Source organism: Arachis hypogaea, chromosome 7 (genome assembly GCF_003086295.3).
Source record: "Arachis hypogaea cultivar Tifrunner chromosome 7, arahy.Tifrunner.gnm2.J5K5, whole genome shotgun sequence".
NCBI lineage: Eukaryota > Viridiplantae > Streptophyta > Magnoliopsida > Fabales > Fabaceae > Arachis > Arachis hypogaea.
The window spans coordinates 80,294,592-80,366,680 of record NC_092042.1 but is presented as its reverse complement, the minus strand read 5'-3'; the positions used below and the strand labels follow the sequence as shown (position 1 = coordinate 80,366,680).

Here is a 72,089-nt window from a genome sequence, read left to right as displayed (position 1 = left end):
TTGGTCGTGCCAATGAAAGATTTAGCAAGTTCAGCTTCCCTTAACCCATCCACTTCTTGGTGGAAATCAAACAACAAGTGAGCACGATCAGATATCAAAATCCTCCCCTGGCAAGAGATCCCACTCGATTCAAGGCCATCAATTTCCTTAAACAGCCCCGGAAGATGCACCACAACTCCATTCCCAATAACACAAAGGGTATCCTCGTTAAGAATACCAGAAGGAACAAGATGAAGGGCGAACTTCTTTCCTTCTGCATTGTAAATGGTATGCCCAGCATTAGCTCCACCCTCATAAAACATAATCACAAATTATCAGAGGAAAATAACAAAAATATTTGGCAGACAATAGAAATTCAGCCCAAAATTATCTTATTTTGCATATCTTAATTATTGCTGGAATAATTTAATAATATCAGATGTAATTATAAATGTTACATGCATAAAATATGCATGTTAAAGTAAACAAGATAATTTTGGTCATTATCTCCCTAGCATTACCGGCAAAATTATAGTGATCAGCAGCACCTAGTGAGACCAAATATTACAACAGACCATCAAAATTCAACAAGGTAGCTTATAGCGAGGAAGCATGCAAAACAATAAACGTGTTCAGTCACTCTCCTTATCTTACCAACCAAATTTACAGAAACTTAAATCATTCCAAAAGTTTTAGGCAACACAATGATTCATTCAGTTCTATTTAGCTAGCAAGTGGGTTTACCAAGCAGAAACAGCTTCAATTACACTGTTGCAACAACCACCAGAACAAAAACCAAAATAAAATAAACAAACGAAACACTTTTTAAGGGGAAAAAAAGAACACTTTTTCATTTAGAACATCCAACACCACAAACACAACTTCAGCATACATCAATTTCACCGAGTTTCCTGAATTACCCACGATTTGTGTGATAGCGAAGAGGGATAAAAAGGGAAAAAGGAAGGAACTTTGAGAGCAATGAGAGGGGGAGTAGTACCTGACAACGAGCAACAATCTTGAAATGTTGAGCTAAGATATCGACGAGTTTGCCTTTGCCCTCATCACCCCATTGGCAACCCAAGACGCCAGAGACCTGACTAAGAGACCCGATTCGACCGTCGGAGGATTGGGCGGTGGCGAGCTTGGGTGGAAGAGAAGGAGGGGCTACGGGCTTGGCTGAGCATACGACTACGTTTCGAGATGTGCAACGGAGGAAGGAGAATGAAGGGCATTGAGGGTTGAAGAGCGTGTGGGAATCCAGTGTGAGGTGTGAGATGTTCATTGCGTGATGATGGTGGTGGTGGCGGGCGAGAAAATAGCGAGTCAGAGAAGAGAGGAGTTCTGAGAGGCTGCGTTGTGTTAATGTCTTTACTTGGATTCCTTTTCCACTCTCTGCACGTAAATGCCACGGGTTAATAACTTTCGAATTTAATTTCCTAGTTTTACCAAATAATTAATTTTTAGATTATACAAAGTAATCAATAATTTTTTTTGAATAATATGAATAATGCATCTTAAAATTAGTTCAATTCAAATAAAATATATTATATCTCTAAATTATTTATCTAAATCTTAATATTAGAATAACTATGCAAATACTTAATAAATTAAACATTTGATATATTTATTATTTATATTATTTAATATTTTTATTATCTATTTATATTTTTTTATTTTTTTTTAAATGAAATAAGAGTGTCATACACACTATGATAGCAAGGTGGGGCGTTCTTTCGAAGGTTCTGAAGATTATCGAACCCTTTTAGTGGTTAACCGATTTAGATAATGGTTTTATAATAAAATATAAATAAATATATTAAGATCAATAAAATTAACTAAGATTAAAATTTTTTTTAATATTATTTTAATAAAATCAGCACAATAATTAATATATTTTAACAAAGATTAACAAAATTTTCAATTCAATTTTTACCAAGGTTTTGAAAATCGGATCGGATTGGCCGGTTCAATCGGTTTAACTGCGAACCGGCGATGCAAGCGGTCCGATCCTTCTTCAAAAACTGCTTATGAGAAAACCACTAAAAAACTGGTTGGACCGGATCGGTGACTGGCCGGTTCCTCTAAACGACGCCGTTTTTAATTGTTTTAAAAAATAAAAAATGAAACCCGATTACCCGACCCGACCCAGTCGTGAAAACCCCCCTTCTTCCCTCGACCCGCATTCATTCATCTCAGTCTCACAGTGAACCCTAGCACTCTGAAGTCTGAAGCATTCCCAACCCAATAGCCCTCCATCCGTCGTCGCCACGGTTCGCAGGTCGTCAGCGCCACCACCATCGCCTAGTCGTCAGCACCAGTAGCCCTCCATCGTCGCCTGGTTCCCAGCCCAGTAGCCCTCCATCTTCTTCGCTGGCCTCTCGAATCCAGGTGAGTGACTCGTTGTCCTCATCTTCTCTGAACTTCCTCTTCAATTTTTGTTCCATAATATTAATTCTTCAATTCATCTTGGGTCTTGGGTCTGCATTCTTCGTTCTTCGCCTCTTCGGTCCTCTTCATTCTTCAATGTTCTTCAACCTAGGAGTTTTTTTTTCCTCACTTAATAGTTTGATACAGAAACATGAAGACGTTCTTAGTTTACCCGTTACGCGATTTTTGTTCAATTTATTGCTGTTTTAGTGTTTTGCACTTTTGCTGCTTTGTAATTGTTAATTTGTTACTTTGTAATTGTTAATTTGTTCCTCTGTTTTGTTAATGCTGGAAAGTGGAAACTTACTCTGTTTTGCAATATTATTGAATGGCTGAATGCTGTAGGCAGAATTGATGGTTTTGATTGGCGATGCTTGTTCACTGCTATATTTATTCTTATTGTTCTTGATTGTTGCTTTACCAACAAATAATATCTGTTCAATTTTTATTAATGGAACCTGCAGACTTGAGTCTATGGATATCTCTGATTTAGCAGAAATCATATCTTTTCTTTTCACATACGAGAACTCTATTGGAAACAACAATAATAATATTGTACCCTTTAAAATTGCTATTACAATCTGTTGATTGCTTACATGAAGTATCTGTCTCTGGTTGCACATTTACTTTGTGCTTGGGTCTTGTTCAAAATGCCTCGTGTTCAAGAAATGAGTTCAAACAATTGGTAGCTCAGATGCTAATGGTCATATCTGACTTGGTACGAGAAAACAATGCTTATTTAATTTAGTGTCATCACTGCCTTGCTAATGCTAATGCTAATGCTAATGCTTGGTTACTGAATGCTCTGTTTTGAACCTTTGATATGTTGTATAATGTATTGATTTTGCTGTTTTTAGTGTTTAATTTAGTGTCATTACTCATCACTGCCTTGGTAATGCTCTATTTAATTTAGTGTCATCACTTCCTTGCTAATGCTAATGCTTGGTTACTGAATGCTCTGTTTTGAATTTTTGATATGTAGTATAATGTACTGATTTTGCTGTTTTTAGTTTTTAGTTTAGTGTCATCACTGCCTTGCTGAATGATGTTGCTAATGTACTGGTGTTGCTGTTTTAGTGTTTTGATAATGTACTAGTGTTGCTGTTTTAGTGTTTTATAATGTGTTGCTGTTTGATAATATACTGGTGTTGCTGTTTTAGGGTTGCTGATGTACTTTTGATCTTTTAAGATTTATATTAGACTATAATTATATTTTAGGGTGTTTAATTATAATTTATTTATTATTTTATTCTAAAACAGTTTTTCCAGTTGAACCACCGGTTAGACCAGTTGAACCAGTAAATCAGTGACTAGAGCGGTTCGATGACTGATCCGGTTCTCAAAACCTTGATTTTTACAAGCTCAACATAATGATTAATAAAGTATTAAATGAGCAGTGAATCAATTACAGTACAATTTATCATTAAAAAAACTTAAACAAAATTTAATATTAGAAAAAAAGTGCAATTTTTATCAAGTAATAAGCTAGTAATAGATTTATCAATTTAAAATTTATCTTCAAGTAGTGAGTGAAACCAATTAACCAAAAAAATCAAAAGAATATTTAAAACACAGTAATACCACAATAACACCAATAGAAATAGTTAAAACAAAACAACAACAAAATATCTAGAATCATCATTACTGAAAAGATTAACTTGTGACGTGTACTCAAAGAATCAAAGTCTAACTAGAGCAGCAAGCAAGCAAAAATTCACAATCACTTTAAATTGCAGCAGCAAGCAACTTGAAAAGGAAAGCACCAAAAAACAATTTCCAAGTAAAAAATTCAGATCACCAATCCTAACCAGAAATAAAACCAAATTTCAAGAACAAAGAAGTCTAAAACAATGATGATTGAAGGAAAAAAATCCCCAAAATCACCTTCTACTGGACTGGAACTCAAACACAGATGAGGGAGAGAGAGTACCAATGAGGAACTCGAACCAAAAGACATAGGCGACGGAACAGATGATGGTTGGAGCCCGACGGAACAGAGGCAGCATGACAGAAGTGAAACAAAACAAGATTGTCAAACTCGCGAGTCTAAGTAAACTCGTGGAGCTGACCTAGACTCGACTCGTAAAATCATACAAATTTATCTGTTTTGAATTTTTTATAAAAAAATATATATCACATATAATATATATACTTACTAAAATATAGACATTAAAACTTAACAATTTTCAACTCAAAATACATAATAAATTAAAATAGTACATTAGTACAACAATTACAACAAGTACTAATAAACTAAAAATCTAAAACTAAAGTCTTTCACGATAAAGCATCTAGTTCAACATAGAACACAACAGAAAAAAAAAACGAAGCAATAATGATATGTTCTAATAAACTAAAAATCTAAAACTAAAATCCTCTAATATCTTCATCTTCTATCGCATCAACATCAACATCATCATCTTCACCATCTTTATCAGAAATATCATTTCTTTCAGGATAATTAAATTTAGAATTCAAACATTCAATAACAACTAACAAATAATTAAATTCAAAATTATTCCTAAATAAAAAATATAGTAACAACTAACAACTATCCATAATTAACTTAAGTTTAACAATGAGTTAAGTAACAACTAACAAATAAAAATGCAATAACAATTATCAACTATCACAGAACAACTATCACATAATTAACTTAAGTTTAACAATGAATTAACAGCTATTGCATAATTCAGTAACAAATAACAACTATGACAGAAAACATATCAAGTAATAAATTGAAGTAATTAAGTTGTAGATCTTTTAAAACGTACCTGAATGGAGAAGAGGTCTCAAGCAGTTGTGTTGTCACTGTTGTGCAGTCAAACAAGCGCGGCGGTGCGCGAATAGAAGACAAAAGCGCAGCGGATGGCAAAAGAATCGACGAGCGTGGGCAACTGACAACGCGACAAACAACGGCAGCACCGAGGACGACAGATGCTCCACTTGAAGTGAAACCGAACAGAACAAACTCAATAGAGAACAAGAGAATGAGAAGCAGAGCAGAGAGTATGGAGTGATGTGTGCGCAGGTGACCGATTGGCGGCGAACGGTAGACAACAGACGGACAGAGGTGAGAGGTCGCAACAATGAGAGAGAGAGAGAGAGAGAGAGAGAGAGAGAGAGAGAGAGAACGGCAGAGGGGGAGAAAAGAGTGAGTGACAAGCCAAAGCCATAATAGCGCGGATGACCGGACGAAGACATAGTAGTCTTGAATGCAATCAAGAGACCATTCTCCCTTGTGCGTACACCCTGGCGCTAGATGCCCAGAATCGGCACTAGATGCCAAGGTGGTAGTGGCAAGTCCTCAAGATGTGTGGCTTCTGGCGCTAAACGCCAGGTCCCGGCGTTTAGCGCCCAAGCTCCTGAATCTGATTCCACCTCTTCAGAGCTCCCAGCTCAATTTAAAGCGCACCTGTTCCTCTGCAAATCAAGATGCATGACTCTAATATAGTTAAAAACAATGAAAACTATGAGATATAAAAACGAAATAAAGACAATGCAAAGAATAAAACATAACTAAAGGATACTAAAGGTGTTGGGTTGCCTCCCAACAAGCACTTCTTTAACGTCATTAGCTTGACAGTTCACTCCTGCTATTAAGGAGGAGGTTGATCATATTGCTTCAGCTCCTCCCCTCTCATTATGAATCTTCTCCATGTGTCTTCATGGAGTAACTCAACATGCTCAAGAGAGAGGATCATGTTCACTGTATAAGGAAATGTCAAATTGTGAGTTAATACAACTTTCAATCTTGGAGAGAAATCTTCAGTGGAGATTTTCTTGTTCCTCTAACCCCTAGGTACCTTTTTCCTGGGAGCCTCCTTCGGAGTTGACTCCTCATACCTAACACCAAACTTAGATTTGATATCAGGAGAAATTTTATTAGTCTCCACTATAAAAGCTTTAGATTGTAGCTCATATTTTGTATCATCATCAGGTGGTTCCAGGAGGAATGGATCGATGGATTCAGCCCTCATGCACTTCTTCCCTTCATTGGAGTGATATGAGGCTTTGAAGATATGAAAGACCAACTGCTCATTGTGTACTCTCAGTATTAATTCACCTTTTTTCAGATCAATGAGAGATCTTCCATTGGCTAAGAATGGTCTTCCTAGAATGATGGAGAAGTTGTCATCCTCTTCCATGTCATGAATCACAAAATCTGTTGGGAGGAAGAACTTTCCCACCCTTACCAAAACATTCTCCATCACTCATGTTCCAACCTTACAAATTTACCTGCCAATTGAAGAGCTATTCTTGTTAGTTCCACCTCTTGAATTTGCAATTTTTTCATCATAGAAAGTGGCATCGAATTGATGCTCACCCTTAAATCACACAATGCTCTCTCAAAGGTATTATTTCCAATGGTACATGGAATTTGAAAACTCTCATGACCGGGCTTCTTACTTGGTAAGTTTCTTTGAATGATAGCACTACACTCTCTAGTTAGCACCACTATTTTCTCTTCCTTCAGAGGCATTTTCTCAGATAACAACTCCTTCATAAAGTTAATATACATTGGCATTTGCTCAAGAACTTCTATTGAATGAGTGTTGATGTGGAGTGCCTTAAATACCTCCAAGAGCGTTAAGCATTGTTCATTCTTGTGTTCTTCCTGAAGCTTTTGAGGAGGCGAGACTTTTGGATTGCACTCAACCACTGAGGTCTTGGTGTGCGCAGGGAAAGAGATAGTGTTCTCCTCAAGGTCTTCGGCTTCTTTTATATTTTCTCCAACTGGCTCTTCATCACTAGAGGGTTGAGTGTCCACCTCTTTTCCACTCATCACATATATGGCCTTACATTCCTCTCTTGGATTTGGAATTGTATCATTGGAGAATGTATTAGGAGGCCTCTCAGCATTTTGCTTGCTCAACTGTCCCATCTGCACTTCCAAGTTTTGAATTGAAGTATAGTTTCCTGTATGAAACTAAGAGTGGTCTTGGAAAGTTCTGCCAATTGTGCTTCCAATGCTGAGGCATCCTGGGCATCTGAGGGTGGATTTTGTGATTGAAAAGATTGATGCTGCTAATTGAAATGATTTTGCCAGTTGAACTGGTTTTGGTGGGGGTTGTTCTTGTTGAAGTTGGACTGCCTTTGATTCTGATTCTGATTTTTCCAGCCAAAATTTGGGTGTTTTCTCCATCTTGAGTTGTATGTCTTGGAAAAAGGATAATTATTAGCCGGTATTGAAGAATTACCCATGTAGTTAACTTGTTCAGGAAGGGGTTTCCCATAACCAAGGTTTCCAAATTGAGACACTCCACCACTCATATCAAAAGAAGGATCCTGGGTAGCAACAGATGACACTTGCATACCTCCCAAATGTTGAGTGATGGCGGCAATCTGTTGAGACATAACTTTGTTCGGAGCCAAAATGGCATCCAAAGCATCCAACTCCATGACACCTTTTTTTACAATTCTCTCTGAGAAAAATAAGTACTGATTATTGGCCACCATCTCTATCAAATCCAAGGCCTCATTAGTGGTATTCATATTCAAAGAGCCTCTGTAGAATTATCCAGAAAGAGCCTAGAAGCCGGAGTGATACCATCATAGAAAAGAGGTTCATGATCAAAGTCTAAAAGAGGTTCCTTGTCCCTGTTCCTGCTCATAAACAGACAGAAGAAAAGAAAAGATGAGATTCTCTACGTCAGAGTGCAGAGAATTTCTAGTGAGGTAACCTGTGTAAAAAAATAAAATAAAAATACTAAATAAAATAAACACTAAAATTCGAAAATTACTATTAAAATAGGACAGAAAATTCGAAATTATTAAACCAAATAATTAAGAAAAATTAAAATAAAAATAACTAGAGAACACCAAACTTAATTTCAGAAATTAAGGAGAAATATTAGCATTAATTTTCGAAAATAATAAGGCAAAAATTAAATAAAATTAAAACTAAAATGCCTAATCTAAGCAATCAAACAACTAATAGTTGTCAATCACAGTCAATCCCCGACAACGGTGCAAAAACCTGGTGCGGAATTTATAACCACAAACTAAATGGCAAGTGCACCGGGTCGTACCAAGTAGTACCTCAGGTGAATGAGGGTCGATCCCATGAGAATTGATGGATCAAGCAACAATGATTGAGTGATTAGCTTAGTCAGACAAATAGAAAATGGTGTTTGAAGGTTCAAAAGCATTAATAGTAAATTCAGAATATCAGAAAAGCAAGCAATAAATAAGTGGTGAATAATATATGGAGAAATAGTTAAGGCTTCAGAGTTATCTATTTTCCGGATTGACTTTTCTTACTAACTATTTCAATTATGCAAGATTTAATTCATGGCAAACTATATGTAACTAAAACCTAATTCCTTAGACCTTTTTAGTCTCCACTAAAATTCATCAACCGCCAATTCCTTGGTCACTTAATTCCAATTAGAGGGTGAAGTTTAATTCTAGTTTATATGCCACAGAAACCCTAATTACCCAAATATAAGAGGAATATATGTCACGTATCCCGTTAAGTCCAGATAATTAGAAGTTTAGGAGAAATTATTTTCAAGCTGTTGTTCAAGTAAAGAGCTTTTCTAAGTTATACAAGAACTCAATTAGAACAAGGGTCATACTTCCGTTCCACCCAAATTCATAAGATAAAGAACAAAAATAATTCTTGAAATATAAATCAGTACATGAATTAAAATAGAAAAATAATAGTATCAATCTATACAATAGATAGAGCTCCTAACCTTAACAGTGGCGGTTTAGTTGCTCATGGTTCAGAGAGAAAACTAGGATTCAGAAAAACTGTAAATTGCGGAATGAGATCGAAGAAAAGAGAAGAGACCGAAGGGCTGATTCTTTTTCCTTTTATATATAATCCTAATTAATGTAAAATATATTTCCTAAAAACTAAAATAATATATTTTCCTAATTTTAAATAATAAAAGTTGAATCAAAATTTGCAAAGCTCAACATGTAATGCATCCTGAGATGAGTGCGGACCATTAGGCTCATTAAAGTCCACGCCGAACTTGGAAATTCCCAAGTTCAGCGTGGAGGAGGCAGAGAAAATTCCCTTGGCGTTCTTTGAGTCCACGCCGAACTTGGAAATTTCCAAGTTCAGCGTCGAGTGGTGTGCGTAACTTCCTTAGGTGTGTTGATGCTGGCGCTGAACTTGAATAACTTCAAGTTCAGCGTGGAGGAGGTAGCACACATTCTTCACTCTCTCCGTTCTCTAGCCTTGACTTAAACTCTGTGAAATTCGTCCAAAATGCTACTTGAAATAAACAGAATTGTACACAACTCAAAGTAGCATTCATAGTAGCTAAAATATATTAAATTTTGATTAAACTTAGCAATTCAAGTGTAAATTCACACAGAAAAGATAGAGAAGATGCTCACACATCAGCCACCTTGTGGCGAACTCCATATCGATTCAGTACAGAGTCAAGTTGTTTGCTGCAGAAATGAGTTCCTCCATCACTGATCAGTATCCGAGGAATACCAAACCTACTGAAGATGTTCTTCTGGAGGAACTTCTTCACTACTCTAGTGTCATTCGTGGGTGATGCGACTTCCTCAACCCATTTAGACACATAATTCACTGCCACGAGGATATAGGTGTTTGAGTATGAAGGTAGAAAAGGATCCATGAAGTCTATATCCTATACATCAAATAGCTCAATCTCTAGGATTCTTTGCTGAGGTATGTCGTGACCATGAGGGAGATTGCCAGCCCTTTGGCAACTATCACAATGACGGACAAACTCTCAGAAATCCTTAAAGAGTGTGGGCCAGTAGAAACCACTTTGGAGGAATTTAGTGGTTGTTCGCTCTCCTCCAAAGTGTCCTCTATAATCAGAGCCATGGCAATGCCATAGGATTTTCTATGCCTCTTCTTCAGATACATAGCGGCAGATTATCCCATCTAAGCATCTCTTAAAGAGATATGGTTCATCCCACAAGTAGTATCTAGCATCATGAATGAGTTTTCAGGCTTGTTGCCTACTGTATTCCTTGGGGATGAATCTTATAGCCTTGTAATTTGCAATGTCTGCAAACCAAGGTGTCATCCGGATGGCAAAGAGTTGCTCATCCAGGAAGGTTTCAGACACCTCAGTAGAAGGAGGAAATGTCCCTTCTACTGGTTCAATCCGAGACAAATGGTCAGCCACTTGATTTTCTAACCTTTTCTGTCTCTGATTTCTATATCAAACTCTTGCAGGAGTAGTACCCATCTTATCAGCCTGGGCTTAGAATCTTGCTTGGTGAGTATATGTTTGAGAGCAGCATAGTCAGGTGTAGATAATGACCTTAGATCCTATTAGATAGGATCTGAACTTGTCAATTCCATAAACCACTGTAAGTAATTCCTTCTCTGTAGTGATGTAGTTCTTCTGCGCATCATTTAGAACATGACTGGCATAATAAATGACATGCAGAAGCTTGTCATGCCTCTGCCCTAGAACTGCGCCAATGGCATGGTCACTGGCGTTACACATCAGTTCGAATGGTAAGTCCCAGTTGGGTGCAGAGATGACAGGCGCAGTGATAAGCTTAGCTTTCAGAGTCTCAAAGGCCTGCAGGCACTCTTGGTCAAAGACAAATGGAGTGTCGGTAGTTAGTAAGTTGCACAGGGGTTTTGCTATTTTGGAAAAATTCTTTATAAACATCCTGTAGAATCCTGCATGTCCCAGGAAACTTCTGATTCCTTTGACATTAGTGGGTGGTGGTAATCGCTCAATTACCTCCACCTTAGCTTGATCCACTTCTATTCCCTTGTTCAAAATCTGATGCCCAAGAACAATTTCTTCAGTCATGAAGTGGCATTTTTCCCAGTTTAAAACTAGGTTTGTCTCTTGGCATTGTTTGAGAACTAGGGCCAGATGGTCAAGGCAGGAGTCAAATGAGTCTCCGAAGACAGAGTAGTCATCCATGAACACTTCAAGGAATTTCTCCACCACATCAGAGAAGATGGAGAGTATACACCTCTGAAAGGTGGCAGATGCATTGCACAGGCCAAATGGCATCCGCCTATAAGCGAACATGCCATATGGGCATATAAATGCTGTCTTTTCTTGGTCCTGAAGATCTACTGTAATTTGGTTATAGCCTGAATAGCCATCCAAAAAGCAGTAGAATGCATGACCTTCTAGTCTCTCCAGCATTTGATCTATAAATGGTAAAGGAAAATTATCTTTTCTGGTGGCGTTATTGAGCCTCCTATAGTCAATGCACATACGCCACCTTGTAACTGTCCTTGTAGGAATCAGTTCATTCTTTTCATTATGAATCACTATCATGCCTCCCTTCTTAGGAACAACTTGGACAGCACTCACCCAGGGGCTGTCAGAGATGGGATAAATAATCCCAGCCTCCCATAATTTTATGACTTTCTTTTGCACCACTTCCTTCATGGCTGGGTTCAGTTGCCTTTGTGGTTGAACCACTAGTTTGGCATCATCTTCTAGCAGGATCTTGTGCATGCATCGGGTTGGGCTAATTTCCTTAAGGTCACTTATTGTCCACCCAAGAGCTGTCTTGTGTGTCTTTAGCACTTGGATTAGTGCTTTTTCTTCCTGTGATTCTAAGGCAGAGCTTATAATCATAGGATAATAAGTATTCCCATCACCAAGAAATGCATATTTCAAGGAGGATGGTAATGGCTTGAGCTCGAGTTTAGGAGGCTTGTCCTCTTCCTTAGGAGTTTTCAGAGGCTCCTTTATTTCCTCTAGCTCCTCTAAATCAGGCTGAGCATCATAAAAAGATGTCGTTCAGCTCTTCTTCGAGTCTCTCAGCCATATTCACTTCTTCCACCAGGAAATCAATAATATCAATACTCATGCACTCCTCTAGAGTGTCTGGAAGCTGCATGGCTTTGACAGCATTTAGTACGAACTCATCCTCATTGACTTTCAGGGTTACTTTCCCTTTCTGAATGTCAATGAGGGTCCATCCTGTAGCTAGGAAGGGTCTTTCTAGGATGAGGGATGCACTCTTGTGTTCGTCCATTTTCAGCATCACAAAATCTGTGGGAAAAGCAAAGGGTCCAACCCTAACAATCATGTCCTCAATCACGCCTGATGGAAGCTTAACAGAGCCATCAGCAAGTTGAAGACATGTGCGGGTAGGTTTAACTTCGTGAGTTAAACAGAGCTTCTTTATTAATGATGCGGGTATTAAGTTAATACTTGCTCCAAGATCAAATAAGGCTGTCTTTGTGCAGGCATCTCCTAAGGTGCAGGGTATCATAATATTCCTAGGATCTTTGAGTTTCTCCAGTAAGCTCTTTTGGATTACTGCACTGCATTATTCAGTGATGAGGACTGTTTCTGCCTCTCTTCAATCCTTCTTATGACCTAAGATGTCTTTCATGAACTTAGTATAAGAAGGTATCTGCTCAAAAGTCTCTGCAAGAGGGATCTTGATCTCAAGTGTCTTGAGATAATCCGCAAAGCAGGCAAACTGTTTATCTTTTTCCGCTTGGTAGAGCTTCTAAGGATATGGCATCTTAACCCTGTATTCATCAACTTTAGTTGATGTAGGTTGAATGCCTACTAAAATGGAAGGGGGTTAATAGCTTGCTTAGGAAGGTTCTTATCAGCACTTGCATGTGTCTGACCATCCCTGGTTGAGCGTTCAATGCCCTTGCTGCCCCCCTTCCTGGCATTCAACACCAGGAGAACTGCCCCCTTTTGGGCGTTGAACGCCAAGGGTGGGTATCCCTTCTTGGCGTTGAACGCCAAGAGTGTTGCCCCCCTTTGGGCATTCAACGCTAGGAGTGAGCACCCCTTTTGGCATTGAACGCCAATGACATTCCCCTTTGGGCGTGCCACATCCTCAGAGGTGTCTTGGACAGCAATCTGGTTATCCTCTGTCAGCTTTTCTTCCTCTGGTCTCCTGTTGTTCTGAGGTTGGGTGTTTAATATTTTCCCACTCCTCAGTTGGATTGCCTGACATTCATCTTTTATCTGCTTAGATAATTGCTGTCTTGTTTGACTCAGCTGGGATTCTACATTTCTGTTGGAAGCCTGAGTTTCTCGAAAAGTCTCTTTCAACTCCAGCAACTACTGTGCAAGGGCATGTAGCTACTGAGTCAATTGGCCATTTTGTTCTGGAGGATTAGATTCAGTAGATATTACCTTAACCTCTCCTTTTATGGAAGTCTCATCAACCAAGTACAGATGTTGATTCATGGCAACTGTCTTAATAAATTTGTGAGCCTCTTCAATTGTTTTTCTCATATGTATAGAGCCACCTGCAGAGTGGTCTAGAGACATCATAGCCATGTCTGTGAGGTCGTAATAAAAGATATCTAACTGCAACTATTCTGAAAACATTTCAGTGGGACATTTTCGTAGCATTTTCCTATACCTCCCCCAGGTATCATGAAGAGATTCATTATTCTCTTGCTTGAAGTCTTGGATGTCCAGCCTTAACTGGGTCAATTTCTGTGGGGGAAAGTATTAATTCAGAATTAGTCTACTAGCTGCTTCCATGTTTTCAAGCTAGATTTGGGTTGGTTATCTAACCATATCTTTGCTTGATCTCTTACAGAAAAGGAAAAGAGTAGCAGTCTGTAGACACCCTGATCTACTCCCTCAGTATGCACTGTGTCAGTAATTTGTAAAAAGTTTACCAGAAACTCAGTAGGCTCTTCCTGTGAAAGTCCAAAGTATTGGTAGTTTTGCTGCACCAAAATAACGAGCTGAGGATTTAGCTCAAAATTACTTGCTCCAATGGGGGGTATACTCTTACTTCTCCCATAGAAGTTAGGAGTGGGAGCCATATAGGACCCCAAAATTTTTCTGAACTGTTCATTCCCATTTGGGATCATGGTGAAGAAAGGTAGGAGAATTTGGATATTAAGAAGTAAAAAGGGAAACTAGAATAAAATATTTTTGTTTTTATTTTTATTTATTAATTAAATTCAAAAAGAAAAAGAAAATCAAAGACTAAGATAACTAATTGATTAAAAAGATTTGAAAATTGAAAGATGATTTTCGAAAAAGGAGAGAGAGAAAGAGGTAAGAAGTTTTCGAAAATAGAGGAGAGAGGAATTAGTTAGGAAGTTTTGAAAAAGATAGAAAGAAAAAAGAAGAGTATTAAAGAGATATCAAACTTTTAAAATTAAAATAAGATAAAACAAGTAACTAATTAAGAAAGATTTTAAAATAAGATAAGATAGGATATTTAAAAAAGATTTGATTTTGAATTTTAAAATTGAAACAATATAAGATAAAGATTTGATAAAGTTTTGAATTTTAAAATTTTAAAAGAAAGATAAGATAGGAAAGAATCCAATTAAAAGAAAAGATTTGAAAAGCTTTAAAAAGATAAGATTTGAAATTTAAAATTTGATCTTTACTAATAAGAAAACACCAAACTTAAAATTTTTAAATCAAGATAAGAAAAAGGGACTAAGATTTTCGAAAATTTGAATGAAGATAGAAAAGATATTTTTTTTTGAATTAATGAAGAATGAGAAAAACAACTAAAAGACATCAAACTTAAAATTTTCAGATCAAAAGATACCAATTTTCGAAATTTTAAAGAAAAACAACCGAAAGACACAAAACTTAAAAATTTTAAGATCAAGACAAGAAAAGAAACAAGAACAACTTGAATGCCAAGAAGAACACTCAAGAACAATTCAAAAATTTAAAGAAAATAAAGAACACACAAAGGACACCAAACTTAAAAATTGACACTAGATTTAAACAAAATACACAATTTTTGAAAAAATTTTGGAAAAAGAAAACAAGAAAGTTTGAAACTTTTAGCACGAACAAGAATAAAAGACTCAAACAAAAGATAAAGATTAATAAAGAAAAGAAAAAATTTTGAAAATTTTTTGAAAAGAAAACAAAAAACACAATTAAAAGATAAAAAGTACCTAATCTAAGCAACAAGATAATCCGGTAGTTTGTCAAATCCGAACAATCCCCGACAATGGCGCCAAAAACTTGATGCACGAAACTGACTCTGCAAGTTTTGCACAGATAGACCGGCAAGTGAACCGGATCGTCCAAGTAATACCTTAGGTGAATGAAGGTCGATTCCACAGAGATTGTTGGTTTGAGAAAGCAAAGGTTACCTTGCAAATCTTAATCAGGCAGATAGAAAATATAGTTGTCACGAGAAAACGCATAAAACAGATAAATAAACAAAACGTTACAAGGTAGGTGTGAAATCAATGGTATGAGAACGGTTGAGGCTTCGGAGACGATTCTTCCCTCTGGATCAACTTTTCTCACCATCTACTCCAACTTCTGATTGATTCATTCCATGGTAGGCTATATATGATTAACGCCGGGTCAACAGTCATTAATCTCCTCTACTTCAGATCAAACGCCGGGTCAATGGTCATCCAATCTGATCAGGGGTGAAGCTCTAGCAGTCCATTCCCTTGGTGATCCTACTCAAAACGCCATATAAAAGGTCGGATCTTCCGGAGCAGAGAACGCTGCTCCTTTGGTTCTAGCCTATACCACAAAGGCCCTAATCGCCCCGCACCTCGGCTGCATTGATGTCTCCAAGTACCCAACAAAGTCATGGATTAGCCGTCTAAGAGATGTATAATCAATCTGGTGGTTCAATACTATCCCGTCAAGGACTCGCAAGAACCCATGTGAATAGGGATGAAGGTCAAGTTACACTTCCAATTCATTAGGATGAAGAACGAAGATACATCTTAAAATAGAATCAAGCATAGATTGAAGTGGAATAGTGATATTATTAATTCATAAGAATCAGCAGAGCTCTTAACCTTAACTTAGGAGGTTAGTGACTCATAGCTTACAGAAAAGTAATGTAAAAGGTTCAAATGGGCAAGAGTCCTCTAACAAGGGTGAAGTCTTGTCTATATATATTAATCTACTAACTAAGAATTACAGAAAATAAGATAAGTTAGTCTTGTAGTGTGAAAATCTACTTTCCGGGCCTACTTGGTGAGTATTTGGGTTGAGCTTGAGTGAAGCCATGAGCTAATGCTCCCTTTTAGGTGTCCAATGCCAGCTCAGACTCCTGAATGGGCATTGGACGCCAGCTACTCTCTTCTGGGTGTTGGACGCCAGGAATGGGGCTGGTGGCTGGCGTTGAACGCCAATTTTGGGCCTTCATTTCCAAAGCAAAGTATGGACTATTATATATTTCTGGAAAGCCCTGGATGTTAGCTTTCCATAGCTATTGAGAACGTGCCATTTGGACTTTTATAGCTCCATAAATGCTCCTTCGAGTGCATGGGGTCAGATCTTGACAACATCTGCTGTCCTTTCTTTGTCTCTGAATCAGACTTTGCCAAAACTCCTCAATTTCAGCTAGAAAATACTTGAAATCATCATAAAACACATGAACTCAAAGTAAAATCCAAAAATATGAATTTTACACTAAAACCTATGAAAATATAATAAAACTTAAACAAAATATAATAAAAACTATATGAAAATGATGCCAAAAAACATATAAAATATCCGCTCATCTACACACTAATTATGTTATTCTTTATAAATTTTGATGAGTTAAAATTTGATGAGTTAAAATAAATTTTAAAATGATCTTAAACTTTTACTCGACTTTTAAATTAGTCTTTGTATTTTCAATTAATTTAATTTGGATCTTAATTTTTCATATGTAATTCACATTAATCTATCGAATGTTTTTGTTAACGACATGCTACTGTGGCATATTAACGTAGACAATTAATATCAGATAACAAAATATAATTCAACGCATAATAAAATGATGGGCACCGCTAGGGGGCAGCAGTTTTTTTATTTTTGGGCCAGCAAACAACCAGCATTAGTAATTTTATACCTCAAACAAAATAAAGCCCAAATGCATATAGAGAGCGTGTACTCACGCTCCTTTACCACATGCTCTTCTTCTTTCCCAAAATTTCACACACTCTCTCCTCTACACTCTTGCGCGTCATCTTTCTTGCTCTCAACACTGGAGCACGCTCAACACGAATCAGTATTCTTGAGCTCGCTGTCTATCCCAAGTAACGTCTCCAATAGCAATGGTGTTACTCTCTGCAACAGCATCTCTCAGCTCTCTATCCATTATCCTTCGTTTCTAATGATGCGTTATGCTTCTGCAAGATTAATGTAAAGGTTAATAAATTTTGATTTTTGTTCATTTATTGCTTTCTGCAACTCTTACCTTCTTGTTGTCCATCATTCTGTATCCATTCAAAACATACCATGATCTTATATATAAATTGGAGTAGTTGTTATGTCCCATCATCTCATTCTCATATCAGAAAGCATGAGTGGGGTTATGTTGGCAGAATATATGTCATCACCTCTTTCTCTTTCCTCACTCATTCCATTTTCATACACACTTTTCTCTTCTTTTTTTCATTTTTCTCCTCTTATTTTTGAATTTTAATTATTTTCACCCGATGCCAAATGGTCAAATAGTAGATAGGCCCGTTTATTGACTATAAAAAATATTAAATATATACAAAAAATTAGTTTACACCTTATTGAAATTTTATACACATGAATAAAACAGTTTACATACATAATAGTTTAATTTATCATGTAGTTGCACAACAAAATTGAAACTAATCAATTTTATATCTAATTTATCCTCAAAGCAGAAGAGGGATACAAAAAAAGAAAAAAAAAGAGAAAAAATTATTTTAATGAAAAAATATATATGATAAAAAATGTTTTGAGCAACATAATTTAATAGATATAATATTTTTAAATTTTGTTGTTACTTATATTACAAACTAATTTTGTATCTATAAACAAGTTTAATTTGTACCTATTTTAATGAGATTTTGCACACATAAATTAGACAGTTTGCATTCATTTTAACTGGATTTTGCATACCTTATGAAGCACAATTTGCACCAGTCTTAATGAGATTTTGCACACCTCACTCAACATAATTTACACCCACCTTATTGAAATTTTGCACACATGAATGAGTCAGTTTGCACACATGATAGTTTAATTTATCATGTCGAAAAGAATATTATTTTTAAATAGCAAGTATAAAAGTTAATTATTTTTATTTGTGTAACAAATTTAATACCTAATCAAATATAAAAATATACACGTTAAATTCTTTCAAATTTTAGATAACGAATGTTAAAATTAAGTAAAAAAATTAAACTCTTTCATTTGAAAATAATAACTAAAAAATTTATTATTTAATTTTGTTTAAGACTTTGGTCTTCATAGCCGACGGGGACTTTTATCCCTTAGGACCATTTTATAAAAGTAGTTTAATGCTATAAATTTTTCGTGTCATAATTTATAATATCAAGACTGACATAATTTTAAAAGATTTATATTCCCGTAATAGTATTACGGATAAAATACTAGTTACAAACTAATTTTGTACCTATAAACAAATTTAATTTACACCCATTTTAATGAAAGTATATATGCATATATCCATAGTTATTTTACTTACAAATTTATCTATCATCTCGTTCTTAATATATAATTATTATTATTATTATTATTATTATTATTCTAAATGGTGCTTGTTGTAATTTATATAGGAAAGAATCTTGGAAGATGAAAACTGCAATCTGTCCAATTGGGTAAGTTAGCAAGCTATAAATTTGGTACTAGTTAATATAGTTATATATACAAATTAATTATTATTATTGATAAATGGAATAACAGGAGCAGCAAGCTGCTGTATTAGAGTTTGAAAACAGTAATAGGTCATCATCATCATCATCATCCGTTGCCATTCTACGATGATGAAGAGTTTGCATACATGAAACTAATCAAATTTATTATTTTTTGTTTAAAATAATAATTGTCTTATGAATCATCAGCTAATTGAACTCTTTAATGTATTGCCAAATAAAATTCTTTTTGGTTCGACATTATTTTGCTATCAATCGACATTTGAGAATTTGTATGAATGAATTGAATTCAATAAGGACATGAATCTTCCCATTGATCCTCCCATTGAATCAGATTCAAATCCCTCATTAACATGGTAGTTAGCATCTTGAAGCTGAAACAATTTAAAAGAAAAAAATAAATATATTATATCACATGTATAAAATTCATATGGTTATAAATCACAAAAATCATAAACTATTGGATCAACCTGTTTGTTGAAAGGGAGACTTTGACTATTTCCAATATGTTGATTATTCTTTATATACAATAGAAAAAGCTATCACTCAAGTGTACGTAATAACAGCATGACTATAAAGTACAACTGATTATCCTTTATATATACTTTAAGGAAGTAGTTTCTACATCTAAAATCTATTTAAATAATTGTAAAAACATAGCATGGGTAACAAAAACAAAATAATATTTTATCTCTTTTTCGGCTATCTCACTTTTCCTCTTCTTTGCCTCGATCTTCTTTTTTATCATCTTGTCTTTTTCAGATCTTAGCCTATTTGTTGAACGACCCTTAGAGGACACATAAGGAGGGCTTTTAATATTTTGAATGCTTATTATACAGCCTCCTACAAAAATGGACAATGCATCTTTACCACCATCTTCTAATGTAAGCAAATTATCTAACTCATTGGCATTAGATGATGAGTTAGCAATATGCTTTTGACACTCCGACATAGCCATATCAAGATAACGATGTAAGATATCACTTGTTTCCTTTGTTTGGGATGCAAATTGAGCAACATTGTTCGAATGGGAGCATAAATCATCAAACTTCTCTGTTTTTAGATTCAACAAACTTGGATCATGGCTGCTCTTAATATCACTATGTCTTCGCTTCACAAGTTTACTCCAACGGTCCAAAATGTATCTTCTTGAAATTTCTCTCACGTGTTCATTCCCTAGGACAACCAAGCTATAACTGCATAATATGCCTCTTGATTCAAACATTTGACACTTGCATGTAATATCCTTTGTTTTTGCATTGTAGTTAACTTCATAAACCCTCTCTTTAGAATTAGATACATCCTCCAAAATAGAATAGACTTTAGATGTAGAAACTGCTTTCATAAGGTGCAAAATACAATTTGCTTTCTTTCTAATTTGCTTTTGTACTTCCTTAAACTTTGCATTAGTATAGGCACTTTGAAATTGCTTCTCTATTAAGGAATTAGTGGCACAAGGTATTATTGATTTATAGTCTTCAACATCAGCCTCCCTTTCTTGTTGCTCCTTCTATCCAAGGCAATTGTCATATTGTTTGACAAATTGAATCAACAAGCTCTTGTTATTTAAAAATTTGTCAAAATATGAATGCATGCTCTCAGTTTGTTGCGTGGATCTCATACCAGCCCAAAAAAAGTTGTCAAGAAAAATTGGAACCCATCGATGTCTTTCTTCATAGATATCTATGTATCATGGTAAACAAATATACATAAAAAAATTTGTAAGCAAACTTTAAAAAAGTGGATGCAAATGTTGTCATAAACATGTTAATAATACATTGAAGCTTAAAAAAATATTAGAATAAGAAAATTGTACTAGAGGCATATTCAAACACATGTTAGAATTCTAGCAAATAGAATATGATAGCCACTTGATACTTTTTAAATACTAATATGTTAATTCCTATGTGCCAAATATAAAAATTGATATTTAGAGAAGTACCTAATAGCCACTTGTTATCTTCTAGACCATATTCAATCAGAAAATTTTTCCATTGATTTTGAAAATCATCTTCTGAAATAGACTCCCAAACAATATTATTTAAATCACTTTGTAACTCTTCATATCTCTTGTGTCTTTTGAATTTTTCTGGAATCTTTTTTGTAATGTGCCAAATGCATAACCTATGACGTGTCTCTGGCATCACATTCTCAATTCCAGCTTGTATTCCGAGGCATTGGTCTGTTATAATGCCTTTAGGAGCCTTTCCATGCATACATGTAAGCCAAGCATTAAATAACCAAGTAAACGAGCCTGAATTTTCCTTAGTCAACAAACCACACCCAAGAAACACTGAGTTACCATGGTGATTAACCCCACAAAGGAACCAAATGGCATATCGTAACGATTGGTTTTATAAGTAGTATCAAACGAAACTACATCACCGAAGTACTCATATGCTGCTCTACTTCGAGCATCAGCCCAAAATATAGTTTTGAGACGCTTGTTTTGATCAAGTTCAACATCAAAATAAAAATCAGAGTTCATATCCTTCATCCGTGTAAAATACTTCAACATCTCCCTAGCATCCATTTCTTCCGTAACATTGCATACCTTTCTGCTGAGATAGTTCCTAACATCTTTTTTCATTAAGTTTATATTAGAGAAACCCCTCGCTTCACCCATCAATACTTGATATGTTTTGCTTGGTCTCACACCTGCTTCATCATTCCTCTCAATGACTCGACACATGTGCATACTCATCTCTCTATTACGTGTCAACAATTTTGCTATCTCTGGATCACAAGGATGTGAATGATCCAAACACACCTTCGATATAATCCGAAGACCCTCCTTATTCAACCTAATAGAAATCCTTGCGGGACAATTGTAGTTGATTCTAGGGTTGGTCTTTTCTATTAGTGAAACTCTAGACTTGCATTTTCCCTCTCTATTGCAAGTGATTATTTGATTCTTAGGAACCTTATCTTTACCAACTCTTCGGGTAAACCTTATCTTAGTAACAAAACCAACGCGCTTGGCATAATTCTGATAAAATTGATTTGCATCTTCAATGGTTCCAAAACACATGCCAACCTTGGGCACATCCTATAAAAAAGTTAGCATACATCAGATAGTAAATCAAAATCTCATTAAAGTAGGTGAAAACTATGTTAAGTCATGTGTGCAAAATCTTATTAAAGTGTGTGCAAACTGTCTGATTCATGTGTGCAAAAAATAATTCATTGGATGCAAACTGTGCTGAGTAAAATGTGCAAAATTTGATTAAAGTGGGTGCAAACTTTCTGATTTATGTGTGCAAAATTACAAAGATAGTCCCCTGTTTAATGTTCATACAATATTATAATATTCTCTAACCGCTAACTAGTTTGTAAAGTTAGAATACAACTTTTTGTAAAAAAAAAATAGCATACCTTTTTGAATTCCATAACTACTCATCATGAGTCATAAGATCATAAGAAACATGTCATACTATTAAGTACTAAATATTAATCTCTTTCCTTCTCTCTCTTTATATATATCTCTCTCCAAATATTTGTTTGTTCATCCCTTTATTGATTACACTTTTTTACTTTAGTTACTTTTAGACTTTTATGGAACTAACTGTACAAAATAGAATGCAAAACAAGACTTACAACAACAGACCGCATTTGAATGCATCACAAACTAACCAAAACAAAACAACTACATAAAACATAACACTCCTAGTAACTAGCTTAGCCTCACCTTTCCTAACCCTTGGAAATTATGTAGCTCCAACCCCAAGAAAATCGTAAAACATGTTTACTGTTATAGAACAATTACAAATTTGATGCTTCTACATCTACTTCAGGTTCTTAGCAGCTAAGGTTAGATCAGTTTCATTAAGCATGCATCTTGTCTTATTATCTATTTTATTCTTATTTATTTCTATACTTATTTCATATAAATTAATAAATTATTATTTTGTTAGGAGGCCAAACTAGGTGAAATATAAAACGACAACAACAGTACATAACTTAAATTACACTAAAAAATCAAAACAACAAACAAGAAACACTAACATTTTTTATATTTTCTGTCTTAGTCATTTCATCAAACAGTTGATTTGCGTTAATTATGGATTGTTGCATTATGAAAATCAAAATCGAATAAGGTATAATTTGGATTCTGTACATTCAATTTAAACTCTATTATGAAAAATAAAAACAGCATTCTTTGCGAGCTCAGAAATTCATAATCATAATCATCATTGTGTTCATTGATGCACTATGAAAATCATTACAAAAATCATGAAATTAGAAGAGGGAGAAATTGCTTATTTCAATATTCTGTTCTTCTAACACTAATTCCATCATTGACATGGAGCGAGAGAGTGAAATTCTGAGTTGTTCTATACCTGAAAAGGAATGAGTGATAGAGAAGAAGAGCGTAAAAAGTGAAGCTTCAGTCTTTGTCAACGAAACTACAATCGTAGAAGAGCATATCCGGCTAGTTTCTTGGAGAGGAGCATAAGAGAAAGCCGTTTGTGATAGCGCGTGAGACAGTCTTAGTATAAAAACGCATGCTGGCTGAATGATAGTTAAATCTTGTTATATTTGTTGGTCCCTGAGAGTTTCCATAAAGCGATCACGTATCAATTTGTAACACATAACATATCAGAATGAACAGTAATACTGCGTCTCATAATTTAGTTTGTCTACAAATTAATTTAGTGCCACATGTTGAAAAATTGTTTATCTGTGTGTCACTGACATATTATTATTCAAAACGATTCAAATTGACTCATAAATTTTACTAAATGACTAAATTTAGTTTTTGAAATTAAAAGTTATGAATCAAATTAGTTTGTGGACCAATTTTTTTTATTTTATGTTTCATAAACCCAAAAGTATTAAGTTATAATTTCTTTTATATTTTTCACATATTTAAATATAATTTTTTTGTAAATATTTTTTTTAAGTTATAATTTTTTATCATTCAAATTTTTTATAATAACTTAATATCAGTAAATTTAAAAATATATAAGTTTGTTATTTCAATAAGAGAATTAGGGCAAAAAACCTTAATAAGCCACAATAAGAATGGTGTAACGTAAATACGCCAAACTGAAAATCGTTTCAGTAATAAGCCAAACGCCATTTTTATGTAATTCGAACCAGGGTGGTTCGAACTAGAAAGTTGAATAAATCGAACCAGGGTGGTTCGAATTAGGAAAGTGGAGATTTCAATGTAATTCGAACCAAGGTGGTTCGAACTCCAGTCCCTTGTAATTCGAACTAGGCTAGTTCGAACTATGGCGAATTCTGCAACACATGTAATTCGAACCAAGCTGGTTCGAATTACCCTTAGAGCGCTCTTTCATAAATCGAACCAAGGTGGTTCGAATTATGGGTGATTCGGCTATATAAGGAGTTCGAATCACCCTCATTCGAACTATTATTCCTCCCCCTACCCCACAAAATCTAAGAGAAAACGACCCAGATTCTCTCCGAGGAAGACCTGAACGGAATACTCTGCTCATGGGGGACGATCCAGCACGGTTATATCGCTTGGACGGAGTCGCTCATATAGCTGGGGTCATCAACGAGGAGGTTAGTACGGAAATATTTTTGATTCTAGCGGTATTTGTGCCTTAGTGGTTTTGCATGTGGATTAGATGGTGGTTTATGTTAGTGGTTTATGTTAGGGGTGTAATCGGCTCGGTTAGGTTCGGTTTTGGACCGAAAACCAACCGAACCGACCTGATCGGTTCTTCAAAGAGACCAACCGTTCGGTTGGCTGCAGTTTGAGCAACCGAACCGAACCGAACCGAACCAACAGCGGTTTGGTTCGGTCGGTTTTTTCGGTTTTTTTATACCTACTTATCTGAATTTAAAATGCCATAAAATAAATTTTAAAACCTTCAATAAACTAGAAAAACAAGAATTTATCACATCCAAATCCAATACAAATTCAACTTAATTAAACATAAAACAAAGACAATTAAAAATGTCTAGCAAAACAACAAGGTTAAAGGGTAAATGTGTAAAAACAAGGTTTCTTAACCAATATTTCGGTTCGGTTCGGTTCGGTTCGGTTTTTACTGAGCCAACCGAAAACCGAACCGAACCGATCGGTTTAATTCAAAAAAACCAAAAAAAACCGATTTTTCGGTTTTCCTTTCGGTTGTTGTAAATTTCGGTTCGGTTTTGCGGTAAAATTCGGTCCGGTTCGGTAACTTACACCCCTAGTTTATGTAGGTGGTTTATGTTAGTGGTTTAAGTTAGCGGTTTAAGTTAGTGGTTTATGCTAGTGGTTTAAGTTAGTGGTTTCTGTTGGTGGTTTATGTTAGTGGTTTATGTTAGTGGTTTATGTAGGTGGTTTATGTTAGTGGTTTAAGTTAGCGGTTTAAGTTAGTGGTTTATGCTAGTGGTTTAAGTTAGTGGTTTCTGTTAGTGGTTTATGTTGGTGGTATATGTTAGCGGTTTTTGCGAGTGGGCAATGCAAGCGCTTTATGTTAGTGGTTTAGGGTAGGTGGTTTTCGTTAGTGGTTTTATGTTGGTGATTTGTTTGACTTTTTTTATGGTAGTTGTTTTACCGTAGCTCTTTTACGTAAACCGGTTTAGTTAAGCTGTTTCTTGTTAGTGGATCTCGTTAGGCTGGTTTATTTTAGCGGTTTAGTTGTGCGGTCTATGGATTTGTTTTCCAGTTGGTTTTTTTTCATGTAATGTTATGCGGTTTTATTTAGCATAATGGTATGTTGATGATTTATCGTGCTGCTTATGGTTGTGGTTGGTTTTTAAGCTGGTTCTAACTATGCGATTCATTTTGTGCGCAGCCCCAGCGATGCATTAGGAGCATACGGCGGCAGCAGGGCATGCGACTTGATGACAGATACGTTCCGTACTTGCAGATGGCAGGTCTATACCATCTTGCAAGGCTGAACGACCGATGGTTCCGGCTAGACGAGGCCCTTGTCAGTGAATTCGTAGAGCGATGGCGTCCCGAGACGCACACGTTCCATATGCCGTTCGAAGAGTGCACGATCACACTCCAGGACGTGGCATACCAGCTGGGTTTGCCAGTAGACGGCCGTTACGTGAGCGGGTGCTTGTCAGAGTTCCATATATACATCGAGGGTGGCCGTCCAGCCTGGGTTTGGTTCCAGGAGTTGCTCGGAGTTATACCTCTTCCCAGTCAGGTTCAGAAGTATGCAGTGAACTGCAGCTGGTTTCAGGAGACTTTCGGTGAGTGCCCTGAGGATGCAGATGATGAGACTGTGCGCCGATATGTCCGTGCGTACATCATGATGTTGTTGGGCACGCAGCTGTTTGCGGACAAGTCAGGGAACCGGATTCACATCAGATGGCTTCCGTACGTAGCGAGGCTGGAGGAGCTGGGTACCTACAGCTGGGGTTTTGCCACACTGGCTTGGTTGTACCGGTGCATGTGCCGAGTGGCGAACAGACATGTCGTCAAGTTAGCGGGCCCGCTTCAGCTACTTCAGTCTTGGATCTTTTGGCGCTTTCCTTGGTTTAGGCCTGCAGGTTATGAGGAGTTGAGCTGGCCGTTGGCCTCGAGGTACTATACTAGGCCTTCTCTATTTCAATTTGACATACATAACTGCGTATTCATTAATATTCTATTGCATAATTTGAACACATATTTCAGTAGATGTAACACATGTGTATGGTGCAGATGGTCAGGTTACAACCCTTCCGGGAGCGAGAAGGGTCCTAAAGTGCAGATGTGGAGGCTCAGGATAGACCGGTTACAGGACAGGGAGGTGAGTATGCTAGTTAACAAGTGTCCTTTTAGAATAAAGCGTTTCTAGTTGTGTGCTACAGTTGCCCTGACAAGGGTGAGTTCCTTTTGCAGTTTATTTGGATGTCGTACAGTAGTCCCGACGTACTTCAGGTTGTGCATCCAGAGGTTTTGGAGCCACGGCATATGGCGTTGTGGCGCTCTATCACCGCGTTGATCTACTTTGCTGTGATAGAGTGGCATCAGATAGATCGAGTTCTGCCGCAGTTTGGTGGGGTACAGCCCCCTCCGCATCCCGCCCTGAACATTGACTTTTTGATGTCCAAGGACGGTAGAGGCGGCGATCGATGGTTCCCATCTACTTTGCAGAAGTGGCATCTCCTTTGGGACTCTCGTCAGGACTGTGTGCTGAGGTTCGACGTTGTTGCTGACCCCGGACCGTCGCATGCGTTCCTTGATTGGTGGAGTCAGCATGGGAAGAGGTTCTTGTCTCCGGAGACGCAGTTGGGGGATCCTAGAGCAGTTCCGATTCTAGTTGAGGCCTCACAGCGGGGTCCGGGGCGAGTTCCTGACATGGATCGTCCTGAGGACGTGCCGGACAAGCGTAGGGTTGAGAGGAGGATGGGTGTGGGGACCCGGCGGAGCCAGCGTGAGTGGAGATGGCCTGATCATGCTGTGCACGATCATTACGACGCCGGTCTCGCTAGAGGCGGACGACGAGGACAGGGAGGTAGGGCGAGGGGGCGTGCTGACCATGGGGACGACGCCGCCGATCAGCATGGGCACGTTGGTAGGGGTGGCTCAGGGGCTGCTGCAGCTGCTGGTACTAGCACACACGATCAGGGTCATGCAGGTGAGTGGTATGGTACAGGGATGGGTGACGGGGCTGACACAGGTGACGCTGTACTTGGATCAGGCCCTCTTGGAGATTACTTCGTTGGTGTGCCAGCCGATGACCAGCCTGAGCAGGGTGGGACACCTTGGCGCATCTCGGGATCACAGTGGTCAGACTTCATCGGGTCAGACACGCTTGTTGGGGACTTTGGGAGTCCACGCTTCCTAGAGGAGATCACCGCCATCATGCAGGGGGACGTGACTCCACGCAGTGGTGGTCAGACCTCAGGCACACAGGCCCCGTTAGATGTTGATCTGAATGAGCCTCCATCCTCATCCGCTGGGCACCAGTTCTGTCTCGGAGGTACTCCTCCATCCGCCTTCACCGCTACATCAGAGTCTGTCGCAGGGATTTCGGCTGCACCCCTGCATGTTGCGCCACCAGCACAGCCTGCCCCACAGGAGGATGCAGACGACATCGAGGATGAGGAGCCGTTTATCCGCATAGGTCAGAGGGCACGGGTAGCCCGTCGCTGTGGGATTGGCTCGCATCTTTTTAGATGATTCACGTTTCATGTATTTTGTTCTCTAAACTTCAATCATGTATGATAGTGATATGTACTTTTCTTGTTATGTTATAGTCTGTACACCTATGTTTTTTGTTATGTACTTGTCTTGTTATGTTATAGTCTGTACACCTATGTTTTTTGTTATGTACTTTTCTTGTGGGACATTGACTATTTAGAATCTATGAATCATGAAACAGTTTAGTGTTTATTATTTTTTATTAACTTTTGCATCTACGGGACATGTAGCAGTACTCTTAATGAAAGAAGACATATTGATTACTACTTGCAACAATCAAAATACAATGTGTAAAGATCAACTAGTTACATACATGCTCAAACATTGCACCTAACAGGAAAACTTAAATGTAAATAATACTAACATCAACAACATGCGCACTAATGGCGGCCTGTCTGAGACGATCCTCCAACCTGTGGGCAACTACGTCGTGTGTGTCCGGGTTGGCGACATAGGCCGCACCTCTTTGGCCGATTCGGATCTGCCTCGTCCATATTCGTCCGTATCCTAGTGGATCTAGGACGACCCTCTCTCGCACGCCTCTTGTCAGGGTCTGGGATCACCGTGGGCCCGTCATAAGGTGGCCAAAAGCCCTCCGGGATCGGAGGTGTGAATCCCATCCGATACACACTGAACACCGAGCTAATCTGATAGACGCTGTGAACGTAAGAGGTCCAGGTGACCCGTGAGTAGGCACAGCATGCAAGTGCGTGCTGACACGGGAAATGAAGAGCCTGGAAGTACCCGCAGTCACATGTCCGAGAGGCAAGTGATACTCTGTAAGTACCCAAGGAGAAAGAACCAGTCGGAGTGGTCTCTGCTACAGTGAACTCGGAGTTATCCCGGTCATACAGCGTCACCGTGAAGCACCTGGCCGTCTTCAAGTTGGCCTCAATACACTTCACCAAATGCTGACTGAATTGTTGTCCTGTTCCCATCTGGGCCTCAGCCTCTCTCCCCTTGCGAACAAAGAGTTCCGCAAGCCTACAATATGTTGCTTTCACCAGGGATGCTACAGGGAGATTTCTGACCCCCTTGAGGATAGAGTTCACACACTCGGAGATGTTCGTCGTCATGTGACCGAATCTCCACCCCTCATCACGATACTGAGTCCACAACGAGTAATCAATCTGATTCGCCCACTCACACATCGCCGGATCTTCAGATCACAGAATATCAAACCAGTAATCAAATTCAACCTCGGTCTTCGCATACGCCGCGTTCACTAGGAGCCTCCTAGCGTCTTTGCCCTTGAAGGTAAGGGCAAAATTTGCCGCTACGTGTCGTATGCAGAATGCACGGTACGCAGATGGCGGTAACCAACCGCCGTCAGGGGCCTCAAGCGCAGCCTTGATGCCGTTGTGCCTGTCCGATATAACCAGCAGACCGGGCTGCGGGGTCACGTGCTGTCGAAGGTGCAAGAGAAAGAAACTCCAGGACTCTGCATTCTCACCCTCTACTAGTGCGAATGCGACAGGTAGAATGTTGGAGTTCCCATCCTGTGCAATCGCGATGAGCAACGTTCCCCCATACTTCCCATACAAATGTGTGCCGTCAATGCTGATTAGCGGCTTGCAATGACGGAATGCCTCGATGCAGGGCGGGAAAGTCCAGAAAAGTCTGTGGAAGTACGCTTGAGATTCGTCCACCTGTCCTCCAACTCGAACCGGGCTCGTCTTCAGGACCGCAACACTCCCAGGCATCGTCAGCTGGACACCCAACACCCACCTAGGCAGGTCGTTGTAGGACTCATCCCAGTCACCGTATATGAGGGCAATAGATTTCTGCTTCGCCATCCAAACCCTCCGGTAAGTCGGCCTAAAACCAAACTGCGCTGCCGTGGCGTTCAGGAGCACCTTTATGCTCACGGATGCATCAGCCCTAACCATTGGCATAATGAACGCCAAAATGACATGATAATCCAAACTCCTGTGGTCACTCGAGATGGATGTGGCCAGGCAAGTGTGAGGTCCATTGTACCGTTTGACCTCCCAAATGCCCTTGCGCTTCCGGAGACTCAGTCGAATCAACCATGTGCACCCATTCCCAAACTCGGAACACTTCCCCACATACCGGCGGTGATCGGACTCCACCACCTTGTACTGTACCCCTCGCCGGATGCTGTAAGTCTTCACACTTAAAAGGGCCTCATCTTTATCCTGGAATTGCTGACCAACCTGGAACTCTGTCAGACCACCAGTCCCTTCCGCATCTCTAGCTCCGAATCCAACAGCGTGCCCTAAAACCCCCTCCTGTCTCATGGCGTCCAAGTCCAACGAGGAAAAATGTGGTGGATACTGCTGTGTGCCAGAGCTAGAACCACCTACCGCCAATGCAGGCCCATTTGCTTCAATATCATCAGCGCTGTCATCGTCAATCATATCCGGCTTGACGTCATCCTCCTCTTCATCACCCAAAAAACCTTCTCCAACGCCAACAGGTGCAACTCCCACTAAAGCTTTCGGCAAATTTTTCCTTTCCACTACCTCGTCGCCTTCGGTGCCATTGAGGTCAACAGCAAAAGACGGCGAGGCGACAGGTTGGACCACTGGTTCGTACACAGGGACGGAGGAGAAAGCAACAGCAGCCCGGGAACTAGAACCTGCTGGATTCGCTATAGTGTTCGTATTCCGGTTCGAATCGCCAGAGCTGGATACCACATCAACCAGCCGTGCCAACAATTCTGGTGTCCTCACCTCCGGAAACTGCCGCCGACAAAGAAACATTACTTGCAAGTCCACATCGTTATTAATCGTGAAGCAATCATACTTCACGGTATTCTGTAGCACCGTGACTGGAATGCGATAGAAAAACTTCTTCACCCGCTTCGCACCTTCCAGACCGAGCTTCATCAGTACAGCGCTAACAAGGTCATCATAACTTGTCGTAGAAGTTACGATAATACATAGAGGATTCTTATCTGTGAACTTTACTCCGGAACGAGTTTTTTTATTAACAGATCCTCTGTGGTGCACCAAAACCACAAAACTCTCCTCACTATCCATCTTACTCCCTCTAATGAGACTAACTCACGTTTGGAACCATATATATACAGCTGAGTCTCAAACTAATTCGAACCGGTCTGCTTCGAACTATGATTTGTGTAATTCGAACCAGCCCGGTTCGAATTACACCAGAACCGTGTCACTCTGTAATTCGAACCAACCTGGTTCGAATTACGTTCATTCTTAATTCGAACCAAGCTGGTTCGATTTATTACCAACCAAAAAAACCTAATTCGAACTCACCTAGTTCGATTTACTAACAAATAGAGTTCGAACCAACCTGGTTCGAATTATATAAAAATACGATCTGGCTTATTGCTGAAACGATTTTTGCTTTGGCTTATTTACGTAATTTTTGGAGTCAGTTGGCTTATTATGGTTTTTTGTCCAGAGAATTATGCAATTGACTAAAATACACATTTTTCATTTTGGTCCAAAACATGTGTATTTTCTAGAAAATAAAAATTTATTTAAGTCATATTTAAGTTTTTAAAAACCATTATCACTAAGTTATTGATAAAAAATGAACACTTCTATTTAAATTATTAAAAGGAATATAATTTGTTTGAAAAAAAATGACTACATTTATCTTTTATGTAGACATTAAATTTCTTTTGCTCTTTCTTTATTTTTCTTATTATTAAAATCCATAACCAAAATCAAACTTCCACATCTATGTTGATATGCCCTATATATGTCATTAAAATTTGAAAAGGATCAAGAACCGCATCAAGTAAGAAAGCAAACTTAAATTGTCTTTTATCATCATGACCAGATTATATATCGTGAGTTTAGTTTGATTCGCCAATGAGTTATAACTCAAATGACACAATCTCTTCATACTCATTTAAGAAGTTGTGAATTCGGGTCTTCCTACCTTGATAAAAGAAAAGAAAAAGCTTAGTTTGATTCAATTAATGAATATGTATTATATTTGACTGAAAATATATCAATTTTAGATTGACTATTAGATATTTTTATATTTGAGCAATGAGAATTGTCTAATTCAACAAAGAGAGAATATTTTTTAATATTTTTTAATATATAAGTTATGTTGTTCTTATTTTTATAAAATAATTTGTTGTATCTTAAGTTTTTTGAAATATTTTTTTATTTGGCGACGAGAATTTTATTTAAGGTACATGTGAAAAATACATAGAAAATTAATAGGTTTAAAAACTAAAAAGAAGTTTGAATTATTGAGGGAAAAATGAAATTTTGGTCTTGAGACTAATTTGATTCATAACATTTAATTTTAAGGAAAAAATTAAATGCTAGTTTGAATTAATTTTTTAATAAAAAAAGTATTTTTTTTAAATAAAGTAATTTTATTCAATTTAAAATTTATTTAGATACAACTTTTAAAAAAGATATTTTTATTAAAAAATATAAATTATTTATTTTTTCTAAAAGTTAGCAATACCTTATTTTAAAAAAATGAAAGCAATAGATGTTTTTAATACTTAAAAACTCTTTTTAAAAAGTCTATCCAAATATAAAAAAATTTTATCGGTTAATAATTTTTTTTAAAAGATAAAAAAATAAATACTTTTTTCAAAAGGCAATTCAAGCTGACCCTTAAGTTACGACTTAACTACCAAATTAATATTATTTCGACAGATAAAAATAACCACAAAAAATATAATGACAAAATCTTCTTAAAAGAATTTAAATTTTGACAAAAAATAACTAAGTGTCAATTATTCTTGTTTTCGTTAATGGAAAACAGTGAATTGACTAATAAAAAAGATAATTTAGTATTTTTAATTATTTTAAAATAATAATTACGAACCATTTTTAATTTTTTAACAAAATAAAAAATTTTAAATAAAAAATTCTATCCCCATTCCCCAACTCCTTTTTCTACTTGCTGTGTTTCCAAATTGGTAAAAACATACCACACATGATTATTGTTACTAACTTTTTGGCTATATGCAAATCTGAATTTTGCTTGTTGCATATCTAGCTTGACACATGATTATGGTTACTAACTTTTAGGTGCCTCTCCGGATGCTTCGAAATTATTATCAACATGTGTCTAGCTATCAGAATTCATTTATGACAAAATTCGAAGTTATGGGATACACCGTGTCAAACCAATTGGAGGTCAAAATGTATGGATTGGTGTCCATAAAATAGCGGGTTTTCATTGTTGCTCCTTGGTGGTTGATGGAGTTGGCATAGTGTGTGCTGTGATTTCACTAATTTGGAGGCAGCCTAAGTACAGAAAGGAGATGAGGGTAGGGATTTTGATTTGGAAATTTTTTTTATTAGCTACCTCAATGTTTTTTATTAACAGAAACAAAAATGACTAACATTTGATTATTTTTGTCAAAATTTATAATTTTTATGGATTATTTTGTTCGTTTACATCTTTTGAGATTATTTTTATCATGATCAGAATTTTTCGGATATTGAAATTCAATTGGTCAATTTAAATAATTTAGAATAATGACATGTCAGTAATATGCACGTAAATAATTTATGTTGTAATACGTAGTACATCGACATACCACGTATCACTAAGTACATGTTAATTCCATTTTATATGTGATTGAATCATATTTTGACATGTGATACTAACCGTCTATATCAAATAATATATGACATTAATATGTCTCGTTTTTGTTATCAATAAGATACGTTTGATATTTTTTTTAATGTATCTAGTTTTTACTAAACATGTTTATTACTTATTTGATTAACAGCAATAACAAAAATTAAATTTTAAAATAGTTCTTTAATTTGTAATCGAGCCTCAATCTCGTCTCTCAATTTACAATTGTCCTAATTTTTTCACTAAACTTAATAATAATGACTTATGGTTATCCTTAAAGTATTGAAATGATGACCCGTACAAAGAAAAGTCACACTGAACAAACAACAATTATATTAAATAAAACAATAACATTTTACTAAATATTTTAAATGATGTCGTTTTTATTCTATTTGTATGTCAAAAATAAAACAATAATATTTTACTAATTCAATGTGTCGACCATGAGTCACAATTATTAAATTTAAAAAAAAGTTTGGAATAATTATAAATTAAGAGACGAAATTAAAATTTAATTATAAATTTAGAGATCATTTTAAAATTTAACTTAATAATAAAATATGTGTATTATATCTTGTTCGGCATTACCAGCCATATACCTAAGTAAAAAATATATATATAAACAAAAATTACAAAAATATATCAGTAAATAATTAATTTATTTTAAATATTTTTCATCATTATCTTATATTTTATTTTATACAAAATTTAATCATAATGGATGTTTCTTTTGCGCATTAAAATATGGTACTATGCACAAATATTTGAGTAGTTTTGTGGCATGGTTCATGAATAGAGTCCTTGGGCGCACATGGGATTAGGATGAAGTGAGAAGGCCCACTTTAATCATTTGTTTGCGGCTTGGTGAAGAGAGAACCCAATTAAAAAAGGCCACCTCATCTCATCTTTATTGCATGCAATTTCCTCTTTTTTTTTTTAATTATTGATTTGACAATTACATCATTTTCGATAACTATTTATCTAAGGGATTTTTTTAGAAATAAAAAAAATTGTATTTTTTCGAACACTATTTTTCAATTTTAATTTTTTAAATATGATTTTTTTGGTACAAAGCAAGTTCATCACACGCACGGCAAATTCTATGAAAATTATAGGATTTGTCTGGTGAACTTTCGTTAATTTTTTTGAATTCCACATTTTTAATCAATTATCATCATCTCCAAACAGTACATAGATTTACAAACAGTATATAAGAATATACAAAAATACACAGACAACAAACATGTCTTTTTCAAGAATTTTTTTAATTATAAATTAAAAAAATAAGTCATATTTAACAATGATAACCATTATCATCGTTTTCAAAAATACACAGATACACCGGAATAAGTCATATTTAAAAAGTATTTTTTTAATTATAAGTCTTATTTTATTTTGAAATTTTTTTTTGAAAAATAAAATACGATTTATAATTAAAAAAATACTTGTTAAATATGGCTTATTCCAGTGTATTTTGGGAGACGATGATAATGATTGTCATTGTTAAATATGACTTATTTTTTTAATTTATAATTAAAAAAATCTTTAAAGAAGCCATGCTTATTGTCTGTGTATTTTTGTGTACTATTATATACTGTTTGTAGATTTATATACTATTTCGAGATGATGATAATGGATTAAAATTGATTAAAAACGTGGAATTCCCAAAAAAATTAAAGAGAGTTCGCCGAGAGTTAGATGAACTCTATCATTTTTATAGAGTTCGTCGAAGTGCGACGAACTTGCTCTATAAAAAATCCTATTTGGAGAATTAAAGTTCAAAAATAATATATAAATTTTGTTTATTTCTAAAAAAAAATCCATTTATCTAAATATATATCTAATTATTAATTGTTGGAAATGTTATGGTTATCAAATTAGCATTCTTTATTTTTTAAATTAATTACTAATATCTACATTCTATTATTAGAAATGTAATTAGTTCAACTTAAATAACTATGATGATTTTTTATATAATGTATTTCCTTGCATTAGAATTATAATTTGATATTTATACAGAAAAAAAAATTTCTCGTTATTTGATAAATTTGATATTTGCTAATTTGCTAGAGTCATCTTTAAGGCGAAAAAAAAATGAAAAAGAAAAAAAGGAAGAGGAGATGGAGGAGAAAGAATATGCTTTGGCACTTATGCTATACTTTTCAAGTTTTCATCTCTCTATGTTCATTTTGCAATTTTGCTATTTTGATGATGTAATCAAACCATTAAGGGCATCACAATCGGTGGCCTCTATTTATTTATCTCATCCGTAACAATTTAATGATTTTAACTTTACAAAATAAATTAACAAAATAAAAAATCTTAGAATAACTACTATTACTTGTAAAATGAAAAATAGGGTAATATTTTAATTAATTCAAATGATCTAAATATGGTGAAAACTCAAGTACAGTCGACTTCACGTGAAGTTGATAGCCGAGAATCATTAAATAAAAATTTAGTCAAATCAGTCAAATCATCTAACGACTCCTAATTATCAATTTCACATGAAGTCAACTGCACATAAGTTTCCACCTCTAAATATTAAGAGAAACAAAAGAAAGAAGAATGACAAGGTAAAATGAAGAAAACAAAGTTTGTTTCTGGATAGATTAATTTAGTAGTATTAGTAACATTAGATTTAAAGTCAAAATTAATTTATAATGTAAGAATTTTGGGTGTATGTTAATCACCGCCATGCCACAAAGCATGATTGGATTGGGAACCTAAAATACCTAATCTCTCATCTGAGGGATATTTCTTGCAACCTTAGATTATTCTTTTAATACTATAAATAATAGTAATTCCCATCACCATAAGTAAACAAATAGTAGCATCAATTCATGACTGAATTTTTTTTTTAATTTAAATCATACATGTTCCATGAGATGGCAACTGGCAATTTATTTATATATTTAGTTACTATGTTAGCGTTGGTTGTGATGAGGTGGGTTCTTTTGATAGTTTAACCATAACATACCTGTTAATATACCAATATAAACCAAGTCAGATTTGCAAGAATTAGTTGATGAATTGTTACAAGATTTATTTTCTATAATGGAATATTATTATAGAAAAAATTTTAAGTGTATTAAAAATAACAGTATTCTAATTATTTTAACTGTTAATTTCAATTAATATATATTATATATATTTTTTATAATTCAGATTAACGATTAAAATAATTAAAACACCATACTTAAAATTCTTTTTTTATTATATATGAAATGCCATAATTTGGGTTTTTTTTTTTTACTTTAATTAGAAAAACAACTCAAATTACCATAGATATGATTAAACTTTCACACTCACATTAATTAACAGCGAAAAACATCAACTTTCTTAGGTATTCACCCACTTTGGCAGATCTAATTGTAGGTCTATCATTAATTTACTTCCTTTCTTCAGAAAAGAAAATCCAAGTACAAAAACAAATTCATAAAAATATAAACATATATTTAAAAAAAAACTAGCTAACAAGTTTTCATTTTATATTTTAAATATATATCTTTTTCAAGCAGCTAAATGCGTTGCATGAAATATGTCTTCCTGAATTACTTGCGAAATACACGTGACTTGTCTTGCATGTCAAATAATCAATGTCTATTCATGGAAGAAACTAAGAAACCTAAATAAGAAGCAGATGGTGAAGGAAAAAAAAAAAAGAAAAAAATTTACCGTAAATTCACTAAATAGGTATTTTCTCCTAACAATTGATAAGTGCAGATTACACAATAGGTAACTAATCATTCTTATTGTTAATTATTAAAAACCGAATAATGAATTTTTTTTTGGAAAATAATTGAATTGAAAACTTATTAAAAATACGTTTGATATCCAAATTTTATGAAAATCTTTTCCAGGTTACATTTTATCTTATGTCTAGGTTCGATAAAGAATAAAAAAATAAATTATAATTTTGTAATTCAATATTATATTATATTATAACTACCTTTTATTTCATTGATACTGAAATTTAAATTTATAATTTTTCTATTGATTTAATAAGGGTGTTTGAATTTATTTTTTATTTATCAATTTTATCTTTTATTATTCATATAATTAATTTTATTGTTTTTTTATAATATTTTTTCTAATGTTTTCTGATGTTATATTATTATTTTTTATAAAATTTTTATTATTTTTTGTTTATATAAATTTTTTACCTGTTATTTTTTTGTATGAAATATTTTTTTGTGTTATGATTTTATTAATTCTATTAAAGTATCAAAAAGTACTGAAAAAAGAGTATTAAAATTTATTTAAATATTTAAAATAAAATTATAAGATAATATAAAATAATATTTAAATTTATATTCTTTTCAGTAATTTTTATTTATAAATAATTTTAAATAATATAATTCAAACAACATTTAATTTATTATAATTCATTTTAATATAAAAATTATCAAATATAGGTCACGTCCATATTAATTCACTTTTGATCAATTTTATAAAATTAATTCTATACAAATTTTTGTTTACATCTTTAATCCAAACACAAATTAAATGATATATATATGGGAATCATCTCTGTTCTAGTGATGGGAAGAGATAGTTTAACGATAGTTTAGGATTAATAATTGTCAAGGATATGAGTTTTTTTGTGAATGAAATAAACAAAATAAAAAAAAAAAAATAAACAAAATAAAGGAACTACTTAAATAGAGAGACACTTCTATTTAAGATTATTCTTAAATTTCTTCCAAAGTAAAAGAGGTTTCACATGAAAAAGTTGTAACTTCATCGCCATCGTGTATTTATCACCGTGTTTGTGTATCTCATAATCAAACGAAAATCAACACGCCAATTCCAATGCATGATATCTCTTATTTTGAGCATCAATGGATCAATAAACCCAAAACCATATTGAGTAACAAGATTAAATACTTCCACACAATCCGTCTCACAAATAACATCTCGTTGACCCACATCCCAAGCTAAGAGATATCCTCTCCAAATAGCAAACAATTCTCCTTGAAAAATACTATTACTCTCAATCATTCCCAAACACCTCCTTTGCCAATTCCCATTAATAAATCTCGAATAACACAAGCAAAACCAACACTATCACCCGAACAAAAATAACTAGCCTCACAATTAATTTTAAAAGTACTAATGGATGAGAGATTTCAAAAACCATTTAGAGTAAAGGGAAGGGACATAACGGTGTAATTTAAAAATATTCCTAAACTCCTTTTCTAAAGTTAATGCCAGACAAATCACTTTTTCTGGAGGCCAAGTTTCATGAGGATTAAAGATGTCATTATTCCTTACTCGCTATATCCATCAAAGTCCCGAAAAGAACTTGAACGGATGCTCTCTGCTATGATACAAGAACCAGTTCTTCAAATCCAAAGGATGACAAGAAATATCCAATCTATGCCAGACAAGCTGAGTTTTTGGACAATTCCGAATACAATGTAAAACTGATTCATGGCTAGAAATACATCTTGGACACTTATCTGATGACGACATCCATCTTCTAAAGCGAAAACTTGCAGTAAGAAGAGCGTCCTTAAGACACAACCAAGCCAAAAACTTGTGCTTTTCTGGAACAAGCTGACGCCAAAGCTAAAGTTAATTTTCCCGCTCCTCCTATCAAATAAATAGCTGTTTACACAACCCACAAATAATTATTACGACAATAGACCCATACCAATATCAACCCACTTCCAGACCTACTTGTTTATCTGAATTGTAAGAGAGAATATTAAGGAGAATAAAGAATAGTCAAGTATATGAGTTTAAAACCTATCAAAAGATAAAAGGAATTTTTCTAACAAAATAAATTTGGTTAATTGAATCATACTGTAAATTTAATATCCAAACTAATAAATTAAAATTTGTCAATGTAAAAGGTGTTGAAAAATTTCGTTTTTAATATAGATCACTATTTACATATTACTTATCTGTAATACTTTTAAGATAATAGATAATCTAGTCAAACTTTTTTTTCTCTTATTTTTTTTAAATATATTTAGTAACTAAAGAAAATCAGCAAAAAACAGTCATAACTTGCATTATTTAGTATTCATTAATTATCAACAAATAATACATGAGTTGGACATTTATTTAAAACAATATCTAATTGATATCAATTATATTATGTATTATATTAAAAATTATTTTTTGATATAAAATATAAAAAATTTAAAAATTCAGTATTTTTATTAAAATTTAGTCAATATTTAACTAATAAAAAAATAAATAATATTACACTATTAAATATAACATATCATTAAAAACATTAATTATAATTAATTAATAAATATAAATCATAAAACATATCAACTCTAATTTTTTTAAAATATATATTAAAATAAATTAATCAACATATATATTTATGTTTATTAATATACGATGACTGGTATCTTATGTGTATATAATGTTTTTGAATTAATATTAATTTTTTTAATTTTTAAAAAAATTAATTTTCAAGAAAAAGAGTAAAAGACAATGGAGATAAAAAAATTTGTATCATGTTTTTGACGGGGAGGAAACGGAAAAAATATTATTTTTGGTTTATTTTTTTATAAATTAAAAATTCAAATAAAAAAATAAATTCTCAGATGAATTTTTTCTCTCCAATGAAAGACACGATCCTCTCTCCCTCATTCATTCTCTTCATCTCTCTTTCTCTCTCTCCTTCTCTCTCTCAGCGTTCATTCTTTTCTCTCTCTTCCTCGTTTGTTCTTCTCTCTTTCTTGATCCTTTGATCACTGATTGCGATCAATCATCGGTTCCCCCAGTTTCATTCTCCGGTAATTGAATTACCTTCCATCAAAATTTCTTTTTTATTTTCTGCAGAAGTTTTTCTGCGGTTTTTCTTTTTTGTTGGGGGCATTACTAGGTTAAAAAATTCACAACATTTCACGTTTTCCGATGAAAGGAATGAACTTGCATTCTGGGTTTGCGACTACATTCACCCGATTTTAATTTCTGCGAATTTTCTGTCCGCCCCATTTAGAAAATTTGCATATTTTACAGGTTTTTTTCCTTTGCCAGCGGAGAAAAAAAAAAGAAATAAAAAAAATCTAACTTTGCTTGTGAATTTTCAGCAGAGTAATCTTGGGGGTGTTCCTGGTATCATATATTGATACCTGAAACTTGGAAGCTGCAATCTTTTGTTTTGATGATAACAAGGTACGATTTTTCCTTTTAGTATTTTCTTTTTGGTACTGTTTGGTCGGTGATGAATTTGGGATGATATGTGGCTAGTACTTTAAAGTTCGGTTGTGTTTGGTTGAAGAAGAAAAAAAAAAGACTTTTTTTTTGTTGTGTTTTTTTTTTTTGGTTTTCTATTTTCACTTTTTTGGGTCCCTTGATTTTATATTTATTATATATATTCAACTGGTTCCTAGTTTCTGCAATCATGGCTTCTGAAGTCTTAGAAATTTATTATCTTAAGCTTCACATATATTTAATGATTGTTATGCATGGGTATAAAATGTATGCTTGAAGGAGTTTTTGTTGTTCTAAACTTGGAAGGATATTTTTGTTGGTTGTGTTTGGATTTTTGAATATTTATGGTATCTTCTATATTCATGGTTGTACCTTAATTTGTTCAAGTTTGCATGTTGCATGTCCATTGAATGTGATTATATGGTTAGCTAATGAATAATTTTGGTTGGAAATTATGTTTAGAATGTGAATAAATGACTTTAATGATTTTTTTTAAAATGTTGAATTTCAAGTTGTCATTTTATTTACCTTACTGATTTTTATTCATCCTAAATGGCTTGTTAGGATTAATCTGCATAAACAAAAATCTCTACATTATGGATAAGATGATAGCTTCAGAGATGGACCAACATAGACAAGTTTATTTTCATTCAGAACCCGGTATCCTTCCAAGAGGCACTGGCATCTCGCATCCTAATATCCGTACGATTGTGGCAGCTTCCGGGAGCACAAGTAATCATGATTCCCACTATTTACCACCAGATGCTTATGACAATGGCGTATATGTGACACAGTATAACGGGGTTCAACCGCAACATAATCGTAACATGGGCGTTGCAGCTACGCTGAATTTATATTATTCCGGCATGAATCCTTCTTCTAGTACTGGTGTATTCCCTATGCCTCTAAATCATAGAGGCTCTGATCAATTGCCTGGTTCGGGCCCGTATGCAGTGTCTTTAGTTTCTTCGGATAATTTTGGAAGAAGCAGCAGTTTCATGGATGATGTCAGAGGTCCATACAAGAGGAAAAGTGCTGAAGGCATGAGAGGAAATTATCAGTATTTTAATGCTCCGGCTAGTTCCTCAACTGCTCCCCCTAATGCTAGGCATGCCGACGGGGTTCCGGTGATGGATACTGCGTCTTTTCCTCTGCGTGTCCCTTCGTTTGTGGAAGTAGGACCACATGGTAATGCATGGAGCAGATCAGGTGATTCCATTATGGTGCACGATCATAACCATTTGATTCGAGGAAACTATGTAGGGCAGCACTTTCAGCCGGCAGCACCTCCGTGGTTGGACCAGCAGTTGAATAGTAATAACAACGATGGTCATACAACAGCATGGAATCAGTCTCTTCCAATGCCTTATATGCATGGTAAAAGTGCATTCGTTTCTCTTCCGCCGTTTTGATGTTCCCATTTTAGAGCTTTGTCATCTATTCTTGGTTGTTCTAGAAGGTAATAATAATAATAATTTGTCACAAACATGTAAAGAAGCTTTTTTCAGGCTTGTTGATTATAAGTGGAAACCATAGCTTCTTGGATGTGATAATTCCAACCGAGCAATAAATTTACGAGAAGTCTTGTTTTAGTAACAGTGTAACACTCAATTTGCACCTAAGATTGGAGTAAATACATATATTGTTTTCTATGTATGATCTGCCTCCTACTATGTCAATTAAGTGCTTCATAATGCGCTCAATTAATCTTTTCGCAAGGTTGTAATGCTTTTGAGCTTTGATTGTCTAACTGTTTCTTCCTATTCCTATTATTGTCCAGCTCCAAATGTTAATGGAGGTTCAATAGAGAGTGCAAGTATGGGTTTGCCAAGGTATCACGAAACAGCGAGCAACAGAAACGGCCTTAGATTTCCTCATCCTCCTCCGGTCAATCACCAGCACCATAATTATCATCATCCGGCACTGCCTATGCAAGGAGTAAGAGGTCACGGTGTTAACTTCCACCCTCCTGTAACTGCGGCTTCATTCAGAGTTCCAACAAATCCCTCACACGGTGCTGCAATGCCCACGCCTAATGGTTTCGAGATGGGCCCTAGGCATGTGGGCCCTGTGCCATCAGGAGGCCTACGCATCTACCGACCTCATAGGGGAGTCATGCATGATACTATTGGTCACCGAAATATCCCCCCCATGGGTTTCCTTCATGTTGATGTAAGATTTCCTTTCTCACTGAAGTTCTATAGAATTGGTATCCAGACACATTGAATTATAAATGTAACAAATTTCTGAACTCGCGAATTTTGTACCCTAAATGCATCATTTTCTTATGAGTAATGGTTGTTTAATGTTTATGCAGGATGTCGCTTTAATCGACGAGGTGGGAAATTTGGTTGACCATCACCGAGACATGCGCATGGACATAGAGGATATGTCTTATGAGGCAAGTACACAAATATCGATAAAATGGCTGCGTATTTTCCTACCAGCTTAGACAGTTGCAAAGTCTAGGTGACTAAAATTTTAGAGCTTATCGAAAACTATACACTTGAAATTTAATTACAGGATCTTCTTGCATTGGGTGAGCGGATCGGCAACGTAAGCACTGGTTTATCAGAGGAAACAATTGCGGCCCAATTGAAAACAAAATCATATTCCAAACCGATTTCTGCTACTAATTCAGATGAGGCAGCCTTGGACGACCGCGAAGCTGATTCTTGCATTATATGCCAGGTAGGAACTTCCAACATGTTTGATCAATTCGTTCAATTATGTGATTAGGCGAAATTTCTGGAATAATTTGATATGCATGTACTTTGACAGGATGAATACAAGAACAAAGAGAAGATCGGAGTTCTGCGATGCGAGCACGAGTACCATGCGGATTGCTTGAGGAAGTGGTTGATTGTGAAGAATGTCTGCCCCATATGCAAATCAGAAGCATTGACTCCTGGAGGGAAGGATGTATAGAGTAACATGTCTTTCTTCTCTTCCCTGTGGAATCAATGTGGCTTCTCTGGCTAATTTATTTTTGAACAGAAAAAAATTATTCATATTTTGTTATTAATATATGTACTTTTGTATATGAACTTGCACATATTATAGACAGTCATCACATTGGCCAACTCATTTAATTGTTGGCTCCCAAGAACTTTGTATCTATCAAGCTGTACAGACTTTGTTCTGTTTGATGTATTAACTTCTTCAGGTAAATTACATTAAATATCTTCATTCTCTTTATTTATTTATTTTAATTTATGATTGAAACACCAAAGTTTCATGACCAGCGGGGAACATTGGTTATGGATCATGGCTGCGTTTGGTTCTGCTTTTTTGAAAAAAGTGATTGTACAACTTTTATTTAAGCTAACTGAAAATTGATTTCTTGTAGACATGATTGTTTTTATTCTGACTAAGAAATGTTGAATCCATATGTTAGGATATATTAGAATCAATTAGCTTTTATTAGAATTATTTAGTATAACTGAATATTAATTATAAAATATTACGTCTTTATTATTATAATTCTCTTAGTGTTTATAAATATTTTTAGTGTTTATAAATATTTTTATATATTGTATCATTTTAGACTATTTAAAGACACTCAATAATATACGAATCTGATTTTTAGTTTATTCTCTTGTTTCTAACATTATACATGCAGTATTTGATGGCAAAGTCAAACTTTAACCTTAATGATATAGAAATGACAAATCAAATTTATGAAATTAATTTCAACTAAAATCCAAATTCACATTATAAATTTCAATCTACTTGGTATTACAAAATCTAAACATTAACACATTATGATATTCTACTCTATGAATGGAATTCTTCATTGAAACACATTGACATATATCAAAATTAAAAGACATCATTATTGTTATTATCTTTAATTTAATGGAAATATAACTTCATTGACTTGCCATGTTTATAGCTGCCTGGTTTGATGAATAAGGGAGAAATTATTTGACTTATTTCTACAGCACATGGCAAGTACATTTTCAAAATACGAAAACGTGTTGTTGACTTGTTGTAACCAGAAAAATACACAAAAAGTAAACGTGACTTAATTCAGCTAAGTCCTAAATGCTTGAACATGGCTTAAGTTGACTGTGGATAGGGTCAGGTCAATTATAAAAATGCGCTTTTTCTCATTTTTGGTGTTACAAACGTGCTCTTAAATCTTAATGCTTATTAATATTTACTATTATTATAACTTATAATACTAATCATGTTGGTGTCAACTTGCATTGCATCTGTAGAGTTAATGTTGATTAAAATTAGATTGGTCTGAGTGTGATTTGTATTTGAGTAATTTTGTGTCAAATGTGATGTTAAAAAAATAAATAAATGTGTTTGGATGATGTTAGTTACAATCATGTTGGAGGTGTATGATTACCAAAAAAGATATATTATATTTTTTTATATTACTTGTAATTCATAATTTTAAATTTAAACAATTCAGATAAGTCATTAAAATATTTTTATAATAATTCAATGTATTTAAGAATAAAAATTTGAGATTAATTAAACTGATAAATATTTTAACTTTCTTAAAAAATGATATTGGATTTAAGTATTAATTTTTTTAAGATAAAAAAAATATTTATACTATTTTATTTAGATGATGTAAAAAGTTAAACAATTCAAAATACTAGTAAGAAACAACATAATTGAGAAATTATATAAAAGACTACTGTGTTATATATAGTAATACAAAATCCAAAAGCAATTTAAGATATTATGCTTGAGTTTTGATTTAATCAAAGTAGAAGTTGGTTGGATGTGTATTTGAATGATGGTGATTAGCAATTTATGGAAGATTTGCGTATAAAAATTAAGGAAGTTGTGTTTAAAGTGAACCATTCAAAGTGAACAAGGCCCCAACAAATTTGTGATTGTTAATTATATATCTAGATGGAAGATCAATCTGTAGTTATTATTTTACTTTTCATGAGAAAATAAAAAGATAAAAGAGAATTATGAAAACATATAGTCTTTGATTTTGGAATAAAATGCTTTGTCCTATAACTCATAGCTTGCAAATGGAAATTTGATCACAATGTCCATAGACAAATTCAATGTTTTTTGTTATGGAAAATAAATTTTGCTCATGCATATATCAAACACTTGCCATATAATTTGTTGAGGTATAAAAGTTGAATGAAGAACTAATTGATTGTTCTTCCATATGTGAAAGTAAATTTGAATATTTATATTAATATATTTTTAAATTTTAATTTCTTTTAGCTGTGACAATTAAAATTTTTTATATTTTGACTGTTTTAGAAAATATCTGCATCAATAATAAATTTCTAGAATTTGGAATAGTTAAAACAATGAATAGGAAGATATATTAGAATTTATTTGTAGATACTTTATTCTTTTTATGTTATATAAATAAACAAAGACATCGGATAGTAATTTAGACAAGTTATTAATAGGGTAATTTACAATCTTAAATAATATACGCTCTTTGGCTGAATTTCACAATAGTGAAAAAATTCTATTTATTAAAAAATAGCATATAGAAGTGATCATGTATATAATTTCTTTTAAAATAAATTTTTGCTATATTATTTTAAGTAAAATCAATTGAGTGTTCTTATGTGAATGCAAACAAGCCCATGCATGTCTGAATACAGAGGACCAATCATCCACATTTTTAAGCTAACAACCCAAAATAAATCTTTTTTTAAAAAAAAAATAAAATCAATTCTATTTGAAATTATTATCAAGTTATATAATAATATTGCATCTTTTTTATAATCTGCGGATAGAGTTAGGTATCCGTGAATTAAGAACGAGTAGGATTAGAGTTAGAATATTCTCAATCTATATATAGGATTAGAGTTGACTCCAAATCTTACCTTACCCTATCTATTGTCATCTCTAAATAAGGTTGAATATATATAAAAATTTTAACCCACAAATAATATTAAAATTAACTCAAAATCTTATTCTATTTTATTCATTGTCACCCCTACTCATACTGTCATCACACAACACATTGTACAAGGGTTTTTTTTTTTTTTCCTAAAAAGGACTTTCTCAAACGTGAAAACTTGTAAAGTGCAAGGTTTTATGTTCATGTGAAGCCGACACTTAATGAAATTGTCACAGACATTGCAATATAGATTTTCTGTCCATTTAATGGACCAGCCATTCTTAAAATTAGAATGAAAAACATTACTTTTGAGAATTGGCTTTTAATTAAGGTTTGGTGCTATTCATTTGATATTATTTGTTGTTGTTGATTTGTATTTTCATTAAAAATCTTAGTGTGTTTTCTGAAGTTACAATTTATCATATTTTCTAGGAAAATATTTTGTTGTAACAAAGACGGTGTGAGGATGCATTGTATTTTCTGCTCACTTTTGGTGCTCGACGGCCTGTGCGCACTTGGCATCAATTGCAATGGCAAAGATCATATCCAAGGAAGATGGAATATCTGTTTATACTAAAGCAAGCAGCTTTTAGGGATTTCTTTCTGATAATTCTTGTTACCATAAAGAAAATTCATTTTTTCAATATACTTGCTTTTGAGTTTTTGTCAGCCAAATTGATTCTCTTGTTTGAGGAACTATATAGAACTCAGTTTTTGTAAACAATTTTAGTTATTATTCTATCAATGGTTCTTGTTACCATATGCCATATGCAAGTTCTTTCATTATGTTGGTCATAATAAATACTTGAGTGATGAAAATTGAATTTTATATATACTTATTACTACTATTTCTATTTTATTTTATCCATTATTTTTTTTGTATATTCTTAAGATAAGGTATTTTGAAAGTCCAAAAAAATAAAGAGAAGATATTTTTGGTACAATTTGTATATAAATAAAAAAATGATAGTGATAAAATAAAAGGGATTATAAGAATATTTTTTATGTCATAGAATCATTAAATAGGGATTATAGGAATATCTTTCATTGAATATTTATAATTTTTATAAATTTTCAATTAGATCCCTATACTTTTTTTTTCAATTAGGTTCTTAGGGGTATACAAGTAATTTCATAATTCACTAACATTTTTTAATGTTTAACGTTAACAAGGATTAAATTGAAAACAAAAATAGTGTATAGGGACTCAATTGAAAAGAAAAAAAGTATAAAGATTTAATTGAAAATTCGGTAAAATTATAAGAACTTGCAGAGTAATTAAACTTTAACAATTTTATACTTAAAAATGGTCAGTTACTTTATTTTTCAAAGCAATCCTTATTAGGTGAACAATGAGAGTAATTAAACCTTAACAATTTTATACTTAAAAATGGTCGGTTACTTTATTTTTCAAAGCAATCCTATTAGGTGAACAATGAGAAATGCAAATAACATGAATAATGGGCCGCATTTCAGGCCCACTAATAAAGATTATATCTAATTAATTTAAAATTTAATTTTTAAAATTAAAATTAATTTTTTTAACTTATTATTTACGTTGTTCAAAACAAATATTGTTACCCTATATTTTTTCCATTAATAAATCTATTCTGCATAAAAACATAAACATATATTGTAAAGAGAAATAAATAAATCGGATCATCTTGAATAGACAGATTTTTCATTTCAAATTTTTTTTTTGGGTATTATTCATTTTAAAATTAAATTAATAAAAAATGAAATACTTAATAAATAGATTCATTTTTTTTTTGTATTAAGAGCAAAGATATCTGTCAATTCATTTGAAAAAAAACAAGCATAGACGCAAAAGACAGTTTTATCAAACACAAAAAAGTCCAAAATAAGACTTAAGTCAATAAATAAGTCAACTGGTTTAGTCACACAGATTTCATTAAATGGAACAAAACTCTATTTTAGCTTTCCCTAAATATTTGATATATGTTTGATCCGAGTAATCTTACATGCATGTTTATCTAGATAGTGAATTTCTATTTTTCATTTTGTAATAATACTTGAGTATAATTTATTTTTATAACTCTTGCATATAAATGTTTACTGATGGAGTTGATTTAAAGCGTAAGGAAGAGAGGTAGTGTACATCCAAAAATATCTCTCTACATAAAAGAATAATGGAACTAAAATGAATTAGAATACTGAAGGATTAAATTGCGAAAACAATTGTATGCTTAGGGAAATCATAATACCAAATAGGATCATTCAGTTACATTCACTAACTGAATCTATTAAACACTCTAAAAATAAAGGTAAAATTCACATCCTTGTAAAAGCTATTTTCAAAGATAGCATTTCTAGAAATCATATTCCCAATAAAAATATAACAATTCATATATGATAGATAAGTAATATTGATTATAAAAATACTATCTACACGCAAAAAATCAATCATCAGATTAATTATTATATATTTATGTATAAATATATTATATATTTATGTATAAATATATGTGTCGTTTAGTGTTTATTTTATATTTCAACTTATATTCTATGTAAATAATGACTAATTTGATAATTAATTTTTTATGTACATATAATAAAGTTGATTAATTATTTGAAAATTAGTTTATTTGATATCATATAAATGACCTGCAAAACCATACATTCTAGCATAAGTTTCGTTTTAAATTTGTTCATTTAGTCTGCTTTTGATTTTGAGAATAAGATAAAATAAGACACTGAAAATATGATACAAAAGATAAAGATATAAAAATTAGTATTTTGTATTTTATTTAGTAATAAACTGAATATAAGATAGAATAAATAATAAAAAATTTAATTGATCTTCATTTTTTTTTCACACAAAATTTAGAATAAAAAATAAAATAACAAAAAATATAATTATGAAAATTTGACAGTAATAATAAAAAAAAAATAAAAATAAGTTGTATTTCATTCAGTGACGGTGTCCTTTCTGTTAAAAAGACACACATGAGTGTCTCAAGACACAATATTTCTATCCAGGTCTTACTTACCAAATACAATTCTCAATATACTGTTTTTATAAACAAACCCCGGCTTACGTTACAGGATATAAGCCATGATCTTAAGTTGGAACTTCTTACATTCATAATACTTAATACTATATTTTATGAACTAACTAATCTTTGTATAAGGAGATTTTTACATGTGAAATACAACCAACCAGATCCAGTCAAGCCAAAAGTAAACTAAAGGAAATTAACTACAAGTGTGGATAAGAAAAATATGAGAAATAATATCAACTGATCAAGATACTTACATGTTTCAAGAACAAGGATGGTGAGAATGAAAATGCTTGAATTTTTCATACAAATTCAGTCAGAGCAGCAACCAACTTTCTTAATAGCGGAAACATCATCCTTGTTTCCCACACTTATGGTTTGGCCTTGAGGCAATCCTGCAGGATCGTTCCCAGCTTCGAGAGCTTTCCGAGTCATTAAACGATATATTTGTGTCAAGACTTGGGTGAATGCATTGTCAACATTCATGGACTCAAGGGCTGAAGTCTCCATGAAAAAGATGTTCTCCCTTTCGGCGAATGCTGTTGCATCTTCGGTAGACACGGATCGAAGGTGACGCAGGTCTGCTTTGTTGCCAACCAACATTACTATGATGTTGGCATCCGTGTGATCTCTCAACTCCTTCAACCATCTCTCAACATTCTCAAATGTAATATGTCGGGTCACATCATAAACTAGTAAGGCACCAACAGCTCCTCGGTAGTAGGCACTTGTGATTGCGCGATATCTGAAAAAGAAGAACATAATCCAAACTTACTTTACGTGAACTCGAATTCGCGACTTTAAAGTGAGTATGGGAAGGCTATGGAATTGTTTGGGTGAGTTTTTAAGAAAAGATCTTTTTTTGAGTTATATTTTTTAAAAAATCTTATGAAAAATTAAAAGTAATTTTATATTTGAATATCTCATGTAAAAAGATCTTTTAATCTATTAATGATGTTTGGGTATAACAATATAAAAGTACTTGTTTATTTATTTATCATATGAAAAACATCTTTTTTTTAAGAAAAAAAGATCTTTTAAAAAAATATAAATTACATCTTCTCAAAAAAGATGTTTTTTTTTTAATTTTTCTACTGCTTTTACTTTTACTATTAAAAATTTGTCAAACACACTAAAAAATTAAAAAAAATCTTTTTTTTGTCATGATAATAACGCCCAAACAAACACTATATCATATAAACTATAACTCGTTAGCAACTTTATTTACTTTAACATCTATAATTATATATTTATTATATTTAATAAATTAAATTATTTTATTAATTTTTATAATTTGACTAAATTTAGAATTAAATTTCTATATTTTTATAATTAAATTTTTAAATTATTTTAAATTTTTTAATTAGATTTCTATCGTAACAAAAAAATTTGGGTTAACAAAATATTCTATTCTCAAATTAAAAATACCATCAATAATTGCTAAATTTTTAAAAGTGTTTCTCTCTTTTTTTATTATGACAAAATAGTCCTCCCTCTAGTATCTCTGGCATAGGGATGGCAGCAGTACCCGTACTCGTGGGTACCCGCCCCGCCCCTACCCGGTCGGGGCGGGTTTAAACCCGACCCGATGCGGGGCGGGTCTGAATCGTGGCGGGTTTGATGAGTGGGGCGGGGCGGGGTCGGGTTCAGGATAAACCCGCCCCTACCCGCCCCGGAGTATATATATATATATATATATATATATATATATATATATATATATATATATATATATATATAACTTTTTAGCAATTAGGGTTAGTAGGTTAAGGTTCTCACCCACCGTCACTGAACTCCCAGTCTCCCACTCTCCCAGTCCCAACCCTCGTTGTCTCTTCCACGCCTCCTTCAAGGTTCAAGCCGCATGTCGCTCCTCCTCCGCGCCGCCTCTCAGTCCCACATTCTCTGCGCTCCCTCCGGCCTCCAAGTCGCGCACTAGACGAGCCACCCCCGTGCCTCCTCTGCATCGTAATCGAGCCTCGTCTGGCTCCTCCTCTGCGCCGCCTCTCAGTCCCACATGCTCGTGTATGGAGTTCATGGCACAGTGCAACTCACGCAAGGCGAGGGAATCAAACCCTGCGTGCCAGGTGGAGGTGAAGCGCCGAACCGATGAACACCCGCCGCAGATCACGGTGACCTTCGTGAACGGCGTCGAGCAAGCCTTCGATGCGACCTCAACCCCTGCACAGATCATAAGGACCATGATTCTTGAAAAAGGCCAAACCCTAGAGACCGAGCAGATGTTCCGAGAAGCTGGTGAGTCATGGCCCGCCATCATTCCCAAAGAAGAGCTATCTCAGCCCGCACCTGGCGTCAATGTTTGTTTTTTCTCGCTTTATCGATTTTGTTTACTTGCGATTATGTTTGGTGCGGTTCCTTTCAATGTTAATTCTCTGCTTATTATTTCATTGCGGATCTTTTTCTGTTACTTTCTGGATGGTAATTAGTGCTGCATTATCGTCTTTACTTTTGGAATTTAGAATTGTATGGAAACGGAAAACTGCTCTTACATTTATCTGGGACAGTAATTTTGATTTTCAAACTTAAACATCCCTGGATTGCATTTTTCAATCTCAAATATGAGTAGTGGATGTTGCATTTAATCTATTTGTCGCATGATGAGTATAGCTTTTCTCATAGGAGCAATGATGAGTTTGGTGGTTTTCCTGTTCTTCATGCCTGATATCCTACTTTAATTTGATCTTGCCTGTAATAAATTTTAATGCAAAATTGCACATTTTTATTAGGGTGTTTGAAAGGTATTTTTTGCTTGTATTGTTATATAGAATAAGGAAGATACATTACAATTCTGAGATAAATTGAAGTTCCTAAGTATGCACTATGGATTCATTGATTTTACTACCAAGGTACATGTCATATGTTGCTAGAAACAGCAAAGAAGAAACCATTCGTATTGATTAACTGTATGTTCCAGAATTTTGCTATAAGATGGACATAATTTCTTCCCCGAATATATAAATAATGCTATATAATAATCCATATTAGTTGTCTGTATGCTATCTTTATGTGGTTACTCATTGATGCACTAGTAATACATATGCTTTTGCAAAATGCAACTAATTTCTCTGCATGGTCTTACAATTTATGTTTCTCAATATCATTCCGTCCATTTAAGTATATGATCTATACCTATTCTATTAATTTTCTTTTTCTTTCATGTGCCCTTCTTTTCAGCCCAGGAAAGCAGAGGAGAAGAAGCAATAGTCATGTATTGTTGAACCTACGAACAGCCAGAAAATGTTCCAATTTTCTCACACACTCTCTCATTTCTTTTGGCGGGGAGAGTACATAATGATCACGGCTATTCTGTGCTTTGCTGTATTTTGGAGTTGAATTATTGATATTGATTAAACAAATATGCATGTGACTCGTGTAATAATTATTGTTTCTGAATGCAAAATTTTGAAACTGCAGTAATTTCATCCTAGAATTTGTTAAGGAAATATGCTCATGGTGTTCTGTTTTAATTAAGGAAATATGCTGTTATATGCATAAGTTGTTTTGGCTCATGGTGTTCTATTTTAATTTTGATTTTATTCTGACTTTGTAATTGTGCATTCTGATTTTTATGCATTTATGATATGATTTATGTTAATTTTAGACCCTCATTAATTTTAATTTTATTGATATAGGTGTTTTCGAATTACTTCATGGCTAGTAATGCTAGAGAAGACACACAAAGTAACAATGTTGCAAACTTTTAATGATGATGAAGATGTTGAAAGTGATTAAGATTAAGGGTTGAAGCTCCTTTTATATCTAATATTGTAATTTCTTTATTATGGTGTTAAATTTGTAGTGATCTAACAATTTTTTTTTAAATTTCAAGTTATTTTAGCTAATGACATTGTATGAATTTTATGTTTGTATTTTAATTTGTTTATGAATTTTAAATTTGTCTTAATTTATATATGAATAGGTAAAATTAAAATATTTAATTTTTATAGGAGGCGGGTCGGGGTGGGGCGGGTTCGGGTTCTATAATTTACTACCCGCGGGTACTGATGGGGCGGGTAGTATATGCATAACAGGACGGCGGGGCGGGGTCGGGTAGGGCAAAAACCCGCCCCTACCCGCCCCACTGCCACCCCTACTCTGGCACTTCCTCCTTACCCAGTTAGTCTTTGAAATCAAGATGTTGGCAGTGTATTATTTTGGAGGGCTATTTTGTCCTTCTGAAAAAAGAGAGCGCGAGCCATGTTTAGGAATTCAGCGATTGTTGATCATATTTTTAATTCGGGAATAAAAACTCTAATATTTTTATCATAATAGGAACTTAATTAAAAAATTTAAAATTATTTAAAAATAAAATAAAAAAATAAAAATTTAATTACAAATTTAATAAAATTATAAAAATTAATAGACTAATTAAATTTATTATTTATTAATCAATTATTCTAATAATTATTAAAAAATATAAAATAAAATAAACAACAATTAAAAAATACAAAATAAAATAATTTTGAATTTTTTGGGGTTGATATTTTATTATCTTCCAAAAATTTTTGTTTTGCAACATATATAGTTAAACACCACCCTAAAAATAACAATAACAATAACACTAAGCAAGGTTTAAAGGAGATCAATGACACCTACACAAATAAACAGAGGAAGAACATAAAAATGTATAAACATAGTGTAATAAAATTGATGCTAAAATAACATTACCTTATGGAATAACTACTTATTTAAACCCTGTTTACTATACATAGCCTATTAGTATGTATAAAAAAGTAAAAATCATAGGAAGCAGTTGTTGAAAATTCGATACTTAAAAATAATGGATAACTTGAATGTTTTTCCCCTGTCAATAAGGTAGAAATTCGATACTTTACAAAATCAAACAATCATGAATTTGGGTAAACGGTCGATTTTGTCCTTGAAAATCGTTATCTAAGTTAGACTTCTAAAAGTTTTTTCAATTAAGTTCATATTTTAAATATTTTAAATTAGTTATTTTAGTCCTTTCGTTACTTTTGTTATTAATGATGTCAAAATTTGTTAACGTGATATGTTAAATGATATCACAATATATACTTAGTAATCCTAATTGACTATTAACATGATAAATTTATAAAAGAGTAAAGTATCATTTTTGTCCTCAACATTTAGAGTAAGTCCTAGAGTTGTCTCTAACATTTCAATCGTTCTATTTAAATCCCTAACGTTTTAAAGTTGTCTCTAACGTTTCAATCGTTCTATTTAAGTCCATCAACACTTATCCCAAACGTTAGGGACAAAAACAATACTTTACTCTTATAAAATTAGATCAAATTAAAATTTAATTAAAGAAAAAACTTGAGGCATTGGATTTCTCAATTTAAAATTTATTTGATCTAATTTTATAAATTTATTATATTAATAACTAATTAAGACATGCTATGGTGTCTATATACATTTGTCTAACTTATTAAAAAGAGATAAAAATAAATATTTAAATTAAAAAATATAAAAATAAATAAATTTTTAATATTTAAAACTTACTATAAAAGGCAAGTTCGGCAATTTCGACACCAAAATTATAGACACCACAGAATTTGCCACTAAATATATACCGTACTTAGCTTGTCACTTCAACAAATTTTTGATATCTTTAACAATAGAAATGAATAAAAAACTAAAATGACTAATTTAAAATTTAGAAAGATAAATTTAATTAATTAAAAAAATTAAAAATTAATCTAAAAAATAAGTGATATTTCTAACCCTTTATTCCATGAATTTCAAAGAGCAAATTAATCTGAGTATTCGTACGGCTACTATAGTGAGCATTCAATTCAAATCCAAGAATGAACGAATTGAAAAGAAAGGGAGGGGTACCTTTCTTGGCCAGCAGTGTCCCAAATCTGAGCCTTGAGGACCTTATTATCATCGACGGTGATGGTTCTGGTGGCGAATTCAACGCCGATGGTGGACTTGGATTCGAGGTTGAACTCGTTGCGGGTGAAGCGGGAGAGGAGGTTGGATTTTCCGACGCCAGAGTCACCGATGAGAACCAGCTTGAATAGGTAGTCATAGTCATCGTCCCCTCTATTGTATGACGCCATGTAAGAGAGAGAGAGAGAGAGAGAGAGAGAGAGAGAGAGAGAGAGAGGTGTTTTCGGTGGGGATGAAGAGTGAGTGAATCTAAAAATATTTTAAGGAATGTATTTTGTGTGTTTTGATTTTTGAAGTTGGGGGTCTTCGCAAATCACAAATATTCATGTCGTGGTCGTGTCTACTGTCTGTCTGTCTCATCTCTTCTTACTTGTGAAATGTGATGCCACTTTTTTTTGGTAGGTTTTTAAAATCGCACGCTTTATTCCTGACTCCTTCGGATATTAAAATACATAAAATAATTTTTAATATTTATTTTTGTTAGATAATATAAGATAAACTATTAAAATATATTAAAATAATTTTGTTATTAACAAAAATACACTTAAATTTTATAAGAATATTTAAATAACTATTTAAAAAATACATAAAAAGTGGATAAAAAATTGATCTTAATATTTTTTATTTTTTAAAAGTATTATTGATTGTTGACAAAAAAAATCACAAAAAATATATACTTGGCGAAAAATTACTAAATTTTAAAGATAAAAATATCTTATTTTTCTCATCATATTTACAAAAAGTTGCATCAAAATTTAATTTTTAAAATATTTTTTGAAAATACATATTTAATATTGAGTATTTATGTCATATTTTTAAATTATTTGAAAACATTTTTATCGATAACAAAATTCAAGTGTATTTTTGTCAGCGAAAAAATTATTCGAATGTATTTTTGATGGTTTACCTATAATATAAATTTTTTTGTTAGTTATTAACGGTATATGTTAACACAAAATGTTAATTTGCACACATAATTATTAAGTGTCTATATGCTCGAACTTTAATTTGAACTAACAAATCAGCCTCTAAAGTGAAGAGTTAAATCTTAATTTGATCCCTAAAATTTAGCCTGATATTTAAAATGACCCCCACAATTTTGTTGGTCCCAATTAGAACTCTCAAATTTACAATTGTGACTCCAACTTGTCCCTGCGATCATCTCTGTCACCAGAAGGTTGATTTGATACTTAAACGACGGCCCATTGGTTTCACGCCCAAATTCTTTGGAAAACACGTCGTTTCAGTTTTTTGTGTGTTAAAACTCCATTTCTTTCCACTACAACAATCATAAGTTGCCAAACATTAAGACAACCTTACACTACGTAGTTTCCAAAGGATTTGGACACGAAACCAATACGCCGTCGTTTAAATAGTGTCCACTGTGTCATACAATTGTACCAAAGCAGCATTCTGGTGACGGAGATGATCGCAAGGGCAAGTTGAAGCCACAACTGTAAATTTAAGGGTTTTAATTGGAGCCAACAAAATTATGGAGATCATTCTGAGCATCAGACCAAATTTCAAGGGACAAATTGATATTTAACTCCTAAAGTGAAATATAAAACAATCTCTGAAGAGTTTATAAAATCTCAAAACAGTTTTTAAAAAAATTTTAAATTTTAAAATAGTCATTCCGAATATTTTTAATTTTTTAAAATAAATTTAGAAAAACACATAAGTTAAAAAAATATATATTTTATTGACATAATTGCTAAATATAATAGTACAAACAACTTTAACTGTAAATCTATTATATTACAACAAGTGAATTCCAAAATTTTTTAAAAAATATGAACAGAATACTTGAATTTGTTATGACATTTTTTTTTAAGTGTTGTATAGTATTAAAAATTTCACATTGCAATTTTGCAAATAATTCTTATTGACCTTGTGGTTAACCAAAACTTATAAATTTGACTTCACAGATAACTTAATTCATATTGTACATAAATTTTTAAGTATTGTCTTCGTAAATATTTGCACAAATATTTTCAATTGTTTATATAAAAAACTTTACGGTAAATGGGACTTTCTTCATGTTCTTTTTCAAACAACACTAATTTATTTTTTTTATCATTAAATAATAATCATGGAAATAATACTTATAAATTAAATTAAATTAATATATTGTACTATAAAAATAAATATGAAATTTAAATGATTTAATTTTTTTTGAAAAATAGGATTTTTTAAAATTAATTTATACAAAATACATAAAAAAAACTTTTGTATATATAAATAATTAAATTTGAGATAAATAGAAAAAAATTTTAGAAACTAAAATTTATTAATTTAAAAATAATTATATATTCAAAGAAACTGTTTTAGAATTTTTAAAATTTTTTAGGAATGTTTTGAGATTTTTTAAAATTTTTAAAAATTGTTTTGTCTTTCACTTTAAAGATTGATTTGTCTAATTCGGATACATAGATATTTAATGGTCATTTATATGAGTTAATGTTCCACGTCAATAATCACTATTAATGAATAAAAGAAATTGTATTGTCTAATATAAATAAACATTGGAGACTATTTTGTGTATTTTAAATTTTAAAAAATTAAAGTATTTAATTTTAAAAATCACAAAAATTAATTTAGGTAATTATTCTTAAAAGAAATATCCAAACTTATTTAGAGTAAATATTGTTAGCAAAAAGAATAATTTTCTGGTGTTTATAATTTTTTATAGTATTGAGTTTATAATCTAATTTAAAAAGACTCTGAGAGTTATTGATGAGCTTTTTTGTTAAAGTCTTTTGTTCACCTCTAATTCAAATAAGGTAAATGATATAGTATTTTTAATATTTTGTCTAATTTATTATAAAAAAATGAATAATATTTAATAAATTTTAAATTTTTATTTTAAATATTTTATTTTTTATTTTTAAAAATAAATTAGTCAATTTAGATACTACAATAAAAATATCATAAAATTCACTTTTAAACAGAATCTAACAAGCCACATTATTCCCTTTTTTTTAACTTTTTGTCCTCAAGAGAGATTCTAGATTCTTTTTTCTTTTGCTTTAGGTTTTTTTTAATTATTTTTTATTGATTTTCAATATTAGCTAAGAATTAATTTGTTACGAATGTAAGAGTTAATCATTCTATCAAAAGTTGATTTCCGAAATTTTTTACCCTTATTTATATATACGAGTGAGCTAATTATTTAACTAATTCAAATTTATTTTATTTGCTCTATTTTATATTTTCTGGTAAATTTCTTCTTTTTTTATTCGTAATAATGTTGCTTTGTAAGAAAGTAAAGTATTTTCTTTACCTTTTTAACTTTTAAACAACTCAAGAGATTGAAAATATTGTGTGTTAAATTAATATAACATTGTATTTTTATTTTAAATAGTAATAACAAATATCTTCTAGAACATTCTCGTATTATGTTCAAGATGATGTACAAAATTATTAACTGTTATTGTAAAATTCTAAATATACTCTAATAGTCCGTAATTATGAGGCGAGCTTTTTGACAAAGTACTCTGTTCTCTCACTTTTGGTGTCTTCTTGCTTGCATTTATATTTACTTAAAATAAAAAAATTATCAATGCATTATAAAAATAGTTGTTAAAACTAGATTAGATTCACCAGTTGAATCGAGTAACTAATAAATTAGACCCTAAATCAATCCGGTCCAATATTTTGACAATTTAAAAAAAAATTAGTCAAAACTAATCTAAATTTAAGTTGGATGACTCCCATCATCGAATACCTTAAATTTGATATCCTCTCTTAAAAAAAGACAAGATTTATAAGAAATGTACAGAACTAGACTATAGTCCACAACGTATTCTATAGAAAAGGAATCTCCACACCCTTACTAAAGTGTACTCCGACCTCGTCAACATAAGAGATCCTACAAGAAGTTCATAGCAGCATTTGCAAAAATCACCTAGGAGCTAGATCACTAGCTAAGAAGATCTTACGAGACGGCTTTTACTGGCCGACCTTGTAAAAAGAAGTAATTGACTTCGTCAAAATATGCCAGCTTTGCCAAAAAATGCTAATTTTCATGTAGCACCACTCAAAGAGCTCATTAGCATTAACCTCACCTTGGCCATTCGCAAAATGGGACTTAGATCTCCTCGGACCATTTTTTTAAGCACCCGAACAAGTAAAGTATTTCATAGTCGGGGTGGATTACTTCACTATGTGGATCGAGGTCACAGCTCAAAGAAGTTAGAAATTTCTCTACAAGAAAATTGTTAACCGGTTTGGTGTCCCATACTCCATCACTGCAGACAATGATACCCAATTTACACACTTAATATTTAGAAGTCTGGTGGCAAGCCTCAAGATTAAGCATCAGTTCACGTCAATAGAGCACCCTTAAGCCCACGGACAAACAGAAGATTACAATATGCAAAGGGTGCATGGGCCGAAGAGTTTTTCCAAGTCTTGTGGACATATCGGACAACTCCTCATTCAACAGCAGGGGAATTCCCGTTCCGACTTGCTTATGGCATAGAAGTCATGATTCCCATACAAGTCAACGAAGAAAGTTTAAGGGCTAGATTCTACAATGACGTGGGAAACATTCGAGCTCAAAAGGAAGAACTCGATCTCCTTCCAGAAATTCGAAAACAAGCTCGACTAAGGGAGGAGACATTAGAGCAAAGAACGACAATGAGATACAACAAGAAAGTCATCAGAAGAAACTTCACCACAAATGATCTCATACTAATCTGAAATGACATCGAAGTACAGAGGTCGAGCGAAAAAAAGTTGGCTGCAAATTAGAAAGGATCTTATAAGATCATTGAAGTATTAGAAAAAAGGTTACTTCAAAGTGTTTGACCTGCAAGGGAAAGAACTCCCAAGGTCGTGGCACGCAACCTGAAAAGGTACTATAGCTAGAAGCGAACCTTGTTCCCTGATGTACTATTTTTTTCGACTTCATAGTTTTTCCTGAAGGGGGTTTTAACGAGGCATCTCAACAAAGGCTAGGAGTTAAATATAAAACTCTTAGTAGCAAGAATTACTTGTATCATTTCTTATTAATGTTAATCTATTCTTCATTCTATTGATTGTTTTACCAAAACACACTAATTTAAGCTTGAAAAGGCACGAAAATCATTGCCCGACCTAAACCGTCGGCAAGATGAAGTGACGAAGTCCACATTAGTGTAAGAAGTTTGATGAATGGATTTTTGACGGTTTAGAATTCCACTAATGAAATCTCGTTGTAAAGTATAGTCTCTAAACCAACGATAATCCTTTCATACAAAATTTTGTTTGTCACAAGTACAAACCCCTAAAATCTATAAACCGAAGTATTTAAACCTCGGGTCGTCTCTCAAAGGACTTGCAGGGTAGTGTTCTTGCTATTGGTTATGGCCTTGTTTATTTTGGGGTTTTGGATGAGAAATATGAATAGTAAATGGTAAGAAAACTTTATTAACAAAATGGTCTTGGCAAGGTTTGGTTGTCAAGGGTCTTCATCATTATCACTAGCCACAAGTATGGTAGTTGCAAGGATTAATCCCACTTAGTCATCCTTAAATCAATTAACAAAGGAAAGTCAAGTGAGTTATATCAATCCTAGTCCATAAATCCTAGCTTTCCACTAATTGGATTAATGAAGGCTAGAGTTAATGGCTATCAACTATCAATCAATTGGACACTAGTGACTCAAGAAATCCTAAGTCACCTTCTCAAGCCAAGAACATAGAATTCTACTCTAACATCCTCTCAAGCATTTCATCAAACACTTAGAGGGTAATGAAAGAAAGCATTTTTATTTGCAAGAATAAAAGGAATCAACAACTAACAATTACAAAGAATTAACAAAACAACAATCAACAACATCACAATCACATGAATTATCTCAAATTGCATTATTAAAAGAAAACAAAAGAACAAAAATATCTCAATTACAAAACCTAGAAACAAGATAAGAGAAATTACAACAAGAGGATATGGATAGAAAGAAGAACCAAAGTGTAGCAATCATCAAGTGAAGGTAGAAGTAGAAGGAGACTTGAATTAAACCTAGAACTATGAGATCCTAATCTAACCCTAATTCCTAATCCTAATTCTAGAGAGAAGTGAGAGCTTTTCTCTCTAACTCTAACTACTTCTAAAACTAAACTATGACTAATGATTAAAGTATCTCCAGTATATTGATTTCCCTTCAATCCTTGGCTTAAATAGCATCAGAAATGAGTTGGATTGGGCCCACAAGACTTCTAAAATCGCTGGCCACGTGTTGCATTAAGTGGGTCATGTGCCACCATCGGTGCGTCCGTGTACCATGCGCGTGCGCGCCCCTATGCGCGATGAAACTATGGCAAATCTTATATCGTTTCGAAGCCCCGGATGTTAGCTTTCTAACCCAACTGGAACGGCATCATTTGGACCTCTGTAGCTCAAGTTATGGTCAATTAAGTGCGAAGAGGTCAGCTTGACAGCTTTTTGGTTCCATCATTTCTTCATGAGTTCTCCAACTTTACATGCTTTTTCTTCATTCCCTTGATCCAATCTTTGCCTCCTAAATCTTAAATCACTTAACAAACATATCAAGGCATCTAATAGAGTCAAGGTGAATTAAATTTATCTATTTTGAGTCCTAAAAAGCATGTTTTCACTCTTAAGCATAATTAAAGGAGAATATACAAAACCATGCTATTTTATTGAATAAATGTGGGTGAAAGGTGATAAAATCCCCTAAAATCAATACAAGATAAACCCTACAAATGGGGTTTGTCAACCTCCCCACACTTAAACCAAGCATGTCCTCATGCTTAAGCTAAGAGAAAGCAAAGGGCATCAACATTTATTCAATGTAAATAAACTATATGCAACCTAAACTATATGCAACTAAATGCGAAATAGTTTTACCTACTTGGTTAAAAATAAATCAATCTCCAAGACATATATGCACAAGTAGGGCCAAGATCATATAACGATTCATGAGTCCTACCAATTGAAGTATAAACATGAAGTTCACATAGACTTGCAAGAAGAACGCTCGTGAAAGCCGGGAATCAAGGAATTGAGCATCGAACCCTCACCGGGAGTGTTTGCACTCTAGTCGCTCGGTGTTTGGGGTTGATGATAAACGAAATCTTTGCATGTCAATTTAGAATTCAATGATGAATATGATCGTGAGTATAGTCTAACCGACACTTAAACTTCGCATCAAACAATCCTACAATCTATAACCGAGAGTACTAGTCTCCCGAGTCGTCCTCCCTTGGAATTGCTAGAGAATGCATCTTATTGATTAGGAACTCTTGTTATGATTCTTTGAAGGTTTAGCAAAATAGGTGACAAACAATCAATCTTTAGAAAGCTTGGCCTAGGGTTGGCATTAGGAATTTTATCCCTATAGTTCCTTCAATGATGATAACAATTAGGCCTTGCTTCATTTAGTTAACCCCTAGGTATAGAGGAAAGTCAAATGAGAGTAACTAACTTGAGTCACAAGTCCTAGTTTTACCTTAGGGAAATCTAGCTTTAGTGCACTCCAAGTTAATTAGCAATTTCTAATTCCAAATCAACAATTGACATAAACTATTCAACTCTTCCTAATGGTCCAAACCCTATGCCAAGTAAGAACTTTTACTCCATAACTAGTGTTGGCATTTTATCAAACAATTGATGAGCAAGAATGAAAGGCATAGTAAAAATGAGAAGAAAGTAGAATTGAAAGTGCTTCAACACAAGGAACTAACAACAATTAACCAAGAACAACAATGAAAATGAACTTCTCAAGAAATTGATAGAATCCAAAACTACAAAGTTGAATCTAGGATCTATGAGAATTGAGCAATTACAAGCACTAATTGAGATTAGAGAAGAAGATCTATAACATGAACAAAGTAAATTGAGAATTGCAATAGATCTCACCAAAGAGTGATTGAGAATTCAGAAATGGAAGAAGATGAACCCTAATGAGAGCTTGAAATCTCTCTCTACCTCCCCAAGAGTGTAACTAACAATAGCCAAAATATCTAGAAACATCTAAAATGAGCAAAAAGTCCCTTAACCCTTCAACCCTTGGTCTTCTTAAGCTCTTCCCGCCAAGGCACTTCCCCAAGATGAGATCTCCAACTGTCTCCACACCCAGATCATGTGACTTCTAAAAAAATCATTTTCGAGCATCGGCGCGCATGCGTGCGCGCCACTGGGATATCTTGCAATGCGAGCGGAGGCGCAACGTACGCGTGCGCGCCCATGGAGATTAGGGCCCAGCCGCTACACATGCCGACTCGTGGCTTGGCTTCTGGCTTTGACTTCTAGCGGCGCAATCCACGCGGGCGCGCCAAGTGCGCGCACACGCCCTTGCTGAAGTTCCCAAAACTCAATTTCTCATGCTCCTTTCCTTTGCGCCCATTCTCCTTCTCTCTTCCGGTCCATCCCTGCCCTATATCCTGAAACCACTTCACACACAGGTCACGGCATCGAATGGTACCAAGAGAAGATTAGAAATGTATCTAATTTGGTGCAAAATAAGCATGTTTTCATTCATGAGGCAAAATTAGGAAAGAAACACAAAGCCTTGTATTTTCATGTGAAAGGTGTGTGGAATCATTGATAAAACCCCTGAAATCGACACAAGATAAACCCTCAAAATGGGGTTTATCAACCTCCCCACACTTAGATTCTAGCATGTCCTCATGCTTAGAGAAATGCAAAAGAAATGCAAAAGACCGAAGGATCATAAAGGTATAAGACTCATGAAGTGCAACCTACCCACATGAATGCAACTACGACTAATGTTACTATCTACTTGATTAGGGACAAATCAACCTTCCTAAGATACATGCAAGCATATAGGGTACGATAGTGGCCAACATATGGAACTTACCAATTTTTTTTCAGGCATCAAGTGCAATATACACAACTTTGCATGAAGAATGCTCGTGAGAGCCGGGAATCATGAATTAGAGCATTCGAACCCTCACCGGAAGTGTTTACACTCTGTTCGCTCAAGTGTCTAGGGTTGATTCTCTCAATTTTCTCCTAATCATGCTCTCCAAGATTTGTTCTCCATCTAACAATCAACATTTATTCCAAGCATGTATACAAATATCATGAGGTCTTGTCTTTAGGTTGTAATGGGGTTAGGGTCAGGGTAGGATGCATATTTGGCTAAGTGAGCTTGAAATTTGGATCTTTTGATAAGCTTAAACTTCCCACCTAACCTATGATATTCTATACAATTTCAAAGCTACCTTAACTACCCATTTCTCACTTTTTCACATACTCATGTATTTTCCTTTGATCATCACACAACACTTACGCATTGATTCTTATTGAGCCTCACTTTGGGGCATTTTGTCCCCTTTATTGCTCTTTTTTTTTCTTTTTCTATTTACATATTTTTTTCTTTTCTTTTCTTTTTTTTTCTTTTTCACTTTTATTCTTTTTTTTTCTTTTTAATTTTTTTTTTCAAACTATACACAAGGACATCAATGCATAAGGTCTATACATTTAATCAATATATGAGTATGTACCAATTCCCCAATATAAAAATACAAAACACAAACACCCTTTTATCCCAACCAATGTCCCAAAGTCTTTCCACTCTTGGATGACACTCACACTCACTAGCCTAAGCCAATCAAAGATCCAAATAAAGGACATTCATTGTTTTCCGCTTTAAGGCTTGTAATGTGCTAAAATAAGAACAAGTGGGTTAAGCGTAGGCTCAACTTTGGCTAGCAATGGAAGATAAAGGGTAAGGCTTTTTGGGTAAGTGAGCTCAATGAAATGATGGCCTCAATCATATAAATACATGAATACAAGGAATAATGGACATATAGATTCAAACAAATCAAAGATTACAATCATAGAAAGAGAATAATGCACACAAGAAGGAAAAATAGGTGGTTATAAGATGTAACCACATAATTAGGCTCAAGTCTCACAAGCTTGTGTTCTTAGCTCAAAACCATGTTCCAAAATACAATTCTTCAAGCAAGTTTGACATCAAAATATTCAAAATTGGCAATGCCACGGTTGCCCTAAAGTATTAGTTTCCTAAAAAGAGTTTCATTGTTCCAACCAAGTAGACTTATCATGCAATTGGTGTCGAAGAGAACCTAATCGTGCAACCTATCCTAACTACAAAGGAGTTCAAAAGAAAGAAAAAAAATTATTTGGGTGTTTACCTACGGAGATCGGTCGGCCGACCTCCCCACACTTAAAACTTGGCACGGTCTTCCGTGTTATAGGTGATGCGCAATGGGTGGCCGAGTTCCGAGTGTCCTTCGTCTCCGTTGTCATCACTATTTCCGCTTGAAGTTGCGGTAGATGTGGAGATATCAGGTTCCTCCATAGGTGGGGTGACAATGCTTAGAAGCTTCTTCACGTGAGCATATCGGCGCTGATTATGCCTCTCATAGCGGTCCAGCTTCCTGTGAAGGTCTTCAAGGCGTTGGGTGACGGATTTATGTGGTGCGGATGAGGTAGTGGTGTTGCGAGTTGAGTTGGTCAGTCCAAGGTCCTTGGCGACTTCCGGAGGTTTGAGGCACCTCTTGGACGGAATAACATCTCCCTCGACCAGGATCGAGGTTCTCCGATCCTTAGCCTCGCAGTGGACACCGGCTGCCGCTACTAATTCAGTCACCATAGCGGGGAAGGGTAAGTTTCCCTTAACATGAATACGCCCCATGGATTGGCGAATGGCATGCGAAATGTCGACCGGTTTCTCGGTTAGGATGCACCATACTAATAAGGCAAGCTCGGCGGTAATGGATGACCCATGTGTGCTCAGAAGCACGTAGTGATCTAGGATTTGGGCCCATGCCACGGCTCCTTGAGTGAGGAAACGTGCATCTAAACCCTTTGGTCTTTGCTTTATGGTTCCCCAAATCCAAAATGCCTCAGGTAAAGCGATTACGCGGAGGACCGCGCCCCAATCGAACTCACGTTCGTTGCATGCTAACAAGACTTCTTGATAGGTGTCATATCCGTCCGCTAATGGCTCAATCTTAAGTACTCCTTGGATGGCCTCCACTGTGACTGACACTTGCTTTCGACGCACAAAGACTGATGTGAGAAGGGGTGAGTGGTAGTTGGAGTAGAATCCACCACCCATGATAAGTTGACCTCCATTGGTTGCCTCAAGAGGAACCTTTATTGCCTCCGGTCAATGTGTGGCATCACTATTGGAATGAGGTGGGCCGGTAGGACTAGAAGAGGCTCCGGGTGATAATTCCGCTCGATCATCCTTGAGTAAACAAGTTCGCAGTAGTGGTTAGGGAACTTGTTTGAGTCCTTTGGAGGGTTGTCCTTCTCTAAAGCATCAACGGGGCCCGTAGCCTTCTTGAGGAGGGGCTTGACTGTCGGTTCTTGGTGCGCTCTGTTGACGGTTGGCTTCTTCGGGGATTTCCCTTTGCTCTTTTTGATGACCATCTTGTGATAGTAAAGAAAGGAGATAACATTAGACCCAAAAAAGCGTAATGGAATGTGATTATGCAAGTGAGAGATTGTGCCGTAAGAATATGGGTATCCTTATTACATGACAGCTGCAACATGTAACTAAGATAACATGTGATAAGCACGGCAAATCATTAGCATGTGGTATAGGGGTAGTGTAAGCATGCAAGGGAAGGCATGAGAAGCATACACCCTCAAATACCAAAAGTGAAAAGCAATTTATGAAAAGGTGATTGGGTGGATTGTAGAATGTGATGGTGCACCCAAGAGTAACTAGTTAAGAAACAATGAGTCATAATGAGCATAAAAATCATGTATGCTTTTCCTCAAACACTTGGCGTGCATCCTTGTTGTAGTAGGCAAATGTATGAGGGGGAAGCAATGTAACATTCCACAAACCCATATTAAGCACTACAATGCACAGTGGTTGTAAGAAAATCATGCAACACATCTCATCCATCAATGCAAGAGAAGTCATGACCCAAGTGCCTATGAAGGGTTAATTTGAAAAGGAGCAAAAATACCCCAAAAAGTGAGGGGCTCAAAAGAGGGAGGAGAAAAAGAAAGAGACTACCTAAAAGGGAATGAAATTAACTGACTAAGAAGCAAAAGAGAGAAGTAGAGCAAGAGAGAAGCCTAGTATAGCACCTTGAATGAGATGGAAAATGGTATGGAAGAGGAAGTTTGTAGAGTGGGATGATGGAAAATGAAGGGAGCAAGGTAGGGACCACCGGAGGTGGGTGGTCGTCGGAGGTGATGGTAGGAGGTGGTTGTTTGGAAGGAGAGATGGTAATAGGTAAATGGGTAGTAGAGGAGGTAAGAAGAAAAAGGGAGAAGAAGAATGAAGGGGGCAAGTGTGCTCCCCTATTATGTTTAAATCGGTCACCCACGAGTCCGCGCACGGTGCGTGCTCGCGCAAGGAAGCGGGATAGAGTGATGGCACGCGCGCGCACATTGCGCGTGGGCGCCCATGTGCTTGTGCTGGTAGCACAAGGGTGGCTTAGAAGTGGCACAACTTTCTGGAAAAGGTACCAGAAGTTGGCTGCAGGGGTGTTGGCGCGCGCGCGCACGGTGCGCGCATGCGGCAATGCGATTGTGCCCCAGGCATGAGATGGGCCTGGGGTTGGCTTAACTCTCTGTGGAGTGGCCTAGAGGTTGGTGTAGGACGAGGGACGCGTGCGCGGCATGGGCGCGGGCGCGTGCCTCGTGTTGTCAGCATATGGACGCATTGGCGCCTAGTGCGCGCACGCGGCAGAGGTGGTGGGCTGGTGGCTCAGTGCAGGCGCGAGGGTGGCCTAACTCTCTGGAATATGTACCAGGAGTGCACAGGAGCAATCGGCACGCGCGCGCAAGGTGCTAGCGCGTCGATCTGCGGACTTGTCTAAGTGTGCGTACGCGCCATGTGCGCACACGTGTGATTGGCCTGTGCTTTAGGCTTGGTGCTGGCGTAGTGTGGGTGCAACTTTCTGGAAAATGTATGGAGGGGTACTGTTTGCAATCCACGCGTCCGCGCACGTCGCGCGTCCGCGTGGATGGTCAAAAATGCTTCATGGGCGCGTACGCGCCAGGTGCGCGCACGCGCGGAGGGGTGCCTTTTTCAAAGTTTGTATGTTTTTGCACCACTTATAGCATTCCAACCCTCCAAACAGCCACTTAGGCACTATAGAAGGATGTTTTAACATGATAAAGTACCAAATGAACTCAACAAATGAAACAAAATTTGAAATGAAATCTAGCTACAACTTCATCAATTACCTAGCTACCAAACATGAAGTCAAGTGTTAAGCAAGTATCAATCAAAGAAGAATTCAATGGCTATGTACAAATGGTAGATCTTATCATGGTGGGGTGTCTCCCACCTAGCACTTTTGTTTACCGTCCTTAAGTTGGACTTCCACTAGCTCAAAGTTCTTGTTCAAGAGATGCATCCCTCAAGAGGAACACTTCAAATTCCTTGGAGTTCTTTCTTTGCTCACCATGGTACAATTTGAGACGGTGTCCATTTACCTTGAAAATGTCCGGACTTGATGGGTGGCGTAAGTGGTAGACCCCATAAGGTTCTACTTTTTCTACTTGGTAGGGTCCATCCCATCTTGATCTAACCTTTCCGGTTAATAATCTCAACCTTGAGTTGTAAAGGAGAACTAGTTCACCGGGTCTAAATTCCCTTCTCCTAATGTTCTTGTCATGATGGCTTTCATCTTTTCCTTGTAGAGTCTAGAATTGTCATAGACTTCTAATCTCAAGCATTCCAATTCCGCCAATTGAAGCTTTCTCTCTACGCCGGCTCCACCCAAACTTAGATTGCATTCCTTTATGGCCCAATAAGCTTTGTGTTCGATTTCTACCGGTAAGTGGCAGGCTTTACCATATACAAGCCTAAAAGGGCTCATGCCGATGGGTGTTTTGTAAGCCGTTCGATATGCCCAAAGTGCATCGGAGAGTTTAGTGCTCCAATCCTTCCTATTCGGCTTCACAATTCTTTCCAACACATGTTTAATTTCTCGGTTAGAAACTTCAGCTTGGCCGTTTGTCTGAGGGTGGTAGGCCGTAGCAACTTTGTGTGTGATGCCGTACTTCTTCATGAGGCCGTCCATTTTTTTGTTGCAAAAGTGGGATCCTTGGTCACTTATGATTGCTCTTGGCGAGCCAAAACGACAAATGATATTGTTCCTCACAAAAGAACAAACAACATGAGCATCATCCGTTCGGGTGGGGATTGCCTCCACCCATTTTGACACATAATCGACGGCTAACAGAATGTAGATAAAGCCATTGGAATTTGGAAATGGTCCCATGAAGTCGATTCCTCACACATCAAAGATTTCACAAAAAAACATATTTTGTTGGGGGATTTCGTCCTTCTTAGAAATATTTCCAAACCGAATGCATTGGGGACAAGATTTACAATAGAGGAAAGAATCTTTGAGAAGGGTTGGCCACCAAAATTCGCAATCAAGGACCTTTCTTGCCGTTCTTTGGGGGCCGTAGTGGCCATTTCCTTCGAAAGAATGGCAAGCATCCAAGATTGCTTGGAATTCGGTTTGAGGTATGCATCGTCGCACTATTTGGTCCGCTCCACACCTCCACAAATAGGGATCGTCCCAAACATAGTATTTGGATTCGCTTTTCAGCTTGTCCTTTTGATGTTTGTTGAGATTGGGAGGGAAGGTGCGTGAAACCAAGTAGTTTGCTATTGGGGCATACCAAGGAATTACTTCCGAGATTGCGTGCAAACCATTTAGAGGAAAGGAGTCATTGATAGGGGTGGTGTCGCTTTTTGTGTGTTCGAGGCGACTTAGATGGTCCACCACTAAGTTTTGGGAACCACTCATATCCTTGATCTCCAAATCAAATTCTTGTAACAAAAGCACCCATCGAATTAATCTCGGTTTTGATTCTTTTTGGCCAACAAGTATTTTAATGCAGCGTGATCCGAGTACACTACTACCTTGGAACCAAGAAGATAGGCTCGGAACTTGTCCAAAGCAAAAACGATAGCTAAGAGTTCCTTTTCGGTAGTAGTGTAGTTGGATTGGGCTCCATCTAGTGTTTTGGAAGCATAGGCTATGACATAGGGAATCTTACCTTCGCGTTGTGCTAACGCGGCTCCTATCACATAATTCGAGGCATCGCACATGATTTCAAATGGTTGAGTCCAATTCGATCCTCGCACAATAGGAGCTTGTGTCAATGCCACTTTAATTTTGTCATATGCTTCCATACATTCCTTTCTCAGTTCAAATTCAGTGTCCTTTTGTAGTAGTCGAGAGAGAGGTAAGGCCACCTTGCTAAAGTCTTTGATGAATCTCCGGTAGAATCCTGCATGTCCAAGAAAAGAGCGGACTTCCCTCTCGGAGGAGGGGTAAGGTAGACTAGATATGACATTTATTTTTGCCGGATCTATGGAGATGCCTTCTTTTGAAACTATGTGTCCCAAAACAATGCCTTGTTTGACCATGAAATGACATTTTTCGAAATTTAAGACAAGGTTTATTTTGGTGCATCTCTCTAAGACTTTTTCAAGGTTACCTAGGCAATGATCAAATGAATCACCGTACACACTAAAGTCGTCCATGAAAACTTCCATACATTGTTCTAGAAAATCCGCAAATACGCTCATCATGCATCTTTGAAACGTTGCCAGTGCGTTGCATAGACCAAATGGCATACGCTTGTAAGCATACGTTCCAAAGGGGCAAGTAAATGTGGTTTTTTCTTGGTCTTCTAGAGCAATGTGTATTTGGAAGTATCCGGAGTAACCATCAAGAAAGCAATAATAAGATTTACCGGCTAGTCGATCAAGCATTTGATCAATAAATGGTAGTGGAAAGTGATCTTTTCTTGTGGCCGCATTCAATCTTCGGTAGTCTATGCATACCCTCCAAGAATTTTGCACTCTTGTTGCTATGAGTTCACCACTTTCATTTTTGATTGTGGTCACCCCGGATTTCTTTGGCACCACTTGGACCGGGCTTACCCACTCGCTATCCGAGATAGGATAGATAATGTCCGCTTCAAGTAGCCGAGTGACCTCTTTTTTCACAACCTCAAGAATGGTTGGATTAAGTCTCCTTTGAGATTGTCAGACCGGTCTTGCTCCTTCTTCAAGAAATATGTGGTGCTCGCATACTTGGGGGCTTATTCCCACTAGATCCGCCAAACTCCACCCGATTGCCCTTTTATTTTTCCTCAAGACATCTAGCAACTTTTCTTCTTGTTGAGGAGTTAGCTCTTTTGCGATTATCACGGGCAGTTTTTGGGCTTCATCAAGATATGAGTACTTTAGGTGGGGTGGTAGTGGCTTCAATTCCATCTTTTTGTCATTATTTGAGATTTGAGTTTTCGGATGGTTTGTATGGTGTGTGGTGTTTAATTTGCTTGGATCTTCATTTGCTTCCTCAATCATGTACTTCTCATCTAACTTTGCAAGGTGCACTTCGGCAACAATGTTGTCAATTGGGTCACACCGGAATAGAGAGTGATTCTCCGGTGGATGCTTCATTGCTTCTTCTAGGCTAAAACTTACGACTCTCCCATCTATCTCAAATGAGTAGGTTCCCGAGTAGGCATCTAGCTTAAATC

The 72,089-nt window shown here is 34.8% G+C and overlaps 4 protein-coding genes and 1 long non-coding RNA gene across 6 annotated transcripts in view; 2 read left to right on the top strand and 3 right to left on the bottom strand.

Moving 5' to 3' along the window:
• The window catches only part of LOC112703644 (adenylosuccinate synthetase 2, chloroplastic), a 2,794-nt gene extending 1,415 nt beyond the window's left edge, over positions 1 to 1,379 (bottom strand). Inside the window, exons 1-2 of the mRNA XM_025755197.2 lie at positions 980 to 1,379; positions 1 to 290 (exon numbers count right to left, since the gene is read on the bottom strand). The exon at positions 1 to 290 is cut by the window's left edge and continues 403 nt beyond it. Of these exons, the coding sequence (XP_025610982.1) occupies positions 1 to 290; positions 980 to 1,264 (575 nt within the window). The 5' untranslated portion in view covers positions 1,265 to 1,379. The remainder of the gene's footprint in view (positions 291 to 979) is intronic.
• A 15,955-nt stretch (positions 1,380 to 17,334) lies between these two features.
• Positions 17,335 to 22,372, bottom strand: LOC112701685 (protein FAR1-RELATED SEQUENCE 4-like). Its single transcript, XM_025752413.2, has 7 exons — positions 22,358 to 22,372; positions 21,285 to 22,031; positions 20,606 to 20,665; positions 19,830 to 20,492; positions 19,283 to 19,356; positions 17,527 to 17,545; positions 17,335 to 17,439 (listed from the first exon to the last, which is right to left on the bottom strand). Exons 1-7 carry the CDS (start codon positions 22,370 to 22,372, stop codon positions 17,335 to 17,337), a joined length of 1,683 nt encoding a protein of 560 aa, XP_025608198.2.
• Positions 22,373 to 40,127: 17,755 nt separating this feature from the next.
• LOC112703643 (probable E3 ubiquitin-protein ligase ZFP1) lies at positions 40,128 to 44,033 on the top strand. 2 transcript variants are annotated; one of them, XM_025755196.3, is made up of 7 exons: positions 40,128 to 40,414; positions 40,715 to 40,796; positions 41,400 to 42,212; positions 42,616 to 43,007; positions 43,153 to 43,236; positions 43,359 to 43,526; positions 43,617 to 44,033. In XM_025755196.3, exons 3-7 carry the CDS (start codon positions 41,432 to 41,434, stop codon positions 43,761 to 43,763), a joined length of 1,572 nt encoding a protein of 523 aa, XP_025610981.1. In that variant the 5' UTR covers positions 40,128 to 40,414; positions 40,715 to 40,796; positions 41,400 to 41,431; the 3' UTR covers positions 43,764 to 44,033. The 2 variants fall into 2 exon arrangements, with proteins under 2 accessions (XP_025610981.1, XP_025610980.1); XM_025755195.3 differs by having other exon boundaries at positions 40,159 to 40,414; positions 40,712 to 40,796.
• Positions 44,034 to 49,583: 5,550 nt separating this feature from the next.
• On the bottom strand, positions 49,584 to 56,019 carry LOC112703642 (ras-related protein RABA1f). The gene is made up of 2 exons (XM_025755194.3): positions 55,545 to 56,019; positions 49,584 to 50,448 (listed from the first exon to the last, which is right to left on the bottom strand). Exons 1-2 carry the CDS (start codon positions 55,769 to 55,771, stop codon positions 50,016 to 50,018), a joined length of 660 nt encoding a protein of 219 aa, XP_025610979.1. The 5' UTR covers positions 55,772 to 56,019; the 3' UTR covers positions 49,584 to 50,015.
• Positions 51,435 to 53,231, top strand: LOC112703834 (uncharacterized). The gene is made up of 2 exons (XR_011864210.1): positions 51,435 to 52,021; positions 52,899 to 53,231. It is a non-coding gene; the product is annotated as an uncharacterized lncRNA (long non-coding RNA).
• Positions 56,020 to 72,089: the final 16,070 nt, after the last annotated feature.

Bases quoted from the DNA above. Each gene is read 5' to 3' on its own strand.
- LOC112703642 (XM_025755194.3), bottom strand. From the start codon at position 55,771: ATGGCGTCATACAATAGAGGGGACGATGACTATGACTACCTATTCAAG. The intron at 50,449-55,544 runs GTACCCCTCCCT...CTTCTTTTTCAG, and splicing joins GACACTGCTGGCCAAGAAAG to ATATCGCGCAATCACAAGTG.
- LOC112701685 (XM_025752413.2), bottom strand. The intron at 20,493-20,605 runs GTATGAGATCCA...TGCCTTGGATAG, and splicing joins TGACAACTTTTTTTGGGCTG to AAGGAGCAACAAGAAAGGGA. The intron at 19,357-19,829 runs GTAGGAGGCTGT...AAATTGTTTCAG, and splicing joins AAGATGCATTGTCCATTTTT to CTTCAAGATGCTAACTACCA.
- LOC112703643 (XM_025755196.3), top strand. From the start codon at position 41,432: ATGGATAAGATGATAGCTTCAGAGATGGACCAACATAGACAAGTTTAT. The intron at 42,213-42,615 runs GTAAAAGTGCAT...ATTATTGTCCAG, and splicing joins TCCAATGCCTTATATGCATG to CTCCAAATGTTAATGGAGGT. The intron at 43,527-43,616 runs GTAGGAACTTCC...GTACTTTGACAG, and splicing joins ATTCTTGCATTATATGCCAG to GATGAATACAAGAACAAAGA.